Raw genomic sequence first — 69780 nt, 5'->3', positions numbered from 1 at the left:
ACTGACTCTGCTGTTTCTTCAACTTTCTTAAAGTTTTTCCAACTTTTTGCAACGTTTTCAAACTTTTTCAACCTTTTTCAACCTTTTTCAACTTTTTGCAGTGTTTTCAACATTTTCAACATTTCTCAACTGTTTTCAACTTTTTGCAGTGTTTTCAAACTTTTTCACTATTTTTACAGCGTTTTCAAACTTTTTCAACCTTTTTCAACTTTTTCAACTTTATGCAGCGTTTTTCAACTTTTTCAATGATTTTCAACTTTTTACAGCGTTTTCAAACTTTTTCAATCTTTTTCAACCTTTTTCAACTTTTTGCAGTGTTTTCAACATTTTCAACCTTTCTCAACTGTTTTCAACTTTTTGCAGTGTTTTCAAACTTTTTCACCATTTTTACAGTGTTTTCAAACTTTTTCAACCTTTTTCAACTTTTTCAACTTTTTGCAGCGTTTTCAAACTTTTTCAACCTTTTTCAACTTTTTCAACTTTATGCAGCGTTTCTCAACTTTTTCAATGATTTTCAACTTTTTACAGCGTTTTCAAACTTTTTCAACCTTTTTCAACTGTTTTCAACTTTTTGCAGTGTTTTCAAACTTTTTCAACTTTTTGCAGTGTTTTCAACCTTTTTCTACTTTTTGCAGCGTTTTTAACGTTTTTCAACTTTTTTCAACCCTTTTCAACTTTTTGCAGTGATTTTCAACTTTTTGCAGCGTTTTCAAACGTTTTCAACCTTTTTAAACTTTTTGCAGCGTTTTTCAACTTTTTCAACGATTTTCAACTTTATGCAGCGTTTTTCAACTTTTTCAATGTTTTTCAACTTTTTGCAGCGTTTTCAACCTTTTTCAACTGTTTTCAACTGTTTTCAACTTTTTGCAGTGTTTTCAAGCTTATTCAACTTTTTGCAGTGTTTTTAACCTTTTTTAACTTTTTTCAAATTTTTGCAGCGTTTTTAACCTTTTTCAACTTTTTTCAACCCTTTTCAACTTTTTGCAGCGTTTTCAAACTTTTTCAACCTTTTTCAACTTTTTCAACTTTATGCAGCGTTTCTCAACTTTTTCAATGATTTTCAACTTTTTACAGCGTTTTCAAACTTTTTCAACCTTTTTCAACTGTTTTCAACTTTTTGCAGTGTTTTCAAACTTTTTCAACTTTTTGCAGTGTTTTCAACCTTTTTCTACTTTTTGCAGCGTTTTTAACGTTTTTCAACTTTTTTCAACCCTTTTCAACTTTTTGCAGTGATTTTCAACTTTTTGCAGCGTTTTCAAACGTTTTCAACCTTTTTAAACTTTTTGCAGCGTTTTTCAACTTTTTCAACGATTTTCAACTTTATGCAGCGTTTTTCAACTTTTTCAATGTTTTTCAACTTTTTGCAGCGTTTTCAACCTTTTTCAACTGTTTTCAACTGTTTTCAACTTTTTGCAGTGTTTTCAAGCTTATTCAACTTTTTGCAGTGTTTTTAACCTTTTTTAACTTTTTTCAAATTTTTGCAGCGTTTTTAACCTTTTTCAACTTTTTTCAACCCTTTTCAACTTTTTGCAGTGTTTTAAAACTTTTTCAACTTTCTGCAGTGTTTTCAACCTTTGTCAACATTTCTCAACTTTTTGCAGTGTTTTCAACCTTTTTACAACTTTTTCAACTTTTTGCAGTGTTTTCAAACTTTTTCAACCTTTTTCAACTTTTTTCAACCCTTTTCAACTTTTTGCAGTGTTTTCAACCTTTTTCAACTTTTTTCAGTGTTTTTCTACCTTTTTCTACTTTATTTCAGGGTTTTTCACCTTTTCTTTTTCAGTTTTTCTGCATTACAGTTCAGCATTTTCAGCTCAGCATTCACACTTGCAGTTTCTTCAGGAACTGCAAATTTTTATTCTTCTGTATTCTTCCCCCATTTTTTGGCACGCTTCTCCTCCTACAAATTTTGTCCGATTTGAACCATTTATATATCAAATTGTGCAGATTTTTAAGGACATTCCGGCTATGTTCTAACTTTTTTATATCTTTTAAACTTTTTGAAATATTTCAACTTTTGTGCAACTTTTTGCCCCATGTTAACGGATGGAGATTTTTTCAAACTTTGGAACCTTATAACTTCTTCAAATTTTAACCGATTTTAACCATTCAACTTTTAAAATATTCAACTTTTTAAACTTTTTCTTCAACCTTTTTAAACTTTTTCAACTTTGTTCAACTTTTTGAAATATTTCAACTTTTTAAAATTATTTTTAACATTGAAGTGGATGGGAAAACCCTTCAACTGACCCGTCAACTCCTTCAACTTTGAACCATTATAACTTTGTCATACTTTCACGTAGACAATTCATTTTACTTTTAAAACGTAGGCATTTTTGTCCTCTATTCAGGTATGTAATATCCTTTCAAGACCTTTTACCAAATTTAAACTGTGAGCCTTCAAGTATGGAGAGCATTTCAGCCGTTTTTGGAGTTTACAATGGGTGTGTATTGGAAAAGCTAGAGTGGGAGAATCAAATTTAGAGTGCGGGAGGCTCTGAATTTTAACCAAAAAAAAAATGATTTTCTCGTCCGTACGGCCACATTTCTGGCTCAATCTGCACAATAACCCCTCAAAACGTAGGAATTTTTCTTGTGACCCGTAAAATTGAGTCACTTTGTCTCTATCTCAAACGGTTCTCTCTCCAGAGGCATTTGTTTGAGGAGAGTGCAGAATTTTCTCCCATCCGCTGCAATGCATTTTCGAGACGCCTGAATCCAAAACTTCACTTGTGTTCGCACAATCGGTATGGCTGAATGGGTGATCCTACAGACATGATTCCTGCACCATTAAATTCATCAAAGGCTTCTGAATCTGACTGTGTGAAAATCTTTTTCAATTTCACATCTTGGTCCCCGAGAAACGCCATTTCTTCAACCATGCGCACTCCATTAAAAAGTGCTGATTCACTGTCATGGCTGCTGTGCAGCTGGTCTCCATTGCAACAGACACACCTGTTGTGCTGCTGCGGCTTGATGAGTCTGGATTTTTCCATTAAGACTGGAGCTCTATTGATCCTCTGTTACTCTGACACTGACTCTGTTGTTTCTTCAACATTCTTAAAGTTTTTTCAACTTTTTGCAACGTTTTCAAACTTTTTCAACCTTTTTCAACTTTTTGCAGTGTTTTTAACCTTTTTCAAACTTTTTCAACTTTTTGCAGTGTTTTCAACCTTTTTCAAAATTTTTCAACCTTTCTCAACTTTTTTCAACCGTTTTCAACTTTTTGCAGTGTTTTCAACATTTTTCAACCTCATTGAACCTTTTTTAACTTTTTGCACTGTTTTCAGCCTTTTTCAACCTTTTTCAACTTTTTGCAGTGTTTTCAGCCTTTTTCAACATTTTTCAACTTTTTGCAGCGCTTTCAACCTTTTTCAACATTTTTCAACGCTTTTCAACTTTTTGCAGTGTTTTCAAACTTTTTCAACCTTTTCAATTTTTTTTAACCTTTTTTAACTTTTTGCAGTGTTTTCAACATTTTTCAACCTCATTCAACCTTTTTCAACTTTTTACAGTGTTTTCAGCCTTTTTCAAAGTTTTTCAACTTTTTTGCAGGTTTCAACCTTTTTCAAAATTTTTCAACCTTTTTCAACTTTTCTTCAACCCTTTTCAACTTTTTGCAGTGTTTTCTACATTTTTCAACCTTTTTCAACTTTTTGCAGTGTTTTCAACCTTTTTCAACATTTTTCAACTTTTTGCAGTTTTTTCAACCTTTTTAAAACTTTTTCAACTTTTTGCAGTGTTTTCAAACTTTTTCAACATTTTTCAACTTTTTGCAGTGTTTTCAACCTTTTTCAACATTTTTCAACTTTTTGCAGTGTTTTCATACTTTTTTAACCTTTTTCAAATTTTTGCAGTGTTTTGAACCTTTTTCAACATTTCTCAACTTTTTGCAGCGTTTTCAACCTTTTTCAGACTTTTTCAACTTAATGCAGTGTTTTCAAACTTTTTCAAACTTTTTCAAACTTTTTCAAACTTTTTCAACTTTTTTCAAACCTTTTCAACTTTTTGCATGGTTTTCAACCTTTTTTAACCCTTTTCAACTTTTTGCAATGTTTTCAACCTTTTTCAAACCTTTTCAACCTTTTTCAACTTTTTTCAACCCTTTTCAACTTTTTGCAGCGTTTTCAAACTTTTTTAACTTTTTACAGTGTTTTCAAACTTTTTCAACTTTTTTCAACTTTTTTTCAAATTTTCGCAGTATTTTAAACGCTTTTCAACTTTTTGCAGCGTTTTCAAACTTTTTCAACCATTTTTAACTTTATTTCAGTGTTTTTCAACTTTGCTTATTGAGCTTTTTCTGCATTACAGTTTAACATTTTCAACTCAGCATTCACACTTGCAGTTTCTTCAGGAACTGCAAATTTTTATTATTCTGACTTCTTCCGCCGTTTTTCGACACGCTTCTCCTCCTTCAAATCTTGTCCGATTTGAACCATTCAGATATCAAATTGTGCAGCTTTTTAAGGACATTCTGGCAATGTTCTAACTTTTGAATATCTTTTAAACTTTTTGAAATATTTCAACTTTTGTGCAACTTTTTGCCCCATGTTAACGGATGGAGATTTTTTCAAACTTTGGAACCTTATAACTTCTTCAAATCTTAACCGATTTTAACCATTCAACTTTTAAAATATTCAACCTTTCAAACTCTTTCTTCAACCTTTTTAAACTTTTTCAACTTTGTTCAACTTTTTCAAATATTTCAACTTTTTAAAATTATTTTTAACATTGAAGTCAATGGGAAAACCCTTCAACGGACCTTTGAACTCCTTCAACTTTGACCCCTTACAACTTTGTCATACTTTGACGTAGACACGTCATTTTACTTGCAAAATGTAGGCATTTTTGTCCTCTATTCAGGTATGTTATATCATGTCCAGATCTTTTACCAAATTTAAACTGTGAGCCTTCAAGTACGGAGAGCATTTCAGCCGTTTTTGGAGTTTACAATGGGTGTGTATTGGAAAAGCTAGAGTGGGAGAAAGGAATTTAGAGTGCGGGAGGCTCTGGATTTAAACCAAAAAAATAATTCTTTTCTCGTCCCCCTGGCCACATTTCTGGCTCAATCTACACAATTACCTCTCTAAACGTAGTCATTTTTCTTGTGACCCGTACAATTGAGTCATTTTGTCTCTATCTCAAACGGTTCTCTCTCCAGCTGCATTTCTGTGAGGAGAGCGCAGGATTTTCTCCCATCCGCTCCAATGCATTTTGGAGAGAGATTTTCTCACTCAAATCCAAAACTTTGCTCATGTTCGTACCATCACAGTGGCTGAATGGATGATCCTACAGACATGATTCCTGCACCATTACATTCATGAAAGACTTCTGAATCTGATTGTGAACAAATCTTTTTCAATGTCACCTCTGGGTCCTCGAGGAATGACATTTTCTCAACCATGCGCACTCCATAAGAACTGCTGGTTCACTGTCATGGCTGCTGTGCAGCTGGTCTCCATAGCAACAGACACACCTGTTATGCTGACTGCTGCTTGATGAGTCTGGACTTTTCCATTCAGACTGGAGCTCTATTGATCCTCTGTTACTCTGACACTGACTCTGCTGTTTCTTCAACTTTCTTAAAGTTTTTCCAACTTTTTGCAACGTTTTCAAACTTTTTCAACCTTTTTCAACTTTTTGCAGCATTTTTCAACGATTTTCAACTTTTTGCAGCGTTTTCAAACTTTTTCAAATTTTTTCAAGTTTTTGCAGCGTTTTTCAACTTTTTCAACGATTTTCAACTTTTTGCAGCGTTTTCAAACTTTTTCAACTTTTTTCAAGTTTTTGCAGCGTTTTTCAACTTTTTCAACGATTTTCAACTTTTTGCAGCGTTTTCAAACTTTTTCAACTTTTTTCAAGTTTTTGCAGCGTTTTTCAACTTTTTCAACGATTTTCAACTTTTTGCAGCGTTTTCAAACTTTTTCAACTTTCTTCAAGTTTTTGCAGCGTTTTTCAACTTTTTCAACGATTTTCAACTTTATGCAGTGTTTTCAAACTTTTTCAACTTTTTTCAAGTTTTTACAGTGTTTTCCAACTTTTTCAACCTTTTTCAACCTTTTTCAACTTTTTAGAGTGTTTTCAACCTTTTTCAAAACTTTTTGCAGCATTTTTCAACGATTTTCAACTTTTTGCAGCGTTTTCAAACTTTTTCAAATTTTTTCAAGTTTTTGCAGCGTTTTTCAACTTTTTCAACGATTTTCAACTTTTTGCAGCGTTTTCAAACTTTTTCAACTTTTTTCAAGTTTTTGCAGCGTTTTTCAACTTTTTCAACGATTTTCAACTTTTTGCAGCGTTTTCAAACTTTTCCAACTTTTTTCAAGTTTTTGCAGCGTTTTTCAACTTTTTCAACGATTTTCAACTTTTTGCAGCGTTTTCAAACTTTTTCAACCTTCTTCAAGTTTTTGCAGCGTTTTTCAACTTTTTCAACGATTTTCAACTTTATGCAGTGTTTTCAAACTTTTTCAACTTTTTTCAAGTTTTTGCAGCGTTTTTGAACTTTTTCAACGATTTTCAACTTTTTGCAGCGTTTTCAACCTTTCTCAACTTTTCTCAACTTTTTACAGTGTTTTCCAACTTTTTCAACCTTTTTCAACCTTTTTCAACTTTTTAGAGTGTTTTCAACCTTTTTCAAAACTTTTTCAACTTTTTGCAGTATTTTAAAACTTTTTCAACCTTTTTCAACTTTTTGCAGTCTTTTCAACCTTTTTCAACTTTCTGCAGCGTTTTCACCTTTTTCAAGGTTTTTTTAAACTTTTTGCAGTGTTTTCAACGGTTTTCAACCTTTATCAACCTTTTTCAACTCTTTGCAGTGTTTTCAAACTTTGTCAAAATTTGTCAACTTCCTTTTCAACCTTTCTTCTTGAACTTCTTCTGCATTACAGTTTAGCATTTTCAGCTCAGCATTCACACTTGCAGTTTCTTCAGGAACTGCAAATTTTTCTAGTTGTGTGAATGCCGAAAGGCATTCACACGTTTATTTTCCTGTTTCTTTATTATTATTCTGACTTCTTCCGCCGTTTTTTCGACACGCTTCTCCTCCTTCAAATCTTGTCCGATTTGAACCATTCAGATATCAAATTGTGCAGCTTTTTAAGGACATTCTGGCAATGTTCTAACTTTTTAATATCTTTTCAACTTTTTGAAATATTTCAACTTTTGTGCAACTTTTTGCCCCATGTTAACGGATGGAGATTTTTTCAAACTTTGGAACCTTATAACTTCTTCAAATCTCAACCGATTTTAACTATTCAACTTTTAAAATATTCAACTTTTTAAACTCTTTCTTCAACCTTTTAAAACTTTTTCAACTTTGTTCAACTTTTTGAAATATTTCAACTTTTTAAAATTATTTTTAACATTGAAGTCAATGGGAAAACCCTTCAACGGACCTTTGAACTCCTTCAACTTTGACCCCTTACAACTTTGTCATACTTTGACGTAGACACTTCATTTTACTTGCAAAATGTAGGCATTTTTGTCCTCTATTCAGGTATGTTATATCATGTCCACATCTTTTACCAAATTTAAACTGTGAGCCTTCAAGTACGGAGAGCATTTCAGCCGTTTTTGGAGTTTACAATGGGTGTGTATTGGAAAAGCTAGAGTGGGAGAAAGGAATTTAGAGTGCGGGAGGCTCTGAATTTAAACCGAAAAAATAATTCTTTTCTCGTCCCCCTGGCCACATTTCTGGCTCAATCTACACAATTACCTCTCTAAACGTAGCCATTTTTGTTGTGACCCGTACAATTGAGTCATTTTGTCTCTATCTCAAACCGTTCTCTCTTCAGCTGCATTTCTGTGAGGAGAGCGCAGGATTTTCTCCCATCCGCTCCAATGCATTTTGGAGAGAGATTTTCTCACTCAAATCCAAAACTTCGCTCATGTTCGTACCATCGCGGTGGCTGAATGGATGATCCTACAGACATTATTCCTGCACCATTACATTCATGAAAGACTTCTGAATCTGATTGTGAACAAATCTTTTTCAATGTCACCTCTGGGTCCTCGAGGAATGACATTTTCTCAACCATGCGCACTCCATAAGAACTGCTGGTTCACTGTCATGGCTGCTGTGCAGCTGGTCTCCATAGCAACAGACACACCTGTTGTGCTGCTGCTGCTTGATGAGTCTGGACTTTTCCATTCAGACTGGAGCTCTATTGATCCTCTGTTACTCTGACACTGCCTCTGCTGTTTCTTCAACTTTCTTAAAGTTTTTCCAACTTTTTACAACGTTTTCAAACTTTTTCAACCTTTTTCAACTTTTTGCAGCATTTCTCAACTATTTCAACGATTTTCAACTTTCTGCAGCGTTTTCAAACTTTTTCAACTTTTTTCAACTTTTTGCAGCGTTTTCAAACTTTTTCAACTTTTTTCAAGGTTTTGCAGCGTTTTTCAACTTTTTCAACGATTTTCAACTTTTTGCAGCGTTTTCAAACTTTTTCAACTTTTTTCAAGTTTTTGCAGCGTTTTTGAACTTTTTTAACGATTTTCAACTTTTTGTAGTGTTTTCAAACTTTTTCAACAATTTTCAACTTTTTGCAGCGTTTTCAAACTTTTTCAACTTTTTTCAAGTTTTTGCAGCGTTTTTGTACTTTTTCAACGATTTTCAACTTTTTGCAGCGTTTTCAACCTTTCTCAACTTTTCTCAACTTTTTAGTGTTTTCCAACTTTTTCAAACTTTTTCAACTTTTTGAAGTGTATTCAACCTTTTTCAACCTTTTTCAACTTTTTAGAGTTTTTTCAACCTTTTTTAAAACTTTTTCAACTTTTTGCAGTATTTTAAAACTTTTTCAACCTTTTTCAACTTTTTGCAGTCTTTTCAACCTTTTTCAACTTTTTGCAGCGTTTTCAAACTTTTTCAACTTTTTTCAAGGTTTTGCAGCGTTTTTCAACTTTTTCAACGATTTTCAACTTTTTGCAGCGTTTTCAAACTTTTTCAACTTTTTTCAAATTTTTGCAGCGTTTTTGTACTTTTTCAACGATTTTCAACTTTTTGCAGTGTTTTCAACCTTTCTCAACTTTTCTCAACTTTTTACAGTGTTTTCCAACTTTTTCAAACTTTTTCAACTTTTTGAAGTGTATTCAACCTTTTTCAACCTTTTACAACTTTTTAGAGTGTTTTCAACCTTTTTTAAAACTTTTTCAACTTTTTGCAGTATTTTAAAACTTTTTCAACCTTTTTCAACTTTTTGCAGCATTTTTCAACGATTTTCAACTTTTTGCAGCGTTTTCAAACTTTTTCAAATTTTTTCAAGTTTTTGCAGCGTTTTTCAACTTTTTCAACGATTTTCAACTTTTTGCAGCGTTTTCAAACTTTTTCAACTTTTTTCAAGTTTTTGCAGCGTTTTTCAACTTTTTCAACGATTTTCAACTTTTTGCAGCGTTTTCAAACTTTTCCAACTTTTTTCAAGTTTTTGCAGCGTTTTTCAACTTTTTCAACGATTTTCAACTTTTTGCAGCGTTTTCAAACTTTTTCAACTTTCTTCAAGTTTTTGCAGCGTTTTTCAACTTTTTCAACAATTTTCAACTTTATGCAGTGTTTTCAAACTTTTTCAACTTTTTTCAAGTTTTTGCAGCGTTTTTGAACTTTTCCAACGATTTTCAACTTTTTGCAGCGTTTTCAACCTTTCTCAACTTTTCTCAACTTTTTACAGTGTTTTCCAACTTTTTCAACCTTTTTCAACCTTTTTCAACTTTTTAGAGTGTTTTCAACCTTTTTCAAAACTTTTTCAACTTTTTGCAGTATTTTAAAACTTTTTCAACCTTTTTCAACTTTTTGCAGTCTTTTCAACCTTTTTCAACTTTCTGCAGCGTTTTCACCTTTTTCAAGGTTTTTTTTTTTAACTTTTTGCAGTGTTTTCAACGGTTTTCAACCTTTATCAACCTTTTTCAACTCTTTGCAGTGTTTTCAAACTTTGTCAAAATTTGTCAACTTCCTTTTCAACCTTTCTTCTTGAACTTCTTCTGCATTACAGTTTAGCATTTTCAGCTCAGCATTCACACTTGCAGTTTCTTCAGGAACTGCAAATTTTTCTAGTTATTATTCTGACTTCTTCCGCCGTTTTTCGACACGCTTCTCCTCCTTCAAATCTTGTCCGATTTGAACCATTCAGATATCAAATTGTGCAGCTTTTTAAGGACATTCTGGCAATGTTCTAACTTTTGAATATCTTTTAAACTTTTTGAAATATTTCAACTTTTGTGCAACTTTTTGCCCCATGTTAACGGATGGAGATTTTTTCAAACTTTGGAACCTTATAACTTCTTCAAATCTTAACCGATTTTAACCATTCAACTTTTAAAATATTCAACCTTTCAAACTCTTTCTTCAACCTTTTTAAACTTTTTCAACTTTGTTCAACTTTTTCAAATATTTCAACTTTTTAAAATTATTTTTAACATTGAAGTCAATGGGAAAACCCTTCAACGGACCTTTGAACTCCTTCAACTTTGACCCCTTACAACTTTGTCATACTTTGACGTAGACACGTCATTTTACTTGCAAAATGTAGGCATTTTTGTCCTCTATTCAGGTATGTTATATCATGTCCAGATCTTTTACCAAATTTAAACTGTGAGCCTTCAAGTACGGAGAGCATTTCAGCCGTTTTTGGAGTTTACAATGGGTGTGTATTGGAAAAGCTAGAGTGGGAGAAAGGAATTTAGAGTGCGGGAGGCTCTGGATTTAAACCAAAAAAATAATTCTTTTCTCGTCCCCCTGGCCACATTTCTGGCTCAATCTACACAATTACCTCTCTAAACGTAGTCATTTTTCTTGTGACCCGTACAATTGAGTCATTTTGTCTCTATCTCAAACGGTTCTCTCTCCAGCTGCATTTCTGTGAGGAGAGCGCAGGATTTTCTCCCATCCGCTCCAATGCATTTTGGAGAGAGATTTTCTCACTCAAATCCAAAACTTTGCTCATGTTCGTACCATCACAGTGGCTGAATGGATGATCCTACAGACATGATTCCTGCACCATTACATTCATGAAAGACTTCTGAATCTGATTGTGAACAAATCTTTTTCAATGTCACCTCTGGGTCCTCGAGGAATGACATTTTCTCAACCATGCGCACTCCATAAGAACTGCTGGTTCACTGTCATGGCTGCTGTGCAGCTGGTCTCCATAGCAACAGACACACCTGTTATGCTGACTGCTGCTTGATGAGTCTGGACTTTTCCATTCAGACTGGAGCTCTATTGATCCTCTGTTACTCTGACACTGACTCTGCTGTTTCTTCAACTTTCTTAAAGTTTTTCCAACTTTTTGCAACGTTTTCAAACTTTTTCAACCTTTTTCAACTTTTTGCAGCATTTTTCAACGATTTTCAACTTTTTGCAGCGTTTTCAAACTTTTTCAAATTTTTTCAAGTTTTTGCAGCGTTTTTCAACTTTTTCAACGATTTTCAACTTTTTGCAGCGTTTTCAAACTTTTTCAACTTTTTTCAAGTTTTTGCAGCGTTTTTCAACTTTTTCAACGATTTTCAACTTTTTGCAGCGTTTTCAAACTTTTTCAACTTTTTTCAAGTTTTTGCAGCGTTTTTCAACTTTTTCAACGATTTTCAACTTTTTGCAGCGTTTTCAAACTTTTTCAACTTTCTTCAAGTTTTTGCAGCGTTTTTCAACTTTTTCAACGATTTTCAACTTTATGCAGTGTTTTCAAACTTTTTCAACTTTTTTCAAGTTTTTACAGTGTTTTCCAACTTTTTCAACCTTTTTCAACCTTTTTCAACTTTTTAGAGTGTTTTCAACCTTTTTCAAAACTTTTTGCAGCATTTTTCAACGATTTTCAACTTTTTGCAGCGTTTTCAAACTTTTTCAAATTTTTTCAAGTTTTTGCAGCGTTTTTCAACTTTTTCAACGATTTTCAACTTTTTGCAGCGTTTTCAAACTTTTTCAACTTTTTTCAAGTTTTTGCAGCGTTTTTCAACTTTTTCAACGATTTTCAACTTTTTGCAGCGTTTTCAAACTTTTCCAACTTTTTTCAAGTTTTTGCAGCGTTTTTCAACTTTTTCAACGATTTTCAACTTTTTGCAGCGTTTTCAAACTTTTTCAACCTTCTTCAAGTTTTTGCAGCGTTTTTCAACTTTTTCAACGATTTTCAACTTTATGCAGTGTTTTCAAACTTTTTCAACTTTTTTCAAGTTTTTGCAGCGTTTTTGAACTTTTTCAACGATTTTCAACTTTTTGCAGCGTTTTCAACCTTTCTCAACTTTTCTCAACTTTTTACAGTGTTTTCCAACTTTTTCAACCTTTTTCAACCTTTTTCAACTTTTTAGAGTGTTTTCAACCTTTTTCAAAACTTTTTCAACTTTTTGCAGTATTTTAAAACTTTTTCAACCTTTTTCAACTTTTTGCAGTCTTTTCAACCTTTTTCAACTTTCTGCAGCGTTTTCACCTTTTTCAAGGTTTTTTTTAAACTTTTTGCAGTGTTTTCAACGGTTTTCAACCTTTATCAACCTTTTTCAACTCTTTGCAGTGTTTTCAAACTTTGTCAAAATTTGTCAACTTCCTTTTCAACCTTTCTTCTTGAACTTCTTCTGCATTACAGTTTAGCATTTTCAGCTCAGCATTCACACTTGCAGTTTCTTCAGGAACTGCAAATTTTTCTAGTTTCTATTGGTTTTCCCACATATATATTTTGTTAGCACACGGGTGTTATCAGAGTTGGAAATGTAACCTGAGGTGACGGCAAGAAAAACAGACTTTCTCAATCACAGTAAGACCATGTTAACTCAAGGCCAAATCTTAAATCTTACAGGACATGTAAAACAGTCTCACATCATCCTGAAGTGAAAAACACTTAAGTCTCTGAACATTTGACTCTGAGGAAAGCCATGTCAGTCAGCTGAACAGTCCAAAAGAAATATCTCCTGCTTACCAGCAATGACCTTCTGTAAAGCCCTTATCGCCGAACTCACTGTGGCCAATTCAGATAAGTTTTCAAGGTTAATTGGTGATTTTAAATTGCACATGTAGGTGAATGTCAGATTGATCCACTGAAGTTTCATTCTGCATTGTTCAATGACAAATGACACAGTTGCCAAGCAAGTTGACTGAGAGTGTACTTCTAGACGTAGTGTGAGACAGTGGACTTCTTTATGTTCGCTGTGCCGAAATAGCTCAGCTGGGAGAGCGTTACACTGAAGCTCTAAATATCCCTGGTTCAATCCCGGGTTTGTGCCGCTGCTGCTTACGCAGTGCGATGATATTAGCCTAGGAGCTCTTTGTGGATAAAATAAATAATTCAGGGCAATCACAGGAACAGTTGCTATTGGCAAATATTGTAACAAGGCACGACGAAAGAAGTGAATCTCTTAATAGAGATAAATACATGGTATTACTAACTCTGCTGTCAAGTTAAGATACTGACATGCGACAGCACCTTGAATCAGCCTGTTTTTTGTTTTTTTTTTATGGGGACATCAGGAGGGATTCAAAACGACCTCATAAAAGCCATTGCTGACCTGTTAAATGATGCCACCAAGTTGCATTATTTTCTAAGCTAACCAGCAATGACTTTTGGTAAAGCCCCAGTCTTCTTACTTACTGTGAATAATTTGGACAAGTATTCGAGGTTAATTGGTGATTCTCAATGTGAGACTGATCTGTGGAAGTTGTATTCTGTGTTGTCTCTGTGAACGGGCACAACTGGATTCTGAAAGACATGAACACCACAGGGTTCGGACCAAAACACCACCCCCTTCTGCCAAAACCCGGGATCAAACCAGGGACCTTTAGATCTTCAGTGTGACGCACTCCCAACTGAGCTATTTCAGCACAGCAAACATGGAAAAAATGTCCAGTGTCTCACACTACGTCCAGAAGTACAGTCTCAGTCAACTTGCTTGGCAACTGTGTCATTTGTCATTGAACATTGCAGAATGAAACTTCAGCGGATCAATCTGACATTCACCTACCTAGAATCACCAATTAACCTTGAAAACTTATCTGAATTGCTGAGGCAAAATAATGAGGCCCTGCTAGATATGGACCCAAATTCAAAAGAGACATAGCAGTTACTGGAGCAATTGGATGTGGCAGAACCTGTGGAGGAGGATGAAGGGTTTGAGGATTTGGGAGGAGGAGAAGCCACATTTGAAGACTTCCTCTCCCAGGAGTTTGTGCTTCCTCTCCAGCCTCCTCTCCAACAAGCAGCTCCTGTGCCTCCTCTCCAGCCTCTCCAACCCACAGCAGGGTGCTCATCCCAGCAAGATATAAGTGATAATTTGCTAATTTCTCTTCTTACACCAGTAGATTTGTCCCCAAGCAAGACAGACATCGCATACACTGCAATCAGTATATAAATTTCCTTTTGTAACTAAAGCATAAATACATGCAAAGAGATTGGGATGCTGTGGAGCCAATCTTTAACATCAGTTCTATTTATCCAGGCTGTGGATCAACACAACATTCCAGGAATGGATCGTGTGGATGAACTGGTTGAGCTTCGATTCGTGACAGGCCTGGCACTGAACAACCAGCAGGCCTCCACCGTTAAACCTGTGGAAGTTGTATTCTGTGAACGGGCACAACTGCTTTCTGAAAGACATGAACACCACTCAGGTTTCGGACCAAAACATCACCCCCTTCTGCCGAAACCCGGGATTGAACCAGGGCCCTTTAGATCTTCAGTCTAACGCTCTCCCAAATGAGCTATTTCGGCACAAAAAGCACAGGATAGTCCACTATCTCACAATACTTCTATAAGTATACTCAACTCTCGACGAAGTCACTTTTCACTGTGCTTCTCCGCAAGTCGACAATGTCAGAGGACACATAGTTGGACAAACTAAACGCTACATTGCCAAATGATCAGCAGAAAGATGCTTCCAGAGCACAAAGGTCAGTGGGGGATATTATCCCTCCCACTTTCAAACACCTCGCCCAGGAACAAATGTATGTCAGGGTGTTTTCACACTTGTCATATTGGACTGATTAGAAAGAACCCATTGACGAGTTCAATAGTGAAAGCGTGAATGCTGCCATTCTTGAACTGGTTAAAGGTGGCTTATACTTGCAGATCTATTGTGCCACCATACATATGCTTTTTGTGCCGAAATAACTCAGATGGAAGAGCGTTAGACTGAAGATCTGAAGGTCCCTGGTTTCGGCAGAGTTGAGTTTTTAGGCCCAAGGGTATGTCACTGCCTCGTCCTATTCAAGGTCACAGAACAATCAGACAAATCCCACTTCACAACAGGAGTTTCCACCTGAGTGGCTCATCAGCTCATCACAGACCACAGATAAGACACACCTATCGGCAATTCATGGTTACTATTTAACCCAAAAGCCATGCCTTTTGAGTTTGGTACTAATATTGGTTAAATTCTGCTGTTTCATGAGGCACAAACAGATTGTCCATTGGGGTAGACTACGTCTTACAATCTGATCCAAAACTATCGCCGATCTGCGTGAAGCGAGTCCACTCAGGTTTTTATATGAGACATTTACAATCCATTTGACCTTACAGTCTGATAACAATGAGGATTTTTGTGCCCATGCAAATGGCGCAGAAATTACAATGGAGGTTGGGTCACGACGCAAGTACGCGTCTGCCAAAACCCAGAATCAAACCAGGGACCTTTAGATCTTCAGTCTAATGCTCTCTCCCAACTGAGCTATTTTGGCCAAACACAGGGCAAAATTCAATGGAATCATCGCAGAGTATATGTGCAAGTATACATGTTTGTTGGCCCCTGTTTACAGGACACTTCAAACGACAACACACTGCTATTGTGTTTTCATTCCAGAAACATTTACACGGCAATGGCAGAAACGCTAAAAACTGGGAACTGTTCCATTGTTCTTTCACAGTAGGAAAGAGACAGTTTAGAGACCTGATGTACCCTGTGACTGCAAAGTTCTTATAGACTGCAAAAACCCGGGATTTAACCAGGGACCTTTTGAACCTCAGTCTAACGTTCTCCCAAATGAGCTATTTCGGCACAAATTGCTCATAAAATTCAATTTGAATTGTGGCTCAGTAGATTTGCAAGTACACTAATGAGTAGGGGTGTCCTCAGAAAGTCGACGATTCCATAATTCGTTCGAAGGGGCCTGATTCGACTGCCAATCACGCAGTCGAAGCATAGAAAAAATGTGGTGATTAAACGAGGGCCATTCCATTACAGCTGTATGGGGGTGCTGAATGACTGATTTTACATAGAATTGCTTGTTTTTTTTTTCCAAATAAACATGATATAAAGCCTATTTGATATACATGTTAGCATATCAAATACACTGTGGAAAAATTTACTTAACTTGTACTTTTATTCAATATTCTATCTATTTAGTGTTTGTGAATCAACCACCATGGTGAGTGGCACAATCCGATTTTGCGCAGAGCTCCATCACAGAGCAGCATCTCGGTGGTGATTTGGCTGAACTTTAAAAGGCTCAAAATGTCGGAAAAAAAAAAAACTGAACTTCAGACCAAGTCAAAGATGATCCAAAAAAAGTCAAATGCAAATTGTGTCCTTTCTTATCACTTCACAACAACATGGCTTTCCGCCTTAAACGGGTAAGTAGCCAGATAATTGGGCTAGTAAGACGGTTCTGTTACTCAATTCTCACTTTTAATGCTGACTTTTATTTCGTTTAATTGTAATATTTTAGGCTGTTATTATTATATTATTATTTTTATTTATCTAAAAGGCTAATTCTATTTAATTTAGTGTTAATTTTTGCATGGATGTTGCGCTGCGAAACGGACCCGACACAGTGCAATTAAGCCTTTCATTTAATTTGAGCAGATAATGTGTTTAATAAACACATAAAATTGTTAGCCATAAATTGTTTAGCCAAAAAATGTGAGCTTATCTGCAGAGATCATAGATACAAACAAATAACATGCTTTAGCCCATTTGTTAGAAGTGGGTTTGGTTATGGTCATTCGAATTATACTTCATTTGTTTGATGTTCAGAGTTACGGCACTTTGTTCCAGTCTGTGTTTCAGTGTGTAGGAAAAAAATAAGTGTTGTTTTACCTGCATGCGCTGTTTTTTTTCTTATTTTTTTTCTTTTTTCTTTTTTCTTATTATTAGTGCAATCAGGGCCAGCTGTAGGCATAGGCGTCCCGACGCTCCATGTGCCGTGTGAGCACCGCTCTGCAGTGTGCTGCGCTGCTCCAACACCCCGCACACTCTGCAGCACAGAAAAAAAAAAAAAAACAAATGTTGAAGAATCTGTCTTTGAAAAGTGCAGTTTGCATGTTCACATGATGGAAAAGGAGTCTGAAGAAGCTTTTAAGCCCTACACCTCAAGTTCTTATGCACTGTTGTCAGCAAGGCAGTCAGTTTGTTTTGAAAGGGGGGGGCTACAACTGTCTGTCTGTGTGTGTGTGTGTGTGTGTGTGTGTGTGTGTGTGTGTGTGTGTGTGTGTGGAGATACATGAAATACAAGTACTCATCCGTGCCGTCGGTTCAACCTGAATCACCCAACAACCCAGCTTCAGAACCCTGAATCTAGACACAAGACTTCCAGATGTTTTACTCTTAACACACACAGGACTGAGGGCTGAATCCTTGGTCTGACCAATGGCTAGCAGGTGTATGATATATGTGGGGGTCGCACAAAGAGGAGATGGACACAGGAATAGAGTTGAGTGGGGTTTATTATCCACACACAAGTGACAGCTGTCATTCCAGGAAGCAACCCCCTCACAAACCTCTTCCGCTTTTAACCCCCACCATCAGTGTGCCACACCTCCCCACGTGACTAAACCCCGTCCCTTCTAATGCGCGGCAAAATCCTCTCCCAGCAGACACCACAAGTACATATATTTAATGAATACAAAAGTACTCTGTAATTATGCTGATGACCTCCTGTTATTTACAGTATGTCTAACCCAGCTGCCTCCCTCCCCATAGTTCTAGATATATTCAACAAATTTGGGCTTTACTCAGGCTATAAACCACAAGAGTGAGCTTCTTCCTATTAATTCTCTGGCTAAAAAATATTCCACCATCCTTTTTCCCTTTCAAATATGCTACAGATGGTTTTAAATATTTGGGGGTGCATATTACAGATTCGATCAATTGTCTTTTCTCCAAAAATTTCACGCCCCTCTTAGAGAGGTGTAAATTAGACTTTGATAGATGGTCTGGTCTCCCACTATCCCTAGTAGGTCATGCTAACTTAGTTAAAATGGTTGTTTTACCAAAGTTCCTGTATCTGTTTTCACATATCCCCATCCTTCTTAAAAATAATTTTTTCTAATCACTCCATCAGCTCATTGGTTCTTTTCTATGGGGTAATAAAAATCCACGTATCAAAAGATCAGTGTTACAGCTTCCTAAACATCTTGGTGGTTTAGCATTGCCCAATCTCTTGCACTGCTACTGGTCATGTAATATTCAGAAACTTTTGTACTAGATCACCGACACATCAGATGAAGAGCGCCCTGCATGGGTTGATATGGAGTTGGCATCTTCCAAACTTTCTCTTAATTCCCTGGTCTGCTCCCAACTCCCGTTGACTGTCTCCAACTTTACCTCAAACCCAATGGTAACTAACTCTATTAGAATCTGGATTCAAATTAGAAAAAACCTGGGCCTCCACAGGGCATCAGTCCTTTCTCCTGTTGCAAATAATCACCTATTTCTGCCCTCTTGCACTGATTTAACCATTACACTGCCTGAGGATTATTGGCAGCAAGTTTTACGGTTGGTTCACTCTTCGTCAATCTGTTCTAGGCATGGCCTTTTACAGTGTGAAGTTGCACACAAATCTCACTACACTAATTTGAGACTATCTCGGACTTACCCCAATGTAACTGATTCCTGCAATAGGTGTAAACAATCTCCAGCCGACCATTCCCACATGTTCTGGTCCTGTCCCAGGCTTGCCACATTCTGGTCTGAAATCTTCAGAATTCTCAGGGCAGCATATAACATTACTATCTCCCCTGAACCTCTCTTGGCTTTGTTTGGAACCCCTCTGGAGCCTCTTACTTCTAAAATCATACAAACTGTTGTCGCCTTTACCACCCTACTAGCTAGGCGACTCATAGGCTACTCCTCAACTGGAAAAACCCTCATCCCCCGTGTCATGGCAGATGAATGAAGGAGGTGTTACTGTCCATCAGGCTTGAAAAGCTTAGATTTTCTCTTCATGGTTCCCCAAATTTGTTTGAGAAGACTTGGAGACCTCTCTTAAATTTCATTGAATCATTGGCATCCATGCCTGATCGTGATGACTGAGCCCTCCCTTCATTTTATGTTTTATTTATTTTAGTACTTATTTATTTTGATTAATTAATTAGATTTTTTTTAATGTCATTTAGCTATTTTTTGTTGTTTTTCTTTTGTTTTTGTATTTGTTGTATATTCTGTGTTGTTTGTATTGGGACAACACACATTCATTGAGAACCTCTCTCCTTTGGGGTGGGGTAGGGGGTGGGTGCATGTTTAAAAATATTGGAAAAAATGATATTCTGGAAGTTCTGTCCATCACACTGTATCATATGTTGTATTGAAATGGCTTCCAATAAAGATAGTTAATTAAAAGAAGTACTCTGTAATGATCATCCTGCCCCCAGCCAGGGATGGGATTATGTTTTTTTTTTTTTTCCTGCAAGAATTCTGTAAGTCACGCCGAATTGTGCCTCATACTTACCTTTATTAAGCCAAATTGTGTGTTGAAGGGAAATGTACTTTGTTTTGCGTGTTTTCAGCACCTGAAAGACTGCCCAGGGGGCAGAAACGTCGGGCGGCAAAACACGCCATTTAACTTTCACTTTCATTTTTGCCACTTGAGGAATGGACCATGTTTCACTGCTTAAAGCGCGGTGGCCTGTGTGCTTTTTTGACGCTCAGCTGGAGCGCGGTGTGTAATGTTTGCCGGCATTTATGGAAGCAGTGCGTTAACGTGCCCAGCCCTAAAATAAATAATATATATTTAAAGACGTAACAAGATTTTTTGGAAAATGTAAAGAGTAGAAAGTACCAATATTTAGATTCAAAATGTAGGGAGTAAAATTAAAAAGTTGTCAGAAAAAAAAAAAAAAAACTTCTAAAAGTAAAAAGTACCTGAAATTTTTACTTAAGTACGGTAACGAAGTATTTGTACTTCGCTACTTGCCATCACTGCCCGGAACACAGTTAATCATAAACCCCACCAGAGCTAAGTAAGGATCAAACTGACCTGGCTGATCACTTCTTCTGTGGCATGATTGATTGATTGATTGAAGGTTGTTTCAGGATCTTTGGTTAAATCCAGAATGTAATTAATGTCGTTTTTGAATGGGACTTTACCAGCAGCTGTAGCTACAGTTCATGGTGCGGGGGTCTCTCCTGCAGCCAGCGTCTGTACACCGCCACAGGATCGATGTTCCAGTGCTTGTGGAAGGAGATGGCGTGCCGCAGAGACAGCAGTGATGCAGGGTAGTCACCCGGCCGCGCCTGAAACATCGACAACAGTTGGTTCGCCTGTGAGTGTGGTAACCCGTCAAACTGCAAAAATTATTTCAACATTAAAGGAGTGCTGCAGGGCAGTTCTGATCAGCATCGTGTTACGAAACCGTGCAAAAAACACACAAGAACGTCTTTCTTTCTCAAGACAGCGCAGAGTGTCACGGACGTTTTATGCACTGTATCCAATGAAACCAGGAACAAGAACTGAACAATCTGAACAAACAGACGGACTGAAGAAACTGACTTTAATCATATTTTCCACAAACGTGTGATTCTTTTTTTTTTTCGTTTGCAAAATGGCTAAATGGTGCATGGTTGCGTGCGTGAACACCTGTGCATTCATGATATTGATATGTCTGCCCTCTCTCTCCTGACCTGCCTGCAGGATCTCTGACAATCGGCCTGGAAGTCGGGAATCTGTGGATTAGTTTGCGATCTGAAACTCAGCTCTTTCTCTCCTGCGCTTTTTTCTCTTTCACTCTCCCCCCAACGTCAACCGCTCTGCAGAAGTGCCATAAATGCTGTGAGAAAACTGAATTTCACTGATTTATGTGATTGCTCACTAATGTGTGGAGACACGCACGCTCCTGATGAAGCACAGAAACGTGTGTGTGGTGTTGGCGTACCTGGTGAAACAGGGGACTGTGTGTGACGGGGATCCGGAGGGAGGTGAAGCACCTGCCCAGCACCATGTCGTCAGGAGCGTCGTCGCTGTAGCAGCTGCAGCTGCTGGAGAGGAGCCTGGACACAGCCGCTCTGCTGAGCACCATCCTACACACACACACACACACACAAACACACACACAATGAGCATCATTTAACATGTATCGATTGGTTCACCTCCATCCATCGAGCATATTATGCATTAAAGGTTCTTGGATGTATTTTATTCAGTGTTAGGATGACAGTGCGCCATTCCCTCCTCACCCCGCTCCTCCTGTGGTGTAGCTGTATCCGCTCTGGATCAAGCCGTAGCCGTACCTGTCTCCCAGACTCACTGCTTCCTTCGGGTCGTAGCAGCGCAGCAATCGCCGCAGTCGGGGCAGACTGTGGACGGACAACAGCTCAGCAGGGGGCAGGAAGTGCACACGTGCATGCATCCTGAAAAAAAAGACTCATCACAACACAGACTGCATCAAGACAAATCCATTTACGACACTTCAGAGGAGTTTGAGATTTGATTTAGAAGCATCTTTCACTCGGTTGCTTTTGTCACAGTCAGGACAAAAGGAGGAGGAAAGCTGTGGAGACTGAGACAAATAATATCCAGCTCTCCCAGCTGCAGCTGGAGGAGGTGGATTTACAAAGATGCTTTTTCTAGCCAGTCAAATGACGTTTGGTTGTGACATCCTACTAACTTTATTTGAGTAGAAACAGTAGAAAAAGACTGGAAAAACATAGCATTGTTGGATAAATTATCATTATTGAATGTTTTTGAAAGTAATTCTAAAAAATATGGCAGGATAACCTCATCATCCAGTCTGAATTCAAAAAGGTTCACGGTGACACTGAAAAACTATGCGTTTGTCCCTTTATATCCATCCATCTTTCATATCGCTGGGTTGAACATTGAGTTGGGGTCACAGGACGCTGGAGGCAGTCCCAGCTGACGATGGGCGAAGGCTCAGTACACCCAGTACAGGCTGCCAGTTCATCACACACACAATCACATGTGCACTCATCTGGCCTATGGGCGCTTTTAGAGGCACCAAATAACCACAAATACAAGTCTTTGAACTTGCGACACGGCCGATCGCACTTTAAAAAGATTTTGAAACGTGGAAAATGTAAAAAAAAAAAAAAAAAAATGTGATGACACTGATCGACATTAGAGTGAGTGAGTGTGAGTGGATGAAGCCGTATAGAAAATGGATCGATCTCATTGACAGAGTCATCAAATAAACAAAACGGTGTTCCCGGTTACCTGATGAGCGTGTCGTCATCGACGATGAGCAGCCAGTCAGCCTTCGGTACGGCTTCGCTCAGGAAACGCCGCAGGATGGCGAACGTTTTTCCACAATGTCCTTAAAAAAAAAAAAGTAATAATAATAATAAGAAGCAGCAGCCATGTTCACTTCTGGCTATGAGGAGCAGAAAATAAACACTTCTGAAATCACAAGTACCGACACACTGATACGATCACCGTTTATGCAGAACAGACACAGAACATAAAAGCAATGTGGTTTATTCTTGCATCACACTGTTTTTATCTACAACATCCGGAAGGTGGCCGCGCTGACATGGAGATAATGCGACGAATAAAAACACTGTCAATAGTCAAAGCGTGTGTTTGTTTGACAGAGATGAGCACACAAAGCCATCACGTTGTTCTGGATTAGATCTGCTGTCGTTAAGAGCCTGTGACGGAAATCAGAGCTGGAAGAACGCGCTCCAAAACAAACAGCAGTCTGAAATAATACAGACCGGAGCGCAGCGAGCTGACCCTCCAGCCGTGGCGCGTCAGGTCACACAAAACTGATCACAACATCTTTAATTTATGTTTTGCATCCAGATTTATTGATCGTTCACTCAAACCACGGCGACTTTCCAGTCCCGAGGGTCAGTTTCCTCCAGGTGGCACCAAACCCGTCCCTTCTTCCTGCTGCTTACAGGACTATGTGGCCCTTTGGGATTTGACACCTCTACTGTAATTCTTTTCAAAATAAGCTAATCCCAAAACACCTGGTTGAAGAAGATCAATATATGTTGTGTGACGGTGAAACATCTGATGAAACCTTTTCACACACACCAAAGCCGCTTCTCTTCATATTCCAGCATTCTGGTGCGATTGCCTGAAAGGGAAATGAGCTTTGTCAGGGCCGGAGCAGACCCTCATCAACGGCACACCATTTCTGTGATGGAGCTCCCCACAAATCCTCGGCGCTGCCGCAGGTTCCCAGCTGGACTGTAATCCCAGCCCAGTCGTTCATCAGGCCGTCACCATTTCCCTCTTTAGTGGCCGATAGCATTCTGGTCCCGTTCTCGCCTCGCCCCACTGCTCCATCTCTAGCGTCTGCGGCCGCGGCTCACCCCCGTCACCCGACATGACATCTCCTCAAACGCCCGCTGCAGTCAAAGGCCGTCATAAAACCTGGCGTCCTTGTGTCGGTTCGCCCCGCTCCCGGAGCTCACATCCCGTATAAGGCGCATGCGGGCGCAAACAAGAGAAAACGGAGTATATTTATGTCCTTCCGGCGCCTGTTTACCTCAGCACAAGGCTAATGAGATGCTCTGTCAGAACACAACACAAATCAGAGCTACATTTACAGCGCTGTGCTTTTATGCTGCGGCTCTCCGGCAAGTTGGCAGCATAAAGATTAAGTGTAGTAAACACTTCTGAAGAGATTGACTTGAAGGTGTCGTACGCGGCATGCATTCTAATCCTCAGCCATTCTTTCGAGAATGAGACTCGCCAAGACTGAAGAGAGTCCTGAAAGGCTGTCTTGAGGTGTCACAATATGGAGGATGTATGAAGGCACAGTGACCCCGATCTACGAGATCTGTTCACCAAACTGAGAAGTGAAGCGAAGACAGGAACTTTGGAATCTGCAGAAATACCATGAAGAGGAGATTTTTGAATTTATACGCCTACTGACGGAGGTGAGTCGGCGGAGGCATTAAAAGTTCGGATTATCAAACTGCAGTTAGAAAGAGGGTTTTACCTGAAAGGGCAGAGAAATGAACAAGAAGGATGGGGGTTTGGGGAGGAATAGAAACAGCCTGGAGAGACAGGAAGTAGAGTGAAGAAGAATAGACTGGAGAAGAGGGAGAGGCAGCGGTGCTCCTGCTCCTTCCTGTATGATGAGATTAAACCGTGACACAGACAGATCGGCGCTGTGATCAGAGGATCGCAGGAAAGGACAAAACAACAACACAAAGATGGATGTCGTGTCCTCATCACTGAAGTTACTTGTAAGCTGAGTTGTTTTCCTTCACACTTTCAAGCCTCAACAGACCAAATGACTGATTTCATTTCCAACTCACACCAGGAACAGACGGTAAAGGAGAGCGAGGACCGCTGACGAGAACCGAACGGGGCAAACGGAGACATGAGGCAGCTTCGGTCGTGCTGGGAGCTCGGGGAGACTTTACTTAAGCCATCAGGGCGACTTGCTGCACATTTCAAAAAACAGTGTAAACCCAGTTTCCTCGGGCTGCGTCCCGGTCCGACCTTCACGTTTACGTCACGTCATGATTGTCCCGCTGTGCAGAGCTGAGGCACCGAACAAGGGCGGGAACTTCTCAGGCTGTCGTTACCAAAAATGTTTGTCATGTTTAGAAAAAAATGCAACCAGTTCAAAAGCCGATTGTGTCTGAACACAACCGTCCCATTTCTATGAAGCTCAAAACCGCTTGAACAATCATTCAATAGGGGGAGAAGAACATTTTGTCAGGGTTTTATTTACAAAAAAAAAAAATATTACAAATCACCGTGATTTCAGCTGTGCAGGAGGTCAGACCAGGTGTCGACTGTCTCCACCGCATGAACAAATCAACACCTGCATATTTCAGCTTGTGTGTATGTTCCCACATTTAATAAGTTAAAAAGTGTTGTTTTTCTACGTCTTCTTATATCTATATTTTAGAAAATGTAATTGATGTCCTCAGGGGAAACAGGATTTGGTCTGCAAAAGCATTTTATATGCAAATATGAACCTTGCAGAAGAGTTTGGTCTCTACAGTCTGTCTTGTCTTATATTTCGGGATACACGCTGGACAAATATTAAACTTCTATACCTACTTTATCCTGAACAGGCACGGCTGGTTCTATACACAAGTACAAGGGAACTATTGAGATCTTCACAGGAAACCTCGGTAAACCTCACCTCGCTCGGTGTTGGGAACCCCCAGGTCGATGGCGGGAACGGAGGCGTCGGCGACGTCGCTGTAATACTCTAAGAGAGCGGCGTCTTTCTCCCACGTTTCTTTCACCACCGTCACTGTGAGGACAAAGGGAGAAACAATGGGAGGAGGTCGAGGAGGTGAGGCTGAACAAATACATAACTGTCTGGTCATCTAATTACAGTTTCGGGCTGCCAAAGCCCTAATTAAACTCCTCAAGCCTCTAATTAAGAGGGTGGTGTCATCTGGAAACGAGTGTGTCTGAGTGTGTGTTATAACTGACGGGGAGAAATATCGGAAAGTTTGGGATGAATGTTGAATGCTGATATAGAAAAAAAAAAAGAAAATATCCTTTAAAGTAACAAGATCTTTCCATTACATTAAAATCAAACTAATTTTGCAGTTGTTCAGAGGTCTCTCTGCTCATTAAATACTTTACCGTCTGAGACACTAACGGGAAAGTCTAATGAGATGTAAACAAGAGAGTTCATCACGCACACACTCCAGCTTACACCTTTACTTTGATTGATCCCGTCTCCTCTCTTTGTAACGGCTGGTTCCGGTTGAAAACGGGCATCAGTGTTTGGGATAATCACACAAACTGTTGCAATTTGAGCAGAAAGCTGAGATGAGGCTGTGAATTCAGATGAGCGGTTTTTAGCTGACGGATTAATGAGGACAGAGTCACGGCTGAACACAGAACTGAGATCAACATGAGCAGAAAACAAAGGTGGACGGCTTTTCTTAACAGCTCTGTATCTCTCGTTATGCAGTCCTGTTCTGAAATGGTGAATATTCAATTGAGCTATTTACTGGAGGAAAACAAGAAACAACAAACTGGGATTACATTTTAAATAAATTAAAAAAATAAACAAATAACAGAAAAAAGGTGCTGAAGATGGACTCGATATCCTTTATCTTGAGTGTAGGTTTTAATATTTTTTTCAGTTTTCTGAACTGTTTTACTTCAAGTTGTTGTACATTAAACAATAGAGAAAATATTGAGAAAATTCTCGTAAACAAGCCACGGATGACAGTGAGAAATAAACCAAGGTCAATCTCTATAGTAAAAATTTAAGATGCTGTGTTGTTTACAAAGTGAAGTTACAATCTAGATTAGTTTTAGAGACTATGAGAATCTATAAAAAAAAGTAAAAAATATTTACCTGTATTAAACTTTTTAAACCAGCTCAGATATTCTGCTTTCAAATTAAATACATATGAGTTAATCTAAAACACCATATAATATGTAGAGGGCAAGTTTGTCTATAAAGTTGTTTGTGTTTTTGACTTTTCCGTGCATTTTTCCATCACCAGCTCAGAGTTTACCTGCATGAGAAAATGAATCATCTGAATTATTGTGCATGTTCGAATTTAATCTTTCACTACAGTCGCAGTACTTTCTTCTCTGTAGATTAAAATGTGTTTAATTACATTTGTTTACCTCCAGGAGCTGTCAATAATAAACAAACCTCGCTCTGAGTGAAATCTTTGGCAAGTTTTCACAGCAACAAATAAATTGTTCTTCGAGACTGGATCCCCCTGGAAAGAATGACAGGAGATAATGAAAAGATAACCCACAAAATGTATGAAACAAAGAATCCCATTTGTTTAGAAACATGCTATTTCTTTTTTCATAATGTGTGGTTAAATGAGGAAAAAGTTGATAGATTCACAGTATTTAATTTTCACACCGCTGAGAGAGGAACCAAATGAAGGTGGATAGATAAAAACATCAGGAGAAACGCATTAGAAAAAGAAAATGAAAAAAGAAATGCATGTTTCTAGCAGAACAATCAGGCCTGATAAGAAGATTTGATGCTGTAAAGCCACCACTTGAGTCAACTTCTGTTACTCTTTATATCTGAGCTACTTTCTTACATGCAACCTTTAACACCGTATGTTACGATTCCGCCAAGCTCCTGTTTACTGAAGGTGGCTCGTGTCATTAATCCTGAACTCAACCAATCACCCAGACAGCAACGTGAAAAAGATCCCATTACAATATATATTTACTGAAATCTTTTATTGCAGCTGCCATTAACCTGCTCCACAACTGTAAGCAGGTGTGTCAGTGTGTGTGTTGGTTGAATGCTGTTTTCTGTGTGTGTGTGTCTGGACCACAAATTCACCCCGTGGGGATAATAAAGCTTACGCTGATCTGAGGTGAGCCTCATAAGAGCTTTCTGCTGCTGTCGACGCGCTACTAGTTCATCTCAACATTTTCTTCTTTAAAACTAGAAACTATCTTATCTCTAATTAAATTCTTTAACTCTATTTGAACTTGTCTTGTTGTGAGCCAATACAGGAACCTTACTTCCGATATCAAATTCGCTTGTTTTGCAGAATGTATTTGTCTTTAACTGCTACTTTTTTAAGTGGCAGTCTCACAGGTTAATCTGGAATCTAAAATAGTGTCTTCAGTCATTTTCCTTGACGAGATGGGGAAAAACTCCGTTCGATAAACTGCAAAAACAGAGCAGAGCTTTTTGATATCAGAGATTCCCTTCGTGGAAAAAACGAAAGAATAATAAAGAACAGCTTGGGTCTCAATCTGTTACTGAGCGGAATAACTTGAGAAAAATCTGTTTTTAAGCACCGCTGTCTGAACGCATCAAGCGTTTGAGAAAAGTATGAAGATCACATTGGCATCATTTCAGTATGAATTCCGCATTAAAAAGTCACTAGTTCAGGTTAGGACGGTGTCCTGGTGTCTTGCTGTACCGCGCGCCGCTTTTCTAATTCACTTTAATGTAGTCAGAAATGCGCTTAAATGAGATTTTGTATTTCCTCTGCTCCAACTTGTGGAAACGATGCAGGGATCCCTGATCTCGGCGCGAGCGGCCGTCTGCTCGGCTCTCGCTCATCGCCATCAGATTGAATAAACTCCCTCACCCCTCCAGCCATGCAGGACATTTCCATTTGTAATGCTCAACAGAATCGTAATGTGCTCACTGTTTGAATCTCAACCGCCCTCGACAGCTTGAGCTGTAAATGTGATGGAAGACGATGCGTGGTTGCAGAGTAGAGTCAGCATAACAAAACTGTGGTTTATTGCTCCACTGTACTCATATTTTCAAACTCAATAAAGGAAACGTTTCGCTGATTTTTCTGGCGGGCCAACTCTGATAATAATTACTGAAGAAAAAAACTAAACGTGACATGAATTATTTGAGATTATGTAACGTTTGGGCACATTAATTTACAAACCTTTGACAAATGCATATTCACACTTGCATACAGAAAGAGCTGCCAATCACGCAGAGAGCTGCTGATCATTCAAAGCAGTACGTACACAGTGGGGCAGGTAGGTTGTAAACCAGGTTGCGCAGTTGTCGTTCGGCTCCGTGCAAAACTCTGAGACGGCCGTCAGCTTGGGGCCGTTTCCTTCCTCCCAAATGAACAAAGCAACCTAAACGGGAAAGATCATGGATCAAATGTTAAACCTGTTTGTGATATATTTATATTCACTTTCTGACCAATATGCGAAGTTATGAAGAATAAAACCAAAAGAGTTTAAAAATGATCTTTTCTATTATATTTTTTTTTTGAATGCACATGTAATACGCTTTATTTACATTGCAAACGGCTCTCTGTTTAAACCTGCAAATCATTTCAGCCTCGTGTCAAAAAGACTGATGCTTGGTGCATTTCTGTGGTATCCACTCTTCCCTGTTACCTCTGGAGCTCAGTTTTTGCTGGATCTTAAAAGCAGAGTAAAAGTGCCTTGCTTTGCCCTTGACTTGTAATATTCCGACCAATTTAAACATGTAACAAGAAGAAAAACAGCCCAGTTCCCCATAACAGTGCTTCATGTTTCCACCAAACAACCAGACGAAATTCAACCAAAACAGAATCCATGCTGCGCTGCCATTTTCTGTCATGAATGGAGGGAAATCTACGCTCGCTCCGCCGTGCAAATGTGCTGCGAAAACACACACATCTATCAGCGGCTGCAGATGCGGTGAGCTGCAGGGAGTCAGGGAAAACTTCACAGCCTCCGCTTTTCAAGGGTTCGTGACCAACCGTCTGTTTTATGTTTACGTCCCTCATCACGGTAGGCAGCCTGAGAAACGGCACCGGCGTCGGTTTTTCTTTTTTTTTTTCTCCGTTACAACTGCTGGAGTTTAACACAAGTCAACTAGGTCCGAGTTTCGGGAGGAGTTGTGTCTTTACAGGCAGGACATGATGGAGGACACTGAGAGCCTTTCCAAATACCTCGTGTTTCAGGTCGATGGTGAAATCAGATTTCAGGTTTTCATGATGAAGCCGCTCAGTGAGTCTGAAAGAAAGAATTAATTACACTCAGTGGTGAACTGTATTCATTTTATTGCTTGAAATGAAATCTTGAAACAGTAGCGCATGTAAAGCAGTAGTAATGAAGTTACTTTACAAGTCAGAGCAGTGTAGTGCTCCATTATATCTGGATTAAAGGTACTTTAGAAGTGAAGTTACTTGGTCATGGTCAACAGACTCTTCCAGAATCAAGATGCTTCTGGAATTTTGTCCAAATAAAAGCTTGTTTGCGAGGCCTTCTGGACCAAAATAAAAAACAACTCAAAAACATGACCGCGACATCTTTTCTTCTCATGTTTTGATCTCGGCCTTTTCTTTGAGGAGTTTATTCTTTACCATTAATAGCTTCCTCTTCAAACATCCTGCGCCCTCGCCGCGGTGTAACAAAGCCTTCCTCCAACTCTTCAAAACTTCAATGTCAGAGATAAAAAGGAGAGCTGTTGTTGACAGACCTGAGGAGCAGCGGCGCGCTCAGAGCCCATCCCGCTGCAGGGTCAGGGTAACCAAATGAGCCGGGGTCTTCGGAGAATGCGTAGTGGTGAATGATGGAGGCCTCGTCGTCATGGAGACGCTTACCCAGAAACCATTCCTGCGAACGGGACGACGGGAAATAAAAGCTGCTGGGTTATCTCCTCGGCACCGCTGTTTGTAATGAACATCGGTGCTGCAAAACATGAATAACAAAGAAAAGAAGCGGCACAGAGACGCCACCGCACGCCTTCCTTCTCACCTCCTGGACTTGGTATCGGTTGAGCACCTGCAGCAGATTACGCAGCAGGACTGAGGTTTCTTCTTCTATGAAGAAAAACCAGGATGCCGATCGGCCGTGTGAGGCAGAGAGGCTGGAGAGATCCACAAGACTCATTAAAGGATCATCAATTGTGACCATCTCCATCCCTGATCCCGGTTACTGACCGTGGCAGCGCAGGGAGGATGCTCCAGTCGCCTTCGTACTCAGACAACTCATGAAGAAGAACAACAACAGGAAGCCCCTGCATGAGAGCAAAACAACACAATTTCAGTATGTTGTTATCTGTAAAATCTGGCTGTAAAACTCCAAACTCAAACTATCAGTTACAAATGTTTATTGCCAAATCTCACAGTTTAATAGCTTAAATTCAGAGTGTTTACTGAAGAGGGGATGGAAAAAGATATTCCACTGTGAAAACTTCTAATGAGAAAATGTAGAAAGAAAAACATGAAATGATTTCATGCATTTCTAACTCTCAAAGTCTCCCCAAAAATTGCCAAAAACATAAAGTTTTCTTAACAAAATTTTTAAAGGTTGGAAGGTGAGTTTTATCAATGGCTGCAAACAAAATTGAAGTCAACATGCTTTAACACAAACACACACTGCGCTGGGGACAAGCTTTTTTTTTAAAAAAAAGTAGCTCTTGTTCCACAGACTCAGCTGAATTTCATCTCAGTAAACTGAAAGATAATTTACCCCACGGACATTTAAAGTCAAGCCACTAACTGGGGAAAACTCTGGGTTCCAGTTTAATAATCCCTCATTCCTGTCAGCACACGAAATGAGTTTGTGAGGAAGCAACACTGTACCACTTTTTCCCAATACCACAAGCACACACCGTGCTCCGACACTGATGAGGGCTTCGCTGGACGCACCTCAGCGTGCAACAACATCTGCGTTACCCACTGCGTGTGCTCTGTGGGCCGAGATAAATTAAAGGAAACAAAGCGGACCGACTCTTGATTGAGGTTTTCCTCCTTACTGACTGAAACTTATAAATATAAATCTTAACGATCGCAGCAGAAGTGGGGATATAAATGTGAGGAACAAGCCTTAATTGCGTGTCTTAATGAACGGAATGTTTTGTTCCTTCCACACACTGTGTGACAGATAGCACAGCTGATGGTTTAGATCAGTAACAAAAGTTACTATTGCAGGTTAAAAAAGATCAGAATTGCTTTTAATGATATAGCAATGCTTGATGATTCTCTTGTTATAACTGGGGGAAAATTAAAGCTCAAAGTTTTTGGTTTATGACATTGAAATAAGCTTTCAAGCGAATGAAAAGCTGCTCAATGCATTAATATCCACTAATAAAAGAACAGTGAAGTTGGTGTCTTGAGAGTGTTTTGCAAAAGCAGTGAAAAGCACTACACCAGCGCAGTCCATATAGCCACATACCGACTCTTAATTGAAGCTGAAATGCTCCAACACGTGTTCTCTGAGTCCATTAAAGGTTCAGTAATCAGTGCTTTGAAGTGCTGTGCTGATGTGAAATGGGAAAAGCAGCAAACAAACAAAAAAAAACCTCGTAATAATGAAGATGCTTCAGAGAAGCAGCCCTGGCAAATACATCTCTGGATCAAAAGAATTTTTATTAAAGCGCATAACAAATAAAGAGCCAGACGACACGGCTGTCTGTCCGCATAAATAAAAGTACAGGACGAGCAAAAGATGTAAAAACACGAGTCTCTGCCAGCGCGGCGCTGGATTTGAGGATGAGGAACGTTGTTCGTGCTCACATTTCGGTGGCCTTGACACGAACACCTGCGAAAATGATTTAGGAAAAAAAAAACACACTACTACAGTCTACACTACAGCAGTTAGACAACAAGCTCTCAGCACGCCAAAGACTTCGTCACTCCTCCAGTCGACCCACACATGACGCACAACCTTCCCCCTTCCGAAGCAACTACCTGCAATCAAGGCCCATCAAGCTGGGACGGTATTTTCCTCTCACGCGCTCGTCACATCCACAGAAGAGAGAGAGAGAGTGCAGCCTCAGTGCGGAGGAGTCACACACACGCATCTAAATGAGCCTTTTGCAAAATTCAGAAGTGTTTGCTGAACAGTTTGGGGGGGAAATTAGGAGTACAGCAGGTAAGTGGTTTGATTTTACACAACACTGCGTGAGGAATCCCTGGGAAGAACATTCACAAGCAAAGCACAACGATCAAGTTATTAAAGCAAAAACAAAAAGGAAATAAACAAAGTATTCCACACACACACACACACACACACACGGGGGGGGGGGCAACTCTGATGTGGAGGGAACAGTCGAGAAAGTAAACAAAAAGAAGTAACAACTACAAGAAGATAAAAAGAAAAAGTATGACGTTGTGGTTAAAGGTGCCACTCCCTGTATCGAGGAGACCTTGAAAAAAAAAAAAGAAAGAAGGCCACAGATGATTGCAGAGCGGCCAAAACATCCCACTGCTGTTGCTATTGACCCTTGTTTTGAGCTGCTGTTGCCCTCAGGCGCAGCGCTTCTCTGACCGGAGGACGTCTTAATCCAGGAAGACGTCACGATCAGATTATCCAGCAAATGGTAAACTCATATCTCCTCAGTCTGAGACCGACTTTCGCCTCAAAAGCCCCGACAGAGCGGGATTTATTTGAGTCTATCTCCAGAATGTGGGCGTTAGGAGGAGGAATGGTTTACCGAAAAAAAAAACTTAAACAACAATGTTGGAAAATACACCTGAACGCCAGAACAGAGAAGAAAAAATATAAGGAGTTGCAAAAGACTTTCTTATACATTAATATGCAAAGAGCTGGATGATTAAAAAAGTATAATTTCCTTTTAACTTGTATACTATATCATCGTCGTTGTTGTTCACCAGCTGCAGTGTAAAATGCAGGGGTGTCCTCGATAAATAAAAATGACATTTTAGAACATTTCACATTCAGATCACAGCACACGTCTCAGTTATCGTTAATTAGTGACTTGCAGAGCTTCCCCCTCTAGTAACGATGGATCAGAAATTCTCTCTGCAGTGACAGATTCACTGGTGAAATGTTTCTCTCAATGGTAAACAATCCTGGATGTTGACATGTCACAGTAAAAGCTCTTCCCCCAGAGCCGCTGTAGACTGCTCTCTGACTTTTCTCCTCAGTGTTACGGTTTGAAAATACCAAGCACTGAACACAGTGGAATCGAAAGATGGTGAAAATATCAAAATAAACGACTACAGCTCAGCATGTCAATTCACCTTTTAATCTCATTTCACTGAGCTTTACAGCAAATTGCTTTCCAGAATGACCCTGCAGGCACATGTCAGTAAATAATTAGTGGAAGAAAGCAGATTTAGGCAGATCAAGTGGAGGAGCTCTGTGGCAAGGGGGACACCTATTGGTGTCAGGGAAACACCACAGCAAAATCACAGAGACACATTTAAAAAAGAAGATATCGTCTTCACCGGTTGCTCAACTACAGCTACTGTTACACTGAGTCTGATGTGTGTGTCACTGTAAACACACATTCAGCAGACGACAGATCCTAAACAGCCTGACGTCTTGTTCCTGTGGAATGTTTTACCACCTTCCCGAGCTGCGCCGCCTCCTGCAGAATCTCCGCCTTCCTCTGAGCGCCGCGGCGGGCGTGGAAGGAGTTCCTCTGACTCTGGACCACGATCACAACATCCTGCAATCCTGAGAAGAGACATCGAAAGTGTAAAAGGACGTTTCATCCAGTGGTTTGTGCCTGAAAGGTGTATCAGTGGAAACAGTCTGGCACTGCTGATTTTATCTCCATCATTATATCTTCTCCTTCTCACTGATATCCAATTTATTCACAAAACTTTAGAACGCGTAAATGAAAATTAAATCTCATTAGCGCTTTAAAAGAGCTCTGACTCACCCAGGGATCCGTGCGCGTCGCCCTCCTGCTGCCCTGCTGCCTGCGGGGGGATTCGAGTTAAATCTGTCACACGACGCAAAACGCCCACAATGCAGCATAATCACAGCAAGACGCGGGGGGGAGCAACACTTACGTGACCTGTGTTTCTGTCTCCAGCAGAGGAGCCTGAATGCAGCAGAAAGAGGAAACAATAACATCATTACATGAAACACGAGGAGACAATTAATAATCAGGATGATTTGTTAATGAACTGAAGCGTTGGAAGAATCATAACTCATTAAAGGTTTGTGTAATTTAGATGGTGTAATGCCTGAGAATACAATAAAATATCTGCATCAGCTCAAGGTGGTGTTGATGTCAAATCAATGACTGAATGGATTAATAATTAACTACATTTTCCTGCTATAGGTCAAATGTTACACTTGTGCCTTTATTTTAAACAAATGACTCCAAAGAGTCGCTGTCTCTACACTTTTCCAGTATTTTTTTCTAAAAATATTCCTGATTTGATTTAACATATTGTCTATACTCCATTGCTTCTCAGAGCTCTTTCTATTTCTGTGCATGTCGATTTGTTGATGAAGCCAGTTCGGGAACTTTCACCACCGTTTGGTGATCTCAATACTTAGCGGCACGACCTCGCCTTTATTCAAACCTCACCTATTCAATAAACTTTCAGTAAATACCCATCTCTCAAGCTGATTCCAGTAAAAAGGTGAAGTCGAGAACTCGTCTCAGGTCGAAGTTTATATCTGTACTGTAAGTTTCAAAGCTCCAGCTTCATGTCAACATTTATGTTATTAAAAAAAAAAAAAGGTGAAAGTTAGTGGAACTAATCTCCAATCTGAAGGTTTAACCTTCATCGGGACACCTGGGCTCCATGAAGACCCATGAGGAATGTTTTTGCAATTTTATTCATGTGTTGGGTATTGAAATAATCCCCTTTATGTAATTGTCAGCGGGCCGTTCTGCAACCTTGTGATATGTGTTCTTGTGTTGAGTGTTCCAGTGAATTTTAGGATTTATCATGGATTTATAATTCATTTGGGATCCGTTTGGACCCCGCGGGATCGTTATTAAGGTCGTGGACAGAAACTGTTTAAGGTGTACTATCAATAACGAGAATGCCACTGTCAGTTCACAGACTGCTGATGGTGTTTTACAGAGAACTACTTGATGTGAGACACTGTTTGGGTCAAAACCGACTTTTAGTGTCTCTGTCAACCATGGTACTGTGGCCTAAGTCTGGTGGAAAGCGGTCTTCAGTAACGACAGAAGTCTGGAATTTTGACAAAAATCCATTTGAATCCCTTTGGGGTTTACACAGGCCCCAGGTGTACAACGATGCAAGTTTTTCAATCAATGAACATATACACATTAAAAAAAAAAAAAAAAAAACAGATTTCCATAAATTGCCAGTCGGCGTGAATCTGTACGAACGTCTCTCTGTGTTTGTCCTGTAATGAACGAGAGACCTGTCCCTGTCCAGGACGTATCCGGCCTTCACTCATCATCAGTGGTGGAGTTGTTTTATGTTCTTGTTATTGGGCCTTTCTCCGTGGAATTTGCATTTTTTCCACTTAATACCACAATCCAAACACATGTGGGATCACGTGTGTGTGCGCATGGGCAACTGTCTATCTCTGTGTCTGAAAATCAGAAATAGCTGTTCTCTCTTCACTGGATCCTGCTTTTATTGATGTTGGCTTGGCTACTTCTCCCTCTAAGAGATAAATGAGCCTTATTTAAAAAATAAATAAATAAATGAATAAAAATATTTCCAATGTTGTTACCATCTGGAACGATCTATTTCTGTCATGCAGTGAGAGAATATCTGTTTTTTATTTATTTTTTTTAATTTGTGGTTATAAAGAAAGATGAAGGAAAATACTTTGAATCATACATGACTTTCATGGTTTCAAGCTGTTGTTTTTTCCACAAAATTTTTTTGATGACATTATATGAACTTTTGTCATCCACCACTTTTTTTATGGATTGAGGGGGGTTCTTTCAATTATGTTTTTATTCTGTTTTGTTTTTTTGTTGTGGATATTTCATTCACTTTTCCACTAAGGTAATTAACATAATCCACTGTTTATCATTTCTTTTGTCTTGCTGTTATTAAACATCCCATGTTTACAATTTTACGTTTTCTAACTTTAATCTTTGTTTGCGTTGTAACTTCAGATAATTTGTATTTACTTTTCCAAAAATTAAACCTTTAAAATAATCAACACTTGACTTTATTTAACATTATACAAACGAACATGTTTATTACATCTGCTTCATAACTGTTTTTCATTATAGTTTATCAACGTAGTTGCTTTTTCTGTTTTAATATTGTTTACAAATTGACAAAAACAACAATATGTGACGTCAAGCTAATTTTGTAACTATGACATTCCCGCCAGTGCATTCTACTTCAAAATAAAACTCTACAATGTATTTATCATAACCTTCAAATAAATAAATAAACATGAAATTGACATGAACACGTTGATTCGAGTATCTGGTATCTTATCACAAAAATACAGCATAAAAGTGTGTTTTCCGAGCTGTAAAATTAAGTTTTAAGGTGGCATTCAATTTGTTAACCTTTCTTCTGAAGGCCAACTGGACGATGCTTCCGGTATGTGGTGCAGCGTGTAGCTTGTTTGGATGTTAGCTCACGCTGCTTCCACCGGCACCAAACCTCCTGCACACTCACCGAGCCACAGAAGAAGCACCGGGACCAGCCTGCACGCACCGGGTCGGGTCATGACTCCCGTGGCCGCCGCGTCAATCGCCGTCTTCTCATCCAGGCTCGCGGGCCGATGGAGCTACATTCCTGCACTGCCTCCGCTCCGTGTGCGCTCCGCTGCGGCGGCGGCTGGCGCTGAGCTGCAGCGACCCCTGGTGGACCGAGGGTGAACAGCTCACTGACATTACAAAAAACTTTGTAATGTAAGTTTGTACAAAGATTTCTAACATCTTCAAGAAAAAAATAATCGTAATAAAATGCTTCTCTGCAGGATATCTGGAACTCTCAGCATCCATGTGTACAGAAGTGCTGTTATATTTCCACTTCTTTCAATAAAACAGTGTGATTCCCAATAAATGAATAAGAAGCAACAGTTACTTTTATTGTAAAAAAAAAAAAAAGAATAATAAGGTAGCCTTGTCTTTATGATTTGAACTATAAAGACATTGAGTTCTCTGCTGGGTTGGTTTTAGATTTTTTTTTTTTTTTTTTTTTTAATTGGAGATGGCTCTCCCAGGGCAAGTCAGAAAAAAAATACAGACTGAAAAACACATATTTACACTGAAAATGCCACTGGAATTTAAAGTTGACTTGGAGTTTTCAAACTTCATCTGGATTCTTTGAACTTATTCTGGACTCCTTTTTACATGACAGTGACTGGTTAAATGATCTAACTTCATGTTCAGGGGCATTAATAAAAAGGAATAAAACTTCAGTCACAGCACTCGGGGAATGACAATCAACACTGCTCAGTGGGTTCTGCAAAGCTACTGGGTGATTAGCAACAATTTCTACAGAGAACTGTTATCACGTGTAAAGGACAACGTGACAGATCACACATCCTGCACCATTAGAAAACAGTATTTTAAATTGCTCAGATTTCCTCAGCTTATTTCAGTTGGAAACCCAAGTCAACGCCTAAACAAGTAAAGGCTCAAACATGTAGGAGTGTGAAGTGTGATACTCAAACAGGAGGTGTCACCTGAGCAGTTACTGGCAGCAGTGAAACATGAGCTCTTGAACACACTTTGAACAAGGAAATATTATGTTGGTGCGTGAAACCGTCAAGATATTACTGGGAAACAAAGAAGTTTGCGACTGCACTGCAAAGTCTAAAAGCCCACCATTAAAAAAGGAGAAAGTTAATGTGACACTATCCTCTAAGACCTCAATGATTTCATTTAACTTGAACACGAATGGTTACAAATCTACTTGCAATAAAATACACACGTTTACAGGTTAAATAAACCAACACACTTTCGACTCTTCACAGGGAAAACGTAAGATCAAGATTCAGTGAACATTTTGAGTTTTGCAAACTACAATTCCTCAATTCTTTCTTTTTCTTGAAAAGGTTTTCACAATGAGGGGGAGTATGTTTTTTTGTTTTCAGGTCAAGCCAGCCTGGTGGAGACATGCAGAACAAATGAGTCAACAGCCTCTTTTGCCACAGAGTCTAAACATGGACTTCTTGAACCACAAACATTAAACAGGCCAGTTCTATTGCTGAGCCACAGCTGTGAGTGTTCATATATTTGTGCGAAGCAAGTGATCTTTAGGGAAAGGGAGCCCGAAGCTGGAGTGCCAGTCCTGTTTGAACACAGGGATTGGCTGTTATTATTCACTTCAACACAAAGAGGCAAAGTGTTCAAGCACTTACTGGCAGCGATGAAACGCGAATGAAGTGAAATAATCAATCTTCTGCTAGACTGTTTGAAGAAAGTAACAAGTCAGTGTGTGAGTCTTTGTGACAACAGAGCGAGATGAACAGAAATGCGTGCATGAGGAAAAGGATTGTAGATTAAACATCAATGCATGGAAGTTTTATTTCAACAAAAAGACCTTCACATGGCTCAGTCACCATGAGGAGCTGGAGTGCCACGTGGCTCTTACCAAACACTAAGTTTTGCAAAATCTAGCTGATTTTTTTTTTTTTTTTTTTTTTTTTTTTTTTTTTTTAGAAATGTAGTTTATAAACGTAAGGATTTTCAACCATCTCAAGCGGTTTTTGAAGTTTTCAGTGACTGTGGAGTAAGTCATATTGACACAAGTAACTCAAATAAGAAGCACAACGTATGTTTGGGTATCAAATATTGCATCTACCGGTAAGTGTTTTCAGTGGTATCATTCCCTCACCTTAGAATACATTTCTATTTTAATTTAGATGCCTGTTGTCAGTATTGTCTTCATTCGTTTCTGTGCTGTGTGTTGCTGAAATACTGCAGGTATTCAAAAAGAGTTATGCAGTAACTATGATCTGCCACAAAAGGGAAAACTGGTAACGTCGCTTGACGGTTTGTGATGGCGACCCAGTCGAAATAACATGTTTCTTCCTGATAATTCAGTCTCCAAAGGCAGAGAGATGACTCATCTGCATAGACTCATCTCAAGTAGATATAGATAGATGGATAGATAGATTGATAGATAGATAGATAGATAGATAGATAGATAGATAGATAGATAGATGCAAAGACAGCCATGGACATTATCGAACAACAGGCCTATAGATTAAATCATGAATACTAGAGCACTATTTCACTATTTACAGAATATAAGACATGCTAAACAAATACATTTGATTTTAAATATCTTAATATTGTCAGGACAGGAAGCACCTATTAGTTTATACACACACACGCCCCACCCCCAAAAAATTTATAAATTAATGTATTTAATGAATTATTAGTGCCACACAAATACATTTTAATGGGAGGCATTCTCGAAAAAGTGAATAAATCTTGAATATTTGTGTGATTTTATTCTATTTCAGTACTGGTGAGGGCTAACGTTTTTTTTTTCTCCAATGTCTTTTTATTAACATAAACATACAAATAACAACAAATGTATCAAAAAGCAAGCAATGCAAAAAAAAAAAAAAAAAAAAAAAAAGGTGAGGGCTAACATGTTTGAGAATATCTCTAAAATAAGTGAAATCCCTGAACTGGACCCCTGTGAGTGTTGTTCCCGCTGCAGGACTTTATTCTGTCTGACCGGAAGTCATGAGGTCTGCCTCTGGGCGGAACTCCAGGCTGGATAAATACCGGCGGCTGCAGCGGCAGAGAGCAGACTGACTGGGGAGGCAGAGACCATGCCGACCAGCGAGGCGTCGTCCCCCCGGGTGACGGTGACGGAGCTGGGCCAGTTCCTGAGGAAGCCTCCGGCCGGGTTCTCGGTGGAGCCTCTCCGCTCCGGGTACCGGGTCCTCTGCGACCCGGCGGACTGCCTGCTGCTGCTGGACGACTTCCGCTCCAGCACCGGGGACACGGTCGTCTTCCAGGAGTCGTTGGGACGGTGAGGAAACGGGTTTCATCTCTGAACTTGCTTCTTGCATGCGCAGGTCAACCTAACACGAGCTCGACCCCGACAGGAAAGTGAGAATGCAGAATCTGTGGGAATACACCACCGTGAGGAAGAGCCTGCTGTCCAAGAGGATCTGTCTGCTGGTGTCGGCCTGCCAAGAGGTCCCCTCAAAAACCAGCAAAAAGGCAGGGAATGAAGTCTCAGGTAAGATTACATTCAGCGTGATTGTGTTCTTCCCTGCCTGCAGCTCCAGTGACTCATCCAGACTTGGGATGGTTGCAGATGGGTGGAGCAGACAAATGACAAATGCAGCACAGTTTTCAGCCCCATTAAAGCATGTCTAGTAGTGTTTTTTTTTTTTTTTTAATCCCTGCCTTCAATCCCTGTTTCAGTGCTGGAGCGGTTCGTGGTGTGCATCGACGGCAGCGACCCCTTCATCAGGTGGCAGATGGAGAAAGGCCTGAACTGGACCATCTCCTCTGTGGCTGGAGAAAGCTACAGGGTGGAGGTACGCCCGGCTTCATGCTGCGCCCTCTGAATACAGATGTTATTTCATACATGGAGGGAATTAAAGTCGCCTTTGCCTTCTATTCTAGATTGACCTGACTGACGCGATGGAGAGCTGGGCTCAGAAAAACCTGAGTGACCGCCCGATGAGCGTCCGACCGGTGTGGAGAGATGCTTCTTTCACCCTCAAGTACAACTCTGACGCTCTCTTTGACTTCCCACACTGGTTCGGCTTCAGCAAGAGAAAATTCACAGTAAGTCTCTAAGATTTTTTTTTTCTTTTCAAAAACATGTCACCCTTTTGTTTATGTATTTACCTAACATGCTTTTTTTTTGTCTTTGTTACCCTTGAAGTTGAGACTCAACTGAGCTGGCTGTGGACAGAAAAGGAAAGAATGGAGTTATTTGCTCAGTTTTTGGTGAGACCTGACTCTGCAAGGACTTTTTGGATGACATGAAGATCAGTCTCATTCTGTACATATTGTTTTTTTTTTTTTTTTTTTTGCTGTTCCATAATGTGGGAACATTTGTGTAACTGACATTGTCTGCAGATTTCTGTACATTTTAACCAATATTTGGTTGCAAGGAAAGTTATTGAATTTTATTTTTGTATCAAACATGCAATTAAAACTTTCACAAAAGAGACAATCCAGTGTTTTAATTGACGTGTTGAAGAATGATTGTGAGGAATTTACTGGACATACACCAATCTAAGGGATGAGGAGAAGAGCAGACGCAGCGTTGGTGATCGTTTCCACATATTCTTTGTAATCGCTGCCGAAGTAATGAGCCAGCAGGTAGTTGAAGATGCCAACGACACACATGAGGAACAGAAAGCCAATCACGCGTTTTCCAAACAGGTAGCCTGGGGTGCTGCACGGAAAAGAACGCATTTATTAGACTATGCTTCCAGCTGCAACAACCAAAAAAAGTGTCTTTTTCATTGATTCACCTTTGAGAAGTTTGTCCCAGATAACCAACGAAGTACTTCTGCCTGACTAGAAGGTAGATGAAGCCAGCGAACGCAGCGGGAGCTTCAAACGGACGACAGAGAAACACTCGGTGTCACTAACAGTGACAGCATTTGGCCCAAAAACCTGGCAGATATGTTTCTGTTCTTTAAACTACTCATGACTCAAACAGTGAAGTCACAATTACGTGGTGATTAGAGGTAGATTAGTTTTACTTAAGCTGAATCAGTAATGATTAGTACAGGATCATAAGTTAATCTGTGTGGTAATTGCTCCAATGTGTTGAATTTCATTCATCATGGTGCCTCAGTGTGCTTTGTGTTACAGTCAAGGTTTAACCAGGAAGAGTTGGCTTGACCTGCTTTGTATATCTGGACAGCTGAAGGAAATGAACTGAAAAAAGTTCAGGAGTAGAGTAAAATTCTCACTGGTGTGTGAATTTTTCTATTGGGAGGGAAAATATGCATATAGTTCAAGAGAAAAAAAATCTGTATTCAACATTTCAGACTAGAAATCTGATCCCATCGACTGTTAAAGGCTCTGTAATTTATTCTCTGAAGTGCTTTGTATGATGTCTTAAAGCCCACGATACATGTCTCAGCCTGGACGCTGTGTTTGCTTTCCCTAAACAAATTGTTCATGTAGGTCAAAGTACTTCAGCTGGCACACTGCATATTTCTGTTTTCTTCTTTTGAATGCTCTCTGAGAAGGTGTGGATCTATTTGAGGGACTTTACCGTCATTAATATTTACCTTGACTGAGACACAGGCCGGCACACCACATCACTGCCAGGAAAGTGGGGTAAACGTCCATGCAGTTGCGACTGAAAGAGTGGATGACCGAGAAAAGTTAGTCTTTCACATGTATCAAGGAAATCATCTGCTGTGAGATATTATAAATGCAGCCTGATTCAGAACCAAACAAGGCTGCTTTTAATGTTTAGATCCTACAGATCAGACAAAAAAACAAAAAAAAAAAGAAAAATCAACAAGTGATGATGAGAATATTGAAAGAAAAGGACATCTGAGTGTCTGGGCTCCTGAACGCAGCGTGTCGGTCTGAGTGTCTGAGGAGCAGCGTTGCGTCGCAAAGCCAGGAAAAAGTGAGGCCAATCTTTGTGTCAGCGTGAACTGGCTGTTGCAATAACTCGCAATAATCAAGACAGTGTGTTGAACAAAGCTGTGGCCCTCGAACCTTTTCCAGCCTCACATTCCATTCTTCAAAGATGTGGTCAAGTCACTTGTAGTGTTGATCATTTGTTGTAGAAATACCTTTTCAGAGAGCAGCTGGTTACTAACTTTAACAATTCATCAACTCATATCATGCAGAAGGTTGTAATCTTTATCCTCAGGTAAAGGGGTCACAGATGTAGTGAATGATATTTAAACATAAATCAATCATTATTTCAGCTCACAATGAATTGTTTCATCATGTGAATATTCCAAATTTTCAATTCCAGTTGCTCCAAAGTGAGATTTCTTTTTCTGATATTTACAGATGATGCATTTAGCTCATGATATTAACTTTGATCGCTTCTCTTCGGCCTCATTGAACCAACCCTACAGACAATTGAAATACAGCGTTACACTATTTGCACCACATCCTGGCACTTGAAGCTTGTCATCTTTTGAAATTGTCACATTTTCTCCATGGCAGGATGTTGCTCAGATATTTCCTTTAGAAAACAAGAAGTGCATTGTTCCTTTTCCAGCAACTGAACAAAACGCTCTCAGTTACACATACAACATTAGTATAAATTTTTCGGGCCGCAGCCTCTTTCTCAAAGTTCATCAAAGTAACCGATTGTGTGCAGGAAACCGCTGACACTCATGAGTGTTTCAATCCTACAATCATTTCAATGTTTTTTTTTCCTCCCTCTTCTGTTGTTTGTCTTCAAGCAGAAACTGTTTTTCACTCACAATTTTTGTGTCAGTTTGATAGAATTTTATATGTGATGTTAGTTTTTTTGCTAATGTGTTTTTTTTTGTGCCATTCCATAATGAGTCAATCTTAGAAATCTCACAAGAAAAAGTATTTATATTAATCCTTTGACGAATAATGGTTTGAATATTGTGTTACAGTGTAACAAAACTGCACAAAAAATGTTTCCAATCACCGAAAGATGAGGTGAAAAATGAACGACGGACGAAAACTGACGGTGGCACATCATTGCTGTCTTATAAAAGGTCAAAAGTTGCCATGTATTCAATAAACAAAAATGCAAAATAACAACACCCTCATGTCTGAGAAACCGGAGCAGTCCAGTTCTTTTCTAATAAACCACGAGCTCAGTGATTCACTCAGTGCTCGCTTCTAAATTTCCAAGTCACAAGTTTCTCCGTTTACTTTAATGAAGAATTAGGACCTGGCTGAGACTTTGCTCTGATAGGCCCACAGACCGCAGACTGCAGGCATGTGCAGTCCTCTTTCCCTATTTTAACAAGATGATGATTCAACCCAGTGAAAAGCTGGAGAGACACATGCTTTCCAAATGGCTACACTGTCTGTTTCATCGTCCCAGCAGGCATTCAAATACACTCTGAACCAGCTTGTGTTCAGGCAAATCAGGCTCGCCTCTCTCCCTCAGAGGAAGTATTATTTGGTAGGGCTATAAATTCAAATGGAAAGATCACAGAGGGAAACAAAAATAACACAACTCACCCATTGTGTGACTGGCACAGACATTTTCAACGGAAGAACTGGATACCGAGAAAAGGGCACTCACTTGGCACAGGACACTCGCTCCATCGCAGAAATGGGGATGTTCTTACACTTCTCTACCTTCTGTGCAAAGAATACTTCAACAAAGACACAAATTAAATGACAGAATTAGGAATTACACATTTAGCCACTGATTTTAAAAAAACAAACAAAAAAAAAAACAAGTGGGCTTTTCTTACTGTTCTGGAGGACGCTGATGAGGGTGACGATGACCAGAAGGTAGATGTTTTCCACCACTTTGTTGGTTTCCATGTCGGCTGTGTGTGCTGCTGAAGCAGGTAGATGCTGAAACTGAGGGAGAGAGAGCAAACGCAAACCTAATATCATGTCCCCCTCATCTCTGTTTGTGGCTTCCTCTTTATGTAAATGATGCCAGAGCACCAACAGGTTATGTACTACTTCCTCTATCTGTTTGTAACCAGCTTGTGAAATCATCTTTACCTTCATGTTTTGCAGAAATGTCATCCTCAACAAGAGTGTGGTCCAAAACTGTGCAGATATGGGATTGCCATCAGTAGCAGGATCTCATGTTTATTTTTCTCTGGATTTAGAGATGACAAATCAGATGCATGACTGTGCAAATGTTGGGCTTTCTAAGCTCAAAATTAGAGTCAACAACAATAGCAAGGAAAATCTGTCTGGCAGACAAAAATCTGGCTTTTTTTTTTATTTTATTTTTTTTTTTACAGTTTCAACCCACAAACATGACTCACTCCACAAATGCAAGTCCTTTTCAAATATGGCACCATGGAAAGGGGTGTATCAGATTCCTATATTTGTTGCAGCAGAGACATAATCTACCAAACACCATTTATCTTTTTTTTTATGTAGTTTCAGCAAAGTGTTATATACTGTAGTTTTACAAAAACTATATCCTATTCCCTATTTCCCTCCCTGAGTCTTCACAGAGTTGGCAATTATTTGCAACTATACATACTGTACATATTTACTCAAAATAGCCTGAAAGTATTGATAATAAGTTTACTTTCAAATTTCAGCGTTCAATAAGGACGCTAGAAGGTGTGTTTTTCTTTGGCTTATGTAAAGTCAAACAGCACCTACACGTGCTTTCTAATGGTAAGGCAACTTCCTCTAAGCACGTTTTGATGTTGAATAATGATTTACTTATCTTTCCTTATCAGATAATTGAAACCATATAAAACAATATTAACACAGTATTGAATGTAGTAGCTCAGAGATGGATTTCTAACCCTTTTTCTAGCCGTCCAGTATGTAGGAATTATTCCATCTTTCCTGAAACCGGAAGCAGATTGAATCATTTTGCGTCGAGCGTTAAATCCGTCGGAAAACAAGCAGTGACAATACCTTTAGAAAAAAAAATCCGATATTCATATCAACAAAAATGGCTGAAACGCACAAATATTATTGAACAAGTCACTAATATTTACGTGTGTCAGCATCAGTCCCATATGGTCTAGCGGTTAGGATTCCTGGTTTTCACCCAGGCGGCCCGGGTTCGACTCCCGGTATGGGAACACACTTTTTCTCTTTCACTGTCAACACGATGTATCGTGGTGAGAAATATTGCTGACGTTACTATACTTCTTTACAAATATCACCGCCGTTAATGGACGTCATAATAACTAATTATGCTAAAGCTACTAAATTCAGAATGAACATCTGAATTCCTGTAACATTCGGATTTTCTATTCACTTGTCAGGCTACTCAGTATCTTCCAGCTTTATAAGATTCAAGTATACTAATATCACATTTGTAAGTGACTGTTTTATATAAACAGAAATGGATCTTTAGGTGAAGTATGTCTCAAACAAAGCTGTAGAGGCCTCAAGCAGTGACGGTGACTTCAATCACATTTTTATTCCTCTAAGCAGATGTCAAGAAACCTGCACCCAGTCAGCGAGGTTTTGGGACATTTATTTTCGTAATTTAAATACCAACCAACAAATGCACAAATCATCTAAATTATTTATTTAAAGATCATAAAAATAACAAGGGGGTTTCAAGGGGTTTCAAGTCATACATCAAAAAAGCCACCAGACAGTTTGGACTGTAAACACAGCTTGTCTAATCAACCCAGTTCATACAGTAGGTACAAACGATAAAAAGTGCAGTTTTAAGGTTTTTATCAAGTTGAGCATGATGCAAAACCTTCTACGTCAGTGAAAACAAATCCACTTCTACAGTTTAAACAAAAAGATCAAGTGCCCCAAGAGCCTCGGCCTCCATGGCGGTCGGAGTCTGCGCTGCAGCCTTGGATAAAAACTCCTCCAGGAAGTTGTCTGGGTTGGATGTGTTCTCTCCGCCGTTTGCTGGCGGGACTGGGGCGGCGTAGTCTGTCTGGTCGGTGCCGTCTTTCCCATTGGCGAGCATTTCCAGGAACTCGGTGCTGTCTGGGGAGAGGTTGCTGGCTGTGGTTGCGGGTGAGAGCAGGTCGGAGAGGAAGTCGTCGTAGGTGCTGGAGGTGACGGTGCTGGGCGAGCCCAGGTCGGTGCTGTCCGGCTGCAGGCTGCCGTCCCCCTGCATGCCCAGCAGCTTGTTCAGCCTGGCCAGCTTCTTCTTCTTCGCTTTCAGCTTCTTGAGCAGCTTGAGTCTGAGGGCGTCCGTGCTGCTGGGGCCCGGAGGAAGATCCGAGGACTGTTTCTTTAAAGCCGCTTCGTGAGTAAAACGAGAGACTGTCGGCCTCCCCGCAGTGTTCAGGTGGTTTGAGGTGACGGGAGGCGGCGGCGAGGATGCAGCCAGGCCGTTTGATCTCTTAGCACCGAATGCCCCGTACATCTCTGCGGCTTTGGGCGGGAGACCCGCAGCGTCCTCCGTACTGAGCTGGGTCAGAGCAGGAGGCTGCGGTCTCTTCACGGTGCTGGGGGTGGAGTGGAAGGGGGGCACCGGCCTTCGCTGTGCGCTGGATCTGGCGGGCTGCGCCGTGGACTTCTGAACCTGGCTTCGTGGACGTTTGCTGAGCAGGTAGGAGAGTCGGGTGTTGGATTCCAGCGTCGGCTGCACCGGATCCTGAGTGGTGGATGGAGGACAGACGGCGACAGGGGTGACGGGGGAGACGGGGGACGCCTGCTGCGGGAGTTCAGCACATGGCGCGCCGTTTTGGGGAGCTGGGTCTGGATCTGGAGCCTGAACGCTCGTCTTGCTTGAAGCTCGTGAAGACGGAGCGGCTGCCGGAGCCTTTTCGGCCTGGGCAGCCTTTTGTCTGCTGCGGGTGACGACTCCCGCCCGGCCCGCTCTGGCGCTCGGCGTGTACGTGGGATCGCTGGACAAGCTGTCCCGCGACTCGGTCTCAGACGAGCTGCGGCTGGTGTGACCCTCAAGATCGGAGCTGTGACCCTTCCCACCGTCGACTGCGGTGGAGGAGGCGTCTGCGGTGGTCGTCACGGCTTCGCTCTGGCTCGACACGCTCGCTTCTGGAGACTGCTGGCTGCCATGCGACTTTGTGTCCGATTCAGCATTTAAGTCCACCAAGGTGAGCGTGATGATGTCCGTGTGGGAAAGACCCTCGAAGGCGTCGAGCAGCGTGCTGGCGCCGAGCGACGTGTCCCCCTCTGCGTCGGATGTCGAGAGCGCGCGCACGATGTCCGTGTCATTGTGAGTCGCGGAAAAAGACCGATCTGGATCTTCTGCCCTCGAGTTCCCGCCATTCAACATGGCGGCCCCCTGGCTTTCAGAGGGCGGAGCTTCAACGGACGTGCTGGAGGGAGAACAAGCGCCCGAGTCGTTGCTCTCCTCCGCCTCCCAGAAGAGCACATGCAGCTGCTCGGCCGGGACCGGCAGCTTCTCATGGGTCTGACAGACCGGGTGTTTCAAGTCGTCATATTCCAGCCAGGAACCTGAAGGGAGGAAGCACAGTTTGGATCATTAAATCAAAGAGCTGAGGTTACATTTCAACCATTTCAGTGTGGCGATTTGATTTACTGAATCAATATACAGTATTATTAGATATTCTCTTTTCTCCGCTGACATTAGATATTATTTTACCAGCACATCAGTGAAAATTTGTCATTACTCCTGTTTTTGTCCCTCAGTTTCACAATCAGCTCTGATTCCAGAGAGTTAAAAAAGAAAAAAAAAAAAAAAAATTTCCATCAGCTGAAGAAGAAGAGCAGTGAATCAGACACAGACAGAGAAAGTTACTGAATCTACTTCTGGTAATTCTAGTACTTGAGCAAGTGTAGTAATGAAGCTTTTCATTTTTATTTGAGCAAATATCTGAATTCACTGATTTAAAAAAAAATGTCTTGAAATAATTATTCAATTTTAGCATTACATGCCTTCCCACTGAGTTCATTAAAAGTCCACCATATCTTACTAAAGGTTATTTATATTAATAAAAATCACAAACAACAAAAATGGTGGATAAGTTTTGCTCAGACTGAAATAAAAATGCAAAAATGACAATGTTCTATTTCTTCTAATTTTAGTCTTGTGAAATCTAAAACGTGAAGAGCCGTCCTGCGGTGGCCTCTGCTCAGGCTGAACACTACCGCAGCCGTCCAGCAGCCTGTGCTGTTGGCAAACCCTGCTGGAGAGGAATTAACCTCCAGCCCTCATGTGACACAATCAGGAGCAAGTTTCTCAACTGGAGTTAAAAAAAAAAAAAAACACAAAAAAAACCCCAAAACGTTTCACAAGATGTGTGAACTTAACTGCTGGTTGACAGACGGAAGAGAGACATTCCTTCAGAGATATGCGGCGGCGACAACAGTGCAGTTCCAGGTATTTATGATTAGGTAATATATTTGGCGTGCTAATCAGACAGTAATTCAAAGCTCATTAACTGGTCTGCATTTAGGAAAAGTCAGATAATTAAACTTAAAGTGAGTCGGTCTTAAAATACCCACCGTCGGAGCGCCGGATCCAGGTGACGAAGTGCTTCAGGCGTTGGTCGTACTGGATGATGGTGGTGACCGAGTAGTGTTTTCCCTGGAAGTCGAAGCTGTAGGCGCCGACGTCGTCGCGAGGAAGACCCTCGACGAAGTGCAGCGCAAAGACGGGAGGCAGCCTGGACAGCACAGAGGGAACGGTGTGATTCAGCCGGACGGCAGCGAAATAGAAACAATCACGGCTGATGTGAAACTTCATCAAACATCTTTTGCTGCTTTAAGCTGGCATTAATGTGCTGAAGTGGCAGATTTTTACCGATTAGTATAAAAACGTTTGATAATACTTCACATACATGTAGTGTTTTCCTCCCGCTCACCTCCATTTGGCTCTAATACAAACCTACACTGGCCCCAGACCTCCTCAACCTGCTTCACACTCAGATCACTGGGTCATCTGCAAACATGACACTACGGGGAGACTCCTGTTTCCTGACTTCACTGGTTAGCCTGCCTATCAACACGCACAAGAACGGGCTCAGAGCTGATCCTCTGTGTAATCCCACCTTCTCTTTAAAGCCTCTGTAACACCAGCGGCGCCACTCACCGCCTCAGGTGAGTTTACAGAACAGGTACTTTCATCTTTTAAAATTAAGTTAATGAATACTGTTAATTACTTCAACTTCAGCTCAAAAACCATGTCTCCACCTGATCTGACTAAATCCTCACTGTCCTGTAGGCATAACATGCTTCCATAATCATCGAATGTGCAATATTAAATTTACAGACACCGACAACTGATACAGGAACCTCACTTCACTGTGTTTTGCGATACATCATGCAAAACTGCAGTTTTCGTTGAGACACCAGCTTCTTTCGCTCGTCGCGGGGAAAACAACATATGCAAATACGGAACGTTTCAGTTCTCACCGAACCAGCTTCATCGTCCTCTTCTGATTCCTGCTGCGGCACACGCTGCACGGCGCCGTGTGGACGGCGTGGAGCGGGCGCCAGTCAGGCATGAGGTTTGTGCAGGTGGAGATCGTTTTACTGAGCCTGAAGAACAACAGAAAACAAGTTTGGTTCAGGATTCATAGGCTGGCGAAATGAGATAAAACGGCAAAAGCTTATTCCTATTAGACCCGTTCGTATTTTCAATAGCTTTCAGTTTCCTTTATTAACAGATTTGTTTCCAACACGCTATCAAGTGAATAATAGTACTTCAAACATTGCACCTATGCAACCTCTCTCACATTCCCTCCTTGTAAAATATTACACTCAGTCCAGTGTAAAAATCACACATATTTTCCTGTTTGATTTCACCGTTTCATAAATGGAGTGCGACACACTGGTGGCTTTTTTACATGTACAATAGTAAACGTGTGAAAATGCAGAGCGACCCCTGCACCCCGCTCTGCTGCACTCTGCACCTCGCCACACGGTGCAGGCTGGAAATAATGAGTTTGCCTTTCTTTGAAAAAAAAAAAAAAAAAATCAGATTTTTTTTGCCTTTTTTTCCCTGTTTGATATAATCATTAACCACACACACCCTGCGGTTTTAAGGAGCTGGTCACACAAAACGGACCTTTACCACACTGTGCTCACAATACACACACATTTTATGATCTACATTACAAATATTTATGTCAATAATCAGTTTGCACAAGGTATTAAATACTGGTGTGGGGAACGAGTCCGAGCTTTCATTCTCTGCTAATACTGTAACCAGTGTCTGCAACGCTGAAGCTAGACTTGCTTTAAAAAAAAGAAGAAAAAAAAACCAAAAAAAACCCCAATGTGGTATGTGACCACAACATGACCGTGAACTGTCACCTTGTGGAAGGAAAATAGAATTTTAAAAATGCTTCCTGCATTCTGTGCATGTCAGCTTATAGGATAAGATTTTCCTTTTTTCCCCACTACAAAAAGAAAGAACCTTAATGAACTGTGCATTTCAAGCATTATTAAAGATTAACAATAATCCATTCCTCACACCGACTCGCAGGCAAATGAGCCTAAATTAAAGACACTTAAAGAAAATCCATCCCAACTTGTCTTCAACAATTTATTCATCTGGTTTTTTTTTTTCCTGCTATGTACTCGAGATGTGTGACACGGCAAAGGCACCTGGGAGTTTTCATCGTCACGCTACGCGTCCATGACAAACCGCATCAATACCTGGCTTAGGAGAAATTAGATTACGCGCTACACAGGTGTATCAGACTCACAGAAATCCAACAGACCCCATAATAATAATAATAATTGAAAGGGTTGTGTTCAGAATAAAAGCAGCTAAATGAATGAGTTCATTCATTCTGCTGTTATTTAAGAATGAAGGAAGCACATGGTGTCTGCGCAAAAGGGCTTGTTCCAGATAACGTGTTTTGACTAAAATGCTGATCCAAGAGGGGAAAACGGAGAAACAAGTGCAAAAAATGGTTTGCTGCTCAGCTAAAGTGACGGTCAAGGCTTTAAAATAGAAAGCGAAACCAAGGAAGAAACCAGACGCCCACCGTTCAAACGGATCAAAGGCGAGACAGAACGGCCAAGACTCCGCCAAGGGTCGCCTCTCGACAATGCTGAATCCTAAATATTTTTCAGTGAATATATTAAAGAGTTTGTAAAGAAAAATGCACAGATTGCAATTTTCTTGTTAACCAAAAATTCTTTTTAAATTGATAATATAATGTGCAGAGTTCTCAATGCAAGAAAATAAATCCGACTTTAAAGATTTTGAGATTTTCTCCCATTTTAAACTCCTCACTGTCATCCTGAACGCAAATATTCATGAAGAATTTAAGATTCAAACAGGCGACCGATCACTCACCGCTCCTTGCTAGCAGCTCGGCACGAACCACACTTGAACTCCCAGCAGAAGGCTGCCTGGAAGAGACACTCCGCCCAGGAGTCCATGGAGAGCAGCAGCGGCATGGCGAACACCGGAGTTTCCCTCTGACCTGAAAACAACCCACGTGCACAAGTTGGAACACAGAGCTGGCTCGAGAGCAGGATGCGGCTGACGTTACACTCGGCGCTTTTCAAAGTTCCATGTGGGCAACTGGATCAAATGTGGTCTGAGTTGAAGAAATCACAAGCTTCTTGACATTTGAAGATTGAGCGTGAGTCATGTTTGCCTGAATCGGAACCATTTCCACAGTTTTCTTTCATATCCCTCTCCTTCACTGTTTGTTTGAGCCGCTTTTTCAGGACAAATACAGTTTTGTTGCAAAATGTAAAGCTGAACCCAAGGTTGGCACGTTTGAACTAGTCTTTCACCGATACGATGGGGGCGATCGCGGAGGGTGGAAAAGATAACGATCAAATATCTGCTTGGATACAAAAAAAAAAAAAAAGTGAGTCATGATGCATATTTCTTTCAGCACTCAATATCAGATATAAGAGAGAAACAGGAAAGTTAACATAACCTCCTCTCTCATCGCCTCCGAGTATTGCTTTTAGATTTAACAGAAAGAATTCATCAAAACAAGATACTGGACTGTTCAATACGAATCTGTGCGTCACGTTAATCGCTGTGCACAGCGGCAGCAGAGGGGTATAGGAGCATTAATATTTGAGAAGAGGAGGCCGGAAGGGCCCCGGGAGCATTGTGTTTGAAAAGCATCGGCTCAGACGTCTCTTCCCAGCTCACAGACGCCTGCTACGATTTGCATATTGTTCTTGAGCTTTATTCTGTTCCCCTTCAAAGAATCCTGACAGACAGTCCGGGGAAACACCTTCTGCTGGATCCTTCGCATTTTTGAGCGACGAGTTACAGCGGACAAATTAGGAATTTCGCTTGCAGAAAGCTTTGGTTGCGTTTTGGTGTTTATTTACATGACAACAGTGTCTGGAGCTGCTGAGAAGGAAACTTTTTGAAAAATGCTCTCATGGTGGATTATCTTTTGAAAAAAAAAAAAAAAAAAGTCAGTCTCTGTTAACTTAAGTTGCCAACTACATCGTTTTTATGTTTCTACTGCTGCAGAGTAAATAGACATCGTTTTCAAAATGTTTCAGCGTCCACGTGAAACTTCTCTGAAACATTGTCACATAAATGGAGTCTGTTATGCTTTAGAGTCCTGGACTCCACACCTTTTTCCTCCTCAGCTGTTCGGTCATGGGACAGATATTAGAAGCAGCTTCTCGACGGAGCATCTGCAAACACTGGAGGCACGAGGCTCACTGACCATCGTTAGCCGACTGCGAGCTCAACATGCTCAGAAGCAAAAGCTACACCAGTGAATTCAAAATAAAGACTCAGCAGCAAAAGGAAAAACAGCAGCAGAAAGAGTTCAGTGAAACTTAGGAGGGATATAGACAGCGAGCGAGGATAATTGAGGTCAAAAAGAGGGATGGCGACATCCAAAGGAGCAAATTCACAGATGGGTCTTCAAACAGTGACGTTACATGAAACAGTGTTTCATGGTGTGAGACTGAGGCAACCCCATCAATGTGGTGGATGGCCTCCATCAATTTAACACCTTCCTAAACTAATGGTATAAATCATGTTTAGGCCAAAACTGCATTTGTTTACATTAATTAATTAAATTTGCCCCATAAAGATACGAGTATGGCAGTGAAATGCAGCGACCTGCTGCACAGTGAGAATCCCTCATTCTTCCAAAACTGCGCAAAACACACACCTCACCTTCCAGATGTTTGCAGACTTTTTGTAAATATTTTATTATTAAGAAACTAGTAAATGGAAATGTGGCAATAGTGAATATGCCTAGGCATTTTTAGATTCCTAAAATAAGCTTTCTATTTTCTGAAGTTGTGAATGTTCAGCCCCGGACTGAGAGCAGGTTGACGAGCTGCTGATCTTACCCAGTTTGCAGCGCAGTTTGGGCTCCAGCGCTTTAAAGACCGACATCCTGAGACTCTGAAGATCGTTGTTGGCTTTTTGCAGAAAGCGACTCGGCACCCGCCTGACCCCATCTGTTGGGAAACAAACACCTTCGGTTAGGCGACCAAACAAAAGCATCTTTATCTTTTCCTTATTATTCTCTGTGTATTTTGAACAGCCTTTACAGATACACCCGTTTATAAGAAGTAGGGTTTATAAAAACTAAAAAAGCCGAGAGTTCTGCACCTATATATTAGTTACTATGGCGACGTCTGGAGTCCAACCAATCAGACCAGATTAACCAGGATCGCATCACACAGGCTTTAAAAGCACTGCACTGGCTTCCTGTGTCTTTTAGGACAGATTTTTAAGCTTCTTTTAATGGTTTTTAAAAGTCTTAAAGCACCTTCTTATCTTGCAGATTTACTTTCATCTGATGAACCTCGGTGAACTCTCAGGTTCTCTGGCGCCGGCCTTTTAATCACTCTCACCGTGAACACAGGAGCCTACGGCGAGGCCGCTTTGCAGTTTTGCAATCTCTGTCCCTTTCTGCAGGATCTTTCACACAGTGGAAGTGAAAGTTGGAGATCCGAGCCTCCTGTCTCCATGCACTGTTCTCTGTCGTGATATCTCCTACATCCAACCAGTACAAACGGTAAAGCTGCCACATCTGACTCATTCTGCAAAGAGCTGCACCTGCTTTGATTGACAACAGAAGCAGAGGCTGCTCGGTTCTGCTAACTCACTTAAGATCACAGGTGTTTCATGGCAAAATATTAAAAATGCACGAGTGAACATCGCGTTGTTGGAACTCACCGCTTTCAGTCTGATGGGCTTGAACGGCGACACAGATGTCTTCGTATGCTTTCATCAGCCGCCACACTGCCGACTGCCGAGGTTCATCCAGCGGTTTACAGTTTTTTAAGCTCTTACAGTTCACCAAAGCGACAAGGAGCGAGTCCAGCCAACACAGGCTGTCGCTGTTCTTCCAAAAAAGTTGATTTGGAATTGGCACAAGTTCCTCTGTCAGAGGGACACGAGACAAATCCTTTCCTTCTGGTTTGATTTCTTTACACATGGTGATTTCTTCAATCTGTGATTTCTGCGCAGAGCCCAGATCGTTGCATCCATCCGGGAGCTCGGGAGAACACAAGTTACTCTTTGACGAGACAACTGCACCACAGGGAGGAGAGGCAGCAGCGTCCACCCCATCATCAGTCTGCAAACCTTCTGATGAGCGCACAAACGAGACCAGGCATGCATTAAGCGCAGGACCCTCCTCTTGAGCAACGCTGACGGAATCCTCCTCCGCATCTGTACCATTAACTCGTGATTTCCGTTCTGTTGCTTCTGAAACTGGATATTCAGTTTGGGATCCATTGATCTTCTCATCGTCTATCAGAGTCGGTGCATGTTGGCCGCTAGCAGCGCCGTTCTCTTCTGCGCCCACGGGGACACTGGCAGCATCTTGTGGCGTTGATCGCAGACGTTTGGTTGCAGGCTTGATCAACTCGTCCTCTTCTTCCAGAGTAGTCTTTCTTTTAGTTCCCACCGTGGACTCCACGGGTTCCAAACTGGCCAGTACATCCTCCAAGGGGCGAGTGACCAACGGGAAAAGGCACTGCGAGGAAGCGGAAACAGGATGGTTAACACAGATGTTTAAATGTGAAACCTGTGACTGCGGCGCTGTCAGGGACTCACCTGTGGGTTTGTGCAGAGGGTGATCGACTCCTGCAAGTTGACATGGTAGGAGCGCAGAGCGTAGGTGGAGCCCTTTGCTGCGCACCAAGGACAATACTCCAATGAAGCAGCTCTTGCCTGAACCTATTAACAGTTGCAAAACAAGTAGACGTTAAGTCATAAACCTTGTTAGTATTTCATGTTTCAGTTAGTTCACAAGTAGAATAGAAGGCAGAGAAAATGATCTATTTGATTTATACACTTCGCTTTCAATTAATGTGGATTTTTTCAAAAAACTTCCATCATCTAGCTTTTGTCAGCAATATTGTTTTAATGGCTGTAAAACCATGAAGAAAGAACCGTTTGTGCATGTGCAATAGGTGTACATGTCAGTATATGTGTGTTTCTTTTAGCTGTGGCATTAAACTACTCATTATTTTCAATGTGGATGTCAATTTTAAATGATGCTTGCTTGCGAATGAATAATGTAAAAAGAAAAAAGCATATGTTTGTAGTACAGTTTCTCTTGTAATTTTGTATATTCTTGAGTTCATCAAGAAACTTTCGCCTTTTACAACCAAAGATTTCCGTTTTTCTTTAATTTGGATTGGTACTGCCCAGTCACAGTATCTTTCAAATATAATTCAGCTTTGCGCAAGTGACAACAGTGAGAGAGAAGCATGAGCTCCACTGACTTTCTCCAAATACCCCGCCAGTGGTGAGGCCAAAGCCTCCAAACCAGTTCCTTCACTAGACATTGGCAAACTGCTGCTGCTCTTCGGGTCCAAGGATGTCCGGTGCCATTCCAGAAATATTACCATGTCACCGCAACCTGGCTCACCTCCAAAGAAGCTAAGGGGGGAAAAAATAGAGTAGACATACTAAGAGATTAAAAATACTGTGTACATATATCACCAAACCTTTCAGAGATTTGATAAATGTGATCTTGATATACTTGGTTTGAGCTGTGATAATGAAAGCCATAACTATCAAAATGCTTGATATGTTTGGATCTATGTATAGTACGTGTGTGTACATGTTATGATACTCTATATCAAACAATGGTGCACGAAGAAGCTTTGGATTTTAGGCCTAGATTTGTAGGTGAGCCATCACAGTAGCACTTGAAATCACAACCGTGGATAATGTGTAAGATGATCAATCTTCGTATATAATGATAACAAATTCAAAAAAGGCAAAATTTGCCCTTGTTGAGTTACATGTTTGGATAATGAAATATCTTTCATTAGAAAGTTTTGTTGCTTAACAGTCTGGGTTACACAACACCCAGGAGCACTGTAAAACTACTTTGCACTACATCATTTTCTGCTTCAATGATTTCTACAAGTTTTCAGATCAATACTTTCAAGAGTAGCACAAACACACACCAGAAACCGTTCTATGGTTAAACTGAATAATACCATACAATAGTAATGGGGTCGACTACACTTCACAATTTACCACCAATACAAAACAAACAAACCATTAACTGAGAGATTTAAAATCAAAATGCTCTCAGCTTTTAAAGACGGCAAAACATTTAGCTGTAATTGATACGACAGATTAAATCACATGAGTGAACTGAACTGTATCTCTGCAAACTGAGGGTTAGCATGCTAACACATTAGCACATGGCCGGACTCACTCATTCGCAATGCCCGATAACTACTTTTTTTTTTTACAAATGAAGTAATACGTACCGAAACCAACATCATATCATACTTAATATCCCGATGCTCATCTGGGGGATCCATCCACGCACGGTTGCTTATATTTATGCGTGTGCCGGAGCCCATGTGCACCTTTTTCGTGTCTGAAACGTCGTGTTTCCGGCCGCCGCCGGCTGTGCCTCGGCCTTTGTCTTCCCCGCTGAGAGGTTCCGCCTGTCCCCCACGTGGCCCCCACTTGGCGGCTGGGTGAACTGCAGCAGCCTGTGTTGAAGTCATTGTTCCACAGTGCTGCTGCAGGTTAGCACGGCACAGCCCAACAAACCAGAGCAAACCGGTGTGGGGAGGCGCGGATCCTGACGTGTTTACAGAGCGGCGCTCTGTTAAGCCAACACATCACTTCTTATCCTCTCCTCATAGCCATACAGCTTAGAAGCTAGTATCAAATTTTAACTTTCTATAACCTTAATTTATTTTAAGGTTGTAAATCATGTTTCTATTACTGAAAAATAAATATATAAGATGTTCTTCTTCTTGTATTATAATAATAGTAGAAGTAGCATTAATAATAATAATAATAATAATAATAATAATAATAATAATAATAATAATAATAATAATAATAATAATAATAACAATACAATGAGATAATTACTGCCATTACATAAATATACATAAATAGTGACACTGAACAAGTTAAGAAACTGAAACTGAAAACTGTGTCACCCAGCAGTGGTTTAGGTATTTTAATATTTCTTCTTCACCATTCTGCCTCTCTCCAACAGCTAAAAAAGATCATATGCGTGATTAACTTCACAAATATCCCCCATATCCAAGTTTGTTTAATAGAGCTTGTAAAAGAGCAATTCTTTCTTGTGTCATTTCTTGTGTCGGATGTTTGTTTTTGTTTTATATGTGCCTTCTGTGTGTGGATTTTAGCGAGGACGTTGGTTGGGTGGGGGTGGGTTGGGGTTTACATATGTCCCTCACTCTGGTTAATACAGCCCTCACAGCTCTTACACCTCCTGCTCTTGTACCCTACCTCCCACCACCCCCACCCACACACACTCAGAAATGCACAAACGAAATCATACACATACACACACATATATCCCTCCACCCAATCCCGCCTCTTGCATGTGCCCTCCTCCCTTAAGCTCCTCCTGTATCTGCTGCTCTCCTGTCCCCTATTTTCCTCTTGATGACAAAATGAATTTGCATATTTTTCCCAGGGAGCGCTCATTAGAATGCATAAACCGGCCGCCTCCTAGCCTCATGAGCAGGCTATAGCTTTCTGCCATGGCATCTCCTGATGCAAAATGAGACACAGGCAGGCAGCATCACAGGCAGACATGTGGCCTGAGTCTGGGTTGTGATTGGCATTTGGAATCAGTTCACCCTTCCCTTTCTTAATTCAAGGATAAGAATAAACTCTGTCAGCCATTTTTCTTTGTTTCTACATCAGCTGCTATGAAAATGAATATTCATTAGATTTGTCACATAGAATGTACACAAAAATAAAGGATTTTTAAGCACATAACTGACATTACCTTCTGTGTGCATTTCATCACGGTTTAATAATTATAATCATCTGAGGATAATTTCTACATGGTAGCCACCCCCCACCCTTCACTACGACTCTGTTTAAGCACCGAGACCTTCAAAGATCTTGTATAAAATACATGTAGTCTTACCGTTAACCAATTTTACAGTCACCCTCATAAAATCTTCAGTTAGGTGGACTGTACAACCTCTAGGAAAACATCCACCCCATTCAGGTATACAGTAACTGAAATCTCAGCTTTTTGTCTCAGTTTTACAACAAGTGTTGTATCTTCTTAAAATTTCAAGACAAAAGCTCCCATACCGGTTCAAAAGATCACAAATAACATACAGCGAAATAAACTTTTGTCTGATGGGGTCAAAAGGTTGGAGCGCTGTGGTGGTTAGCAATCTCACCTCACCGGCAGTGGGCTCGTTCAGTGTGTCATTTTACATGCGCTTCTTCTGCATGCAAATGCTTTTCACAAAACACTCTGGCTTCCTCCCACATTTCAACGGCTTGCCTGATAAGTTAATTATTGACTCCAAATTGGCCTGAAATGAACCTGTGTTCGGCTGATTGTTTTTGCCTTGGTGACCCGTTCAAGGTGCACTCGGTGATTGTAACTTGGAGGAAACAGGCGTAGAGGTAAATAAGTGGATGAATGAGGCAGACCTAGCAATGAGCCAAACTGAATAACAGAGAGAACCAACTTGTTCAAGTCAGTCCTGACATGAGGCCAGGAACTGTGGATGTGAAGTGTTTATGTGTCAAAAACAAGCATTGGTGGATATCTGGTGACATGAAATTCTTTGGAAGAAAAATATGTGAGCATGTGTAAGTGTCAGTTTGAGCTGTAATGAACTGCTGATATGTTTCCCTGCCTGAATCCATGGTCAGCTGAGATCAGCGCAGGCACCCAATGACCCTGTGGATGAAGCAGATGGAGGATCGATTTTCAAACAGACACAAGAAACATCATTAGAAAAAACGTGTCCATAGGAATCTGCAAGGTTCAACTGAAATATACATTTATTGGAATTTGATGCAATTCAGATGAATGCTTTCATAAATATCTGCCTTCACAAAGTTAATAATATTTAATTTTGCTTGAAATTGTCAGTCATGTTTGGGCTGTTATGTGTCAGCCCTAGTATTTTCACCACTTTATGAACACATAAGTATAGGATAAATTTAATGTTTGCTATATTATACTGAATCAGATACAACCAATGAAGTGGTCAGAGAGTGAATAAACCACTTTAAAAGTCCGTAGCCCCAAGTCCCGATTTGTCTACTGTACAGCAAAACATAATAGCTTGTGTTAAAACGATTGAGCTATTGTCTTTATTTCCAGTGTAAATGTTGCATTAGAAGTTCTAAACATTTAATTACATTTAACAATGGGCCTGGTGATGAAAGAAAAAGAGTCCTGCTAAGAGGCAGGACAGTAAACCTGTATGAAAACAACACTGAAGCATGAAAACACGCTCACACACCACACGCACACGTTTGTACTTCTATAGTTGTGAGGACAGTCGTTGATATAATGCATTTCCTAACCCTTTACCCTAACCCTAACCATCAAAAATTAAATGCCTAATCCTAACCCATACCCTAAACCTGACTGTAATCCTAACGCAAAAATCAAGTCTTAATCCTCAAAAAGGTCTGTCGAAAAGTGAGGACCGGCAAAAATGTCCTTACTCTGTTGGATAAAAACTCATTCTGGTCCCCACAATTGAGTAACAAAAACAGATACAAACACACACACACACACACACACACACACACACACACACACACACACACACACACACACACACACACACACTCACACACTTTGTTCTTTTATCTTTCTCAATCAGACCGAACCGGAGGTCCCTCACTGCATATCATCAATCGATTTCTTAGCCAAGTCTATAATGCTCCTGAAAAAACTAATTAAGCTAATTGTGAGGCTATTTCATGCATTGCTATATCGACAACATCCATCATACATGTTTGTAACTCTAAACACTCATATCTATCTACCGATACAAGAAGACACCAGAGCATCATAACAATGAAAGCTCTGCTGCAGGACTCTGATAGATCTGATGTATAGTGTACATCAAATGCACCAGCATTAACTTTATTCCCACTGACACATCTCTTTTACTGTATGGACACAGCCACATATCATTTCTTGCTTACTGATTGTTTACTTAAAAAAAAAAAAATAAAAAAGTTAATTGTAGTCATGTTAGCATCCCGTTTTTATTTGTGGGAAATGACATCTAACTTCCATGAACAGAAAGCTGCCCCACAGAAGTGATGAATAAATTAAAGTGTTTTGTATTTATGATACTAACCATTTACCTTTTTTTTCAAAGAAAACAGGGACCTGTTAAAAGTATTGAATAAGAAAAATTAAAACTCATAATTTAAAAGTTGAAAATAAATCTTAAATTGATATTTTTATTCATTAATTTACCTGCAAACAATTGCTGAAATGTCACAAAGTTTGTTACACTGAGAATAAAGGATGCATGATAGTGGGTTTTCTTATTAGAGTTGCTGTTCCGATTGTGGGTGTCAATACCAATAACATGCTTTACACATCAGACAACTTATGTAAAGGTGTTTAGCCATAGGTGTGTGTGTGTGTGTGTGTGTGTGTGTGTGTGTGTGTGTGTGTACTGTTATAAAGATCTTAGAAGCAAAAACATGCATTTACCTGGAAAGATAAGCAAACTGCTTTCAACCAGGTTTTATTTAACCTCCCATGTTTATTTTTCTGAAATATAAGACATAGTCAAAGGTTGAGCATTTAAAGTATACTTTCACAAGCCAAGCATCATTATAAATAATTATTTTTGAGTCAGTACTAATATCTAATCTGTTCATCAATATCTACTGGAGATGCAACCCTAATTGGTGCCTTAATTTGAATGCAGGGTCTTATATACACATGGAATGTGAGACAGAATATAAATATTATGCATATTTTTCAGAGAGAATAAGAAAATGCAGCCAAGTGAACCGGTTGTGGCGATTATCTAACAGTAATGTGCTTAAAAAAGAAAAATACAGTGGCTGATAATGTGATCAAAGGGGGACCATTAACCCTATTGTTATTGCGTTTTCACTCCAACAAAGAGACAAATCAAACGAGTTTTCCACATCTGGTGCGCATCTGTCGCGTCTGGGACGAGTCGCGACTTTCTGTGTCGCTCGCACGCGGATGCACGGTGTTTCCCTCGCGCATTTTCTAAGGCATTATTTGCTAATAAGCTGACATCTATTGAGGAAACAGACAATGGAGCCGCTTAACGAAGAGGGGAGAAGATCCGTCCGACACGGCCGCACGACGTCTGACGGCCGCCCGGTTCGCCCGCAACAAGCGCTCCACGCTGTCTCATTCATTTAACTTGCCTACTGTACACTGTGCTCGACGTAGTGAATTCAATACTATGGCAAACACACTACACTACTACCAGCTCCGGCGTGCGCTCACCCACTTATTTTTGTATCCACGCGCCTCGGAAAACTTCGGTGACGTTTCACAAAAGCCAGCCAATGGGAGCCCGTCTTCTATTAGGACAATGAAAAGCCTCCGGCCAATCAGGGGAGCGCCAGAGAGGCGGCTGGCCAATGGCGCGCGAGCCCCGCCGAGAGTAATGTTAGAGAGCTGAAGACTGAAGACACTGCGTATCGCCTGTGCTGCCTCATACACAGCCATTGCAGCGCATTGAGATCCAGCGAGAGTCACTAGGTAAGTATCACACACGCCAACATTTTAAGTGTCTATAACGGTGAAAACGACGGCAACTTTCACAAATGATCCCCGTACGTGTTATCCGCGGTCAAATGTCCAACATTTTTCAGCTTGAAAATATTTTTCTCGCCGGGAAACATTTTTTAAAAACAACAGAAAATCGCCGGCGCTTGTGAGCAGGTAACGATATGTTACTCAGCCTGTGAGAGTGGACCAGACGCCCTGCGAAAAAGCAAGAAATGGAAATTAACCTTGACGAAATTCGACGAAAACAGTCGGTTTTGTCAAATACGAATAATTTTGAATAATACTAACGTGTTGTTTTTACAAAATGGAGTCGAGTCGGGCTGTAGTTATCGTGTAAAAATTCCGGAATGTGTAGCGGACAACACGGTTAAGCGACAATGGTAGGAGATCACCGTTAGCTAGCCACTGGCATTGCAGTGCATTGGACGGCTGTCATGCGAAGGTCTGGGGAGTCGCATCAAAATCCACAAAAACACGAGAAAAAGAAAGAACGCCTCAAAACATGCACGAACACATGTTTGTTTGTGTCAGTTCTCCCGACGAGACGGCGAAAAAATTACCTCACGATCTGCGCTTTACTGTAATGGCTGACTGTATTCGCATAGGAAACAAGGCGAGCGAGGCAGTGACAGAGGCGCAGTTCACTTCAACTTTTTCTAACCGTGTTTTCTCGAAAAACAAACCGGTAACTATCGCATGTAACGACGGCAAAAGACAGATCAACCCTCCGTGGTTCCAATGACACCGCGGGGGGATTTTCCCGATGCCGAGAAAGCGTTTAAATCCGGGCTCGAAGTGGAGCGGTGGCCGCGGTCGCTCTGCCCTCTATTGCATGCAGTGCAATGGCTGTGCGTTGACACAAAGAGAAGGAGCCATATTCTCCATGTTAGTGGATGAAGACGAGCGGCCATTAGGAGCTCATAGAAACCAAGTCAGTAGCACAGCCCGCTCATAGACACAGCACAGACCCAATGTATTACTATACAAGGCGGCTAGTGCAATAGGAATCAATCGGGGAAATATTTTGTCAAGATCGCCGGCTTTCTGGACATATTTGTCGTGTGGCAAAGCGAACTAGGGGGCGGGAGGAGACATTTGAGGGGGACTTTCTTTCATGAAGAAGGCATTCTCACAAAATGGAAGAAGAAATATTGCCGTCGTTGTTGACCTCCTTTTCCTCAACGAGAGCCTATGCGCCATTACTACTCCGCTCGACGCAGCTCGCCGAGCACTTTGCACCGGCATTTAATTCCCAATACGGCGGCGGAAATAACGGTTTTTAACGTTTTCACGCGTTTTCCGCGACAATTTTATGAGTGAGAGAAAATGAAGACTTTTACGAAGCGGGTGTCAGGCGGCGCAGGGAGGCACTTTTAACCATTTTATTTTCAATAAATACGTATTTTCCACTATTTGTGTCTTTTTGTGTCGAACTTATTTCTTTGATGAAAACATGAAAGCAAATGAAGACAGATTGTTCCAGAATAGCTCATTTTCTCTCCAAATGAGATTTTAAGAGTATATTTTTTATTTCTGATTTTTTTTTATTTTATTTACAGAAAATGTTAGTTTTTCAGAGTCAGGTCCACTGATGCGGGGGTTAGAGGTTTATGGCATGCAGCTGAACTTTCGCACAAACTTTTCCAGTTCAGTGCGAGAAGTGTGGAGGAGCGCTGCGAAAGGGAAACATTTATTTATGGACGTCTGAGCGGTTTGATTTCCCTCTTGGACCCGACGCGATGTGTTTAGTCAGTTTTAAAGCGCCATAATGGGGAGCTGACCGCGGACCACTGGGTTTTATGTAAAGGCCACGCTACAGATTGCATCAATAAATAAAAGTAATTTTCATGGCACCAGCTGGGTCCGTGCTGGGAGGTTTTATAGACGGGGCTGAGATAACTGGTCCTAACTTAGTGCAGTTTGACAGCGACTGAAATAACGTCACAGTGGAGGGGCTCGGGGGAGAGAGATAAATAAATAAGTGGATAAGTACATCAAACTATCATGTATATGACGCTTTTACATGATTTTTATAAGATTTTAATGATAGATGCAGATGGGCAGTGGCATTAAATACTACTTATTTCTGAATACTTATGCACAGTTAATCAATACTCAAAACGTTCGTTCTAGATCAGGATCAGGATCCTATCAAGATGGGGAAGGATCCAACCAAACCCAGGGGGAAGATGTCCTCCTATGCCTATTTTGTCCAGACCTGTCGGGAGGAGCACAAGAAGAAGCACCCCGATGCTTCGGTCAACTTTGCCGAGTTCTCCAAGAAGTGCTCCGAGCGATGGAAGGTAGTACAAAGTCACGTTTGAATTTAACGTATTCAAAGATAATGATGCAGTATAATAGAGGGAAAGTCATACACACATTTTATTGATGCACATGTTGTGATTTCAGACAATGTCCGCCAAGGAGAAGGGCAAGTTTGAGGACCTGGCCAAGCAGGACAAGGCTCGCTATGAGAGAGAGATGATGAGCTATGTGCCAGCCAGAGGAAGCAAGAAGAAGAAGAAGTACAAGGACCCCAATGCCCCCAAGAGACCTCCGTAAGTATTGCAAGTCAAGACTTTGTTAGTGTGAAACCCTGAACAGGAAATAGTTCTGATTTTGAATAATGGAGTAAATCTGAGCCATATTTTAAAGGATCTTAAGTTATGTAAATGACACAGGTGTATGTCTTTTTCAACCACAGATCTGCATTCTTCATCTTCTGCGGCGAGTTTCGCCCTAAAGTGAAGGGTGAGAGCCCCGGCCTGTCCATCGGAGATGTTGCCAAGAGGCTGGGCGAGATGTGGAACAACACCTCTGCAGAGGACAAGCAGCCCTACGAGAAGAAGGCCGCCAAACTGAAGGAGAAGTACGAGAAGGTAAGCGAGATGTTGGCGCGTCGCGCTCCGTTCGCCAGCTGTGAGCCGATTCTGTGTCAACAATCCGCCTGACTGTTTTCCCTCCGTCCCGCACAGGAGGTCGCCGCGTATCGTTCCAAGAGCAAAACAGGCGGCGGAGGACCAGCAAAAGCTCCTGCCAAGGCGGAGAAGAAGGACGATGACGACGACGACGAGGATGAAGACGACGAGGAGGAGGAGGATGACGATGATGAGGATGATGACGAGTAGGCAGCGATACAAATATAGTGGTCATTTTCTTGTTTATAAAGCATTTAACCCCCTTGTACACACTTCATTTATGGAAAGAAAATACATTAGTATCCAAGGGGTAAAAACAAAAAAACCAACAAAAAAGGCTGTGTATATCAGTTGTTTTTATGCTGTACAGTTTTTTTTTCTCCTTTTTGTATAGTTAACACTACACAAGTATCGTGTCTGTATCTTTCTGCCAGTCGTATTTCCCAGTGGTAGTTCCTAGACCACTATCCTGCCTGGTACAGTGTAAAGGGGTGGACATACAGTATTTACCTTTAGCTAGAGGTGCACAGCACATAAAAACGTTCTGAGTTAGATCTGAGTGTTTTTTCTTCTTTTTTTTTTTCCTTCTTTACCTGTGTGTTTTTATTTTGGAAATGACATGTTATCAAAATTGACGTATCACAGTTGTTTTACTGATCTTTATGTACCACTGTAATAGCAAGAATAAGAAAAAAGAACGCCTTGTTTATTGTTGAAATTTAAATTGCTTCTGATGTCAATAAACATTTTTTTTTTTAAGCGGGTCTTCTGCTTTGTGCTTAGAAGAGTTTGGAGAATTTTTGCATGTTGGGTACACATTAAATTCTGAGTTTAAGCTCCACAATGTGTCTGGTTTGAGAGAACGGATGTGATAAGGGCGGATAAACAGCAGCTTTATCAAAAACTAGTTTTCTGCATATCATTTGTACTAAAACTCAATCTGACTGACAAAACAGAATTAAATATTCAAAAGTAGAGTGCTGCTCTGAGAGACTCGGCTTTAAGTGCCTGGTAAAGAAGAGGGACTCATTAATTTTTATCTTTCTGGAGGTGAGACTTGTGTATTAACTTGCACTAAAGCCGTGTTGACATTATGATGCCTGCAGACAATTAAATAGAGCGGGGAGAGCATCTCGGGCACGGGGCCTTGATAAGCCGTTCCTCTATAAATATGACTCATCACCACAACGGTTAGTGTGTGCTGTGTGCTTGGATGTACAGTGGCCGTACGCAAACAGGCCGTGAACCGAAGCTCCTCGCCACAGTGCAAGGCGTGCTGCAAGTTGTGGCATTATTTCCTGCTCTGCATGCCAACATGCATCACTGACTCTTCCTGTTTTATTTAGATACAGCTGCTTCATCTCTCACGTAGTCTCGAGGTCTCATCCAGAGTAAAAAAAAAAAAAAAAAAGAAAAAAAAAGACCATTTATATAAGAAGGATTATGTGCTTTGAAAAGCCAGTGACATAAGAATATGGCTGATGTGCACAAACCACTGCAGACCAGATCTAAAGAGATGGAAACATAGTGTACATTGTGGTCCCAACAGCAGAGACCACCCCCCACCCAGCTAAGCCCCCCCACGCTGGAGAGAGAGCTTCTCAATCAAATGAGTGGTGGTGGTGGGTGGGATGGACAAAATCCCCCGAGCGTACACAAGTATTCATAGAACAGCGGCACGGCCACAGACGCGTCTCTGACCTGTGGTGTAAATTACAAGGATGCGTCTTCTGCTCGTGCTGCATATCTTCTCAGTCTGGGTTCAGCCTTGGCATGAAAGTGGGCCAGAGGACAGGCGGACAAGGGGCAACAGCTGACCTCTGCATCGCTCAGATAAAAAGCCCAGCCGGATCCCCCCCCCCTGAAGGTGACACACAGACTCCTGCTATCTCTTTCTACACACACTTCCAGGGCCGTGGAGGAATTCCCTCAACCTTGGCTCGTGCGTTTCTCCTTATCTACTGTTGATTTCTAAAAAGTACAGGAAGGCATAGCTGAGACGGACCAAGCATTAGACAGCTGCAAGCTGCTGGGTGTTATGAGCAGATTTGCAACAAGGCCTTCAGCTCACAGTTGCAGCAGTGGAGAGGGTGAGTGCTCACACCGAGCTGACCAACAGAGGGTCCAGGGCCACGAGGGGGGAAACTATGCCGAAACAGTTGCAGCGCTTCGAGTCTGCGCTCAGCTGTTGATCAGCGTCTCTGTAGGCCTTTTCAGGCCAGGAGTGCGCATACAGTACAGCAGGCTTAGCAACACAGCGCCACTGTCGGCTCCAAAGCCGGTTAATCCAACCACCTGGCGTCCACCGAGCGCACGAGAGCCATCAGCGGTCACCGAGGGACATCTAGTGGCCACAGCTGGTAACTGCAGCCAGAGATCAGCGAGACGAGCCAAGCAGATCAGAGAATTCAACAAAGGGGGTTTTTATTTTCCACACTCCGACTGATGAGTCAAGTGAGTCAAAGAGTTCATAAAATACAAGAGTCATGTTTGTTCTGCATCATTAAATAAGGTTTCACTTTAAGTTCATGTTCAAATGAGCAATTGTTTAGTCTTTCTCAGAAGTTATACTGCCAGTCTTTGAAGACCACATATTAATTTTATTAGTTTTAGCTATCCAGCACCAAATACAAGGGTAGTTTCACAGATAAAAAAAAAACAAACGACACAGCTCACACGAGTGAGGAGAGATGACAGTGATAAAAAAAAAAAAAAAAAACAGATTTCAGAGCAGATCAGCGTTTGTAACTTTTAGGATGATAGAGGTTATAAAAATAGAAAATGATACATTAGAGGCAGGAACAAACAATCAGAGTGCTTAAGAGTCATTCTCAACATGAACAAAACTAAATCTGCCAAAGAGTCAGTGAATATCAATCTTTCCTCTTTTTTTTTTTTTTTTTTTGCATATCACATGGAAAACTATAGAATACTTTTATATCCCCAGAGGGGAATTCTTTTACAGCATTGCCCCATACAGAAAAATCAGAAAACAAAGTTAAATGTCAAATAAAACAGACGACACAAGCACAGAAAGGATAAAATCATCAGAAAACACAGCAGGCACTATTTACAGGAAGGAGTTACGGAGTCTTACGGCCACAGGAAGCAGGGATTTCCTGTGGCGCTCTGCCGTGCTCTTGGGTGGTACTTCTTTATCTAAATGAGGTTTATGGTGTTCTGGAGCAGATCCCACCTGACTAACTATGGGCAAAAGCTGAACAACACTCACTTAGGCAACATAGAAAGACTCTCACATCAACACTGGTGGGCACTTTGACTGACAACTTCATGCATGTTTCTTTGGATGAAACTAAGTCAGTATTGCATGAAGTGCTTAAAAGATCTATTAGCTTTAACTCCATGAAGGATGTGTCCATCGCAACCACACTCCTTTATTTAATTCTATACAACACTTAGATGAAAAAAAAAAAAACAAATTCTCAGCAGTCCTGGACCTTCTGCTGGATTTCTGACTTTGCGTCAAACCAAATGTTTTGTGTTAGTGATGCACTCAGACTGTTCAGAACCTGGACTCCTCTACTGTGAAGCTATACTTTCCACTTCATATTCTCTATTTCCCTGCGCTGTCATTATTGTCGACAGTTAGCGAAATCTGGAGGCTAAAACAAACAAATATTTTATTGAAAGTCACATTTTTCTTGCTGAATATGCTGTAAATGTGATCTCCAAATCACTTTGTGACTAACTGGTGTACACAGCTTCACTTTACATGATGAACTTGGCACATGAAGCTTTGTTTTGAAAGTTATGGAGGCCTTTTTCATTAAAAAGTTTCATTCATTCATTGACACAATTGCTCACAGTATGTTTTCAGGTACATAACCTGTTGAAGCAAAGCTCCTGGCATCAGTAAACACTCTGCTTTAATCCAACAGGATGTGTCCTTTTTTGCTTCTTGTTATCACCTTCTGTTTGTGCTTAAAACATCACTCACAAGAGCCCCCCTTCTCTTTTAGATATGCAATTTTGAAAATAAAAAAACACCAACATTTGTCTTTTTCCAAAGCTTTCTATGCAGTAAAAAAATTAAGCAACAAAGGTGTAGAGGGTTGAGCGACTCTGATGTGGTCCAGTTAATGACAGTTTTCACATTCACATTTC

General features: G+C 40.6%; 5 protein-coding genes and 3 non-coding genes across 9 annotated transcripts; 3 read left to right on the top strand and 5 right to left on the bottom strand.

Annotated features, from left to right (window-relative positions):
* Positions 1-14602: 14602 nt before the first annotated feature.
* On the bottom strand, positions 14603-14675 carry trnaf-gaa (transfer RNA phenylalanine (anticodon GAA)). Its single transcript has one exon. It is a non-coding gene; the product is annotated as a tRNA-Phe (tRNA).
* An 890-nt stretch (positions 14676-15565) lies between these two features.
* trnaf-gaa (transfer RNA phenylalanine (anticodon GAA)) lies at positions 15566-15640 on the bottom strand. The gene has a single exon. It is a non-coding gene; the product is annotated as a tRNA-Phe (tRNA).
* Positions 15641-20251: 4611 nt separating this feature from the next.
* On the bottom strand, positions 20252-34862 carry b3glctb (beta 3-glucosyltransferase b). The gene is made up of 14 exons (XM_030101360.1): positions 34859-34862; positions 34173-34235; positions 33855-33964; positions 30478-30554; positions 30293-30404; positions 30015-30151; positions 29485-29548; positions 28562-28678; positions 26739-26808; positions 25251-25364; positions 22349-22448; positions 21352-21471; positions 21051-21195; positions 20252-20412 (listed from the first exon to the last, which is right to left on the bottom strand). The coding sequence occupies exons 1-14, from the start codon at positions 34860-34862 to the stop codon at positions 20278-20280; spliced, it is 1368 nt and encodes a 455-aa protein (XP_029957220.1). The 3' UTR covers positions 20252-20277.
* uspl1 (ubiquitin specific peptidase like 1) lies at positions 28909-57584 on the bottom strand. 2 transcript variants are annotated; one of them, XM_030100810.1, is made up of 11 exons: positions 57441-57584; positions 56436-56592; positions 55762-55884; positions 54877-55681; positions 54042-54152; positions 52045-52174; positions 50148-50273; positions 49239-49399; positions 46574-48227; positions 37560-37565; positions 28909-28919 (listed from the first exon to the last, which is right to left on the bottom strand). In XM_030100810.1, the coding sequence occupies exons 2-9, from the start codon at positions 56559-56561 to the stop codon at positions 46579-46581; spliced, it is 3231 nt and encodes a 1076-aa protein (XP_029956670.1). In that variant the 5' UTR covers positions 56562-56592; positions 57441-57584; the 3' UTR covers positions 28909-28919; positions 37560-37565; positions 46574-46578. The 2 variants fall into 2 exon arrangements, with proteins under 2 accessions (XP_029956670.1, XP_029956669.1); XM_030100809.1 differs by lacking the exons at positions 28909-28919; positions 37560-37565 and having other exon boundaries at positions 46227-48227.
* Positions 39990-41480, top strand: medag (mesenteric estrogen dependent adipogenesis). Its single transcript, XM_030100811.1, has 5 exons — positions 39990-40203; positions 40280-40416; positions 40605-40720; positions 40809-40973; positions 41074-41480. Exons 1-5 carry the CDS (start codon positions 40001-40003, stop codon positions 41086-41088), a joined length of 636 nt encoding a protein of 211 aa, XP_029956671.1. The 5' UTR covers positions 39990-40000; the 3' UTR covers positions 41089-41480.
* Positions 41162-44748, bottom strand: alox5ap (arachidonate 5-lipoxygenase-activating protein). Its single transcript, XM_030100812.1, has 5 exons — positions 44591-44748; positions 44416-44488; positions 42443-42513; positions 41672-41753; positions 41162-41592 (listed from the first exon to the last, which is right to left on the bottom strand). The coding sequence occupies exons 1-5, from the start codon at positions 44736-44738 to the stop codon at positions 41430-41432; spliced, it is 537 nt and encodes a 178-aa protein (XP_029956672.1). The 5' UTR covers positions 44739-44748; the 3' UTR covers positions 41162-41429.
* On the top strand, positions 45836-45907 carry trnae-uuc (transfer RNA glutamic acid (anticodon UUC)). Its single transcript has one exon. It is a non-coding gene; the product is annotated as a tRNA-Glu (tRNA).
* A 4990-nt stretch (positions 57585-62574) lies between the features above and the next one.
* On the top strand, positions 62575-66412 carry hmgb1a (high mobility group box 1a). Its single transcript, XM_030100916.1, has 5 exons — positions 62575-62707; positions 64871-65040; positions 65147-65295; positions 65442-65616; positions 65713-66412. The coding sequence occupies exons 2-5, from the start codon at positions 64894-64896 to the stop codon at positions 65863-65865; spliced, it is 624 nt and encodes a 207-aa protein (XP_029956776.1). The 5' UTR covers positions 62575-62707; positions 64871-64893; the 3' UTR covers positions 65866-66412.
* Positions 66413-69780: the final 3368 nt, after the last annotated feature.

Source organism: Salarias fasciatus, chromosome 10 (genome assembly GCF_902148845.1).
Source record: "Salarias fasciatus chromosome 10, fSalaFa1.1, whole genome shotgun sequence".
In the NCBI taxonomy this organism is placed as follows: domain Eukaryota; kingdom Metazoa; phylum Chordata; class Actinopteri; order Blenniiformes; family Blenniidae; genus Salarias; species Salarias fasciatus.
Note: the sequence above shows the minus strand (reverse complement) of the source record. Positions and strands in the feature narration are given on the sequence as shown.

Excerpts from the sequence above, each read along its gene's own strand:
- hmgb1a (XM_030100916.1), top strand. The coding sequence starts at position 64,894 with ATGGGGAAGGATCCAACCAAACCCAGGGGGAAGATGTCCTCCTATGCC. Across the intron at positions 65,041-65,146 it reads AGTGCTCCGAGCGATGGAAG|ACAATGTCCGCCAAGGAGAA; the intron begins GTAGTACAAAGT and ends TTGTGATTTCAG. Across the intron at positions 65,296-65,441 it reads AATGCCCCCAAGAGACCTCC|ATCTGCATTCTTCATCTTCT; the intron begins GTAAGTATTGCA and ends TTTCAACCACAG.
- b3glctb (XM_030101360.1), bottom strand. Across the intron at positions 30,405-30,477 it reads ATCCTCCCTGCGCTGCCACG|CCTCTCTGCCTCACACGGCC; the intron begins GTCAGTAACCGG and ends GGATCTCTCCAG. Across the intron at positions 26,809-28,561 it reads CAACCTACCTGCCCCACTGT|GGGGATCCAGTCTCGAAGAA; the intron begins GTACGTACTGCT and ends CATTCTTTCCAG.
- alox5ap (XM_030100812.1), bottom strand. The coding sequence starts at position 44,738 with ATGATATTAGGTTTGCGTTTGCTCTCTCTCCCTCAGTTTCAGCATCTA. Across the intron at positions 44,489-44,590 it reads CATCAGCGTCCTCCAGAACA|TATTCTTTGCACAGAAGGTA; the intron begins GTAAGAAAAGCC and ends TCTTTGTTGAAG. Across the intron at positions 42,514-44,415 it reads GAGCGAGTGTCCTGTGCCAA|TCGCAACTGCATGGACGTTT; the intron begins GTGAGTGCCCTT and ends CCACTCTTTCAG.
- uspl1 (XM_030100810.1), bottom strand. The coding sequence starts at position 56,561 with ATGGTAATATTTCTGGAATGGCACCGGACATCCTTGGACCCGAAGAGC. Across the intron at positions 55,682-55,761 it reads CCCTCTGCACAAACCCACAG|TGCCTTTTCCCGTTGGTCAC; the intron begins GTGAGTCCCTGA and ends GCTTCCTCGCAG. Across the intron at positions 48,228-49,238 it reads CTGGATCCGGCGCTCCGACG|GTTCCTGGCTGGAATATGAC; the intron begins GTGGGTATTTTA and ends TCCTCCCTTCAG.
- medag (XM_030100811.1), top strand. The coding sequence starts at position 40,001 with ATGCCGACCAGCGAGGCGTCGTCCCCCCGGGTGACGGTGACGGAGCTG. Across the intron at positions 40,204-40,279 it reads TTCCAGGAGTCGTTGGGACG|GAAAGTGAGAATGCAGAATC; the intron begins GTGAGGAAACGG and ends CGACCCCGACAG. Across the intron at positions 40,417-40,604 it reads GGCAGGGAATGAAGTCTCAG|TGCTGGAGCGGTTCGTGGTG; the intron begins GTAAGATTACAT and ends TCCCTGTTTCAG.